Source organism: Bubalus kerabau, chromosome 1, assembly GCF_029407905.1.
Source record: "Bubalus kerabau isolate K-KA32 ecotype Philippines breed swamp buffalo chromosome 1, PCC_UOA_SB_1v2, whole genome shotgun sequence".
NCBI classification, from domain to species: domain Eukaryota; kingdom Metazoa; phylum Chordata; class Mammalia; order Artiodactyla; family Bovidae; genus Bubalus; species Bubalus kerabau.
In genome coordinates, this window is record NC_073624.1 from 94,727,684 (window position 1) to 94,797,987 (window position 70,304).

Sequence of the window (70,304 nt, forward strand, 5' to 3'; positions counted from 1 at the left end):
GTAAGCTACACTCATGGTGCTGTGTGTCACCCCGGCTGTCTGTCTACCGTCCACACCCCCACACCTATTTTGGAGGGACCTGGAAGCGGAAGGGCCTGGGTGGGTTGCACCCACTACCTTTGGGCCAGTTTGCCAAAGGATGGGCTCTCACAGTCCGCAGTGTGGGAGTACGCATGCCTCTGTCGTTGGCTGACATTGATGTCCCTGCCTGGTGCCCCCTGCCCACCTTGGTGTGAGGACAGGCAAGGGGAGGAGTCCCAGTCATCTCTTTGGGGCTTGTCGATAGAAAGGCACACTTGCAAGGGATGACCTGCTGTGTGACTGTCCCTGAACCCAGAAGGGTCTTCAGAGCCCGCGTTTAGCCCAACTTGTTCTCTGCTCTGGACTCAAGACAGCGAGTTCCTCTCCCTCCACCCCCACCCCTGGCCTGGGCACTGTGGTGGCCAGGGGGGTGGCCTGGAAGACAGGATTTTGTGAGGGGACTTAGAGTGCTAGGGAGAGGAGCTCACGGGGATACTGGCCAGCTTCCTTTTCCCAGGAGGCCATGTGCAGAGAATGTGTAGGGGGCGGGGCCTCCCACCTCTCAGCTTGCTGAGGGTATATAGTCTCAGCAGCCTTGGGCTTGTGAGGCGATGGAGTTGGAGAGGGGCTGTCAGGCAAGCTGGAGAGCCCCCAGGAGGGTCCCAGGATCCCCCTGTCTCAGGGAGGGTGCCTACAGTACCACCAACTTTACTGTGGGCAGGGCAAAGCCTTTGGTGGCTTGAGGGTGGGCGGCTCCCTAACTCCTCCATTTCATACCCTAAATGTGGCCAGGAGGAAGAGGGAAGGCAGTAGGAATGCAGGAATCCTGGCCAGGCCCTGTCCCAACAGGCTAGGGTGGTAGGAGCAGGCTCCCGTGTGGGTTCACGTGCTCCTCAGCCTGGCTGGTAGCTAAGCAGCCTGCACAAACAGCAGGAACACAGAGTGGCTCCGGCGTGCGTGCACGAGTGCGTGCCTGTGCTGGGGGCGTCCTTGCCTCAACCCCCAGATGGGGAATCCTTCTGGTTTCCTGTCACACGCAGGCCTGAGGATGGGGGTCCGTCTGCTGCCTTTCTATTTGGCAGGCCTGATCCATTTATTAGCTCCTTTAATCCTTGCAACCCAACAGACAGGCACCCTATTACCAGCTTTATAGACCAAGAAACAAAGGCTCTGAAAAGCTGCACACACAAAAGATCACGGAGTAAGAGAGTGGTAAAGCCAAATCAGAGTTCAGACAGGTCTTTCTGACTCTAGAGTCGAGTTTTCCCCCAGGCATGTGGAAACACGTGTGCACATGAGGGATGTGTGTTTGCCTATGTGTGCAGATGTGGGCTCTGATGGCAGACCTGTATCAGTCTATCTAAGGATGCTATCTATCTACACCTATAGATAGGTGTAGGTGTGGATACCTGTGCCTAGGCATGGAGATGTGCACGCAATGCATATGTGTGAGCATGTGACTCACATATGTACACACAGGCATATTTGTGCATATGTGTTCACTTATACACACGCAAGTGCACATGTGTGCACACAAGCACATGCTGTGTACTTGTGTTCACATCTGCACACAGCCGTGAGCCTGTATATGTGGGGTCCTCTCCAAAGGCTGACCTTGCCCTCCTGCTCACCCACCTTGTGTCCCTTTCTCAGGCTCCTGACTCAGTGCCAAGATGGGATGCGTGGGACTTCCCTGGTGGTCCAGTGGCTAAGACTCTTCACTCCCCATGCAGAGGGCCTGGGTTGATCCCTGGTCAAGGAAGTAGCTTTCCTGGTGGCTCAGCTGTAAAGAATCCACTTGTCAATGAAGGAGGTGCAGGTTCCATCCCCGGGTCAGGAAGCTCCCCTGGAGAAGGAAATGGCAGTCCACGCCAGTATTCTTGCCTGGGAAATCCCATGGACAGAGGAGCCTGGTGGGCTACAGTCCACGGTGTTGCAAAAGTGTCAGACACAATCAGTGACTAAATATCAACAACAACAAAAAGGGAACTAGATTCTGTATGCCGTGACTAAGATTTTGCATGCTACAGCTAAAAGATCCCGTGTGCTGTGACTAGGACCTGGGACCACCAAATAAATAAATAGCTAAAAAAAAAAAAAAAAAAAGAGGGGATGCACCATGGCCTTGTCGATGGCACTACGTTGTCTGGGGATTTGGAAGGAAAGCCATTTTGGGGAGGGACAGGATTGACAGGGATAGGGGTTGGATATGAGGAAGATGGGGATAAGAGGGATTAAGGCTGGTGGGTGGGGACCAGCCTGGATTTTCTTCAGTCCCAGGCAGGGAAGAAGACCCTCTGTGGGCTGGCCCAGGGAGCCCCTGTCCTGTACCTCCCTGCTGGCCTTCTCTACCCTGCTCTCTCAAGGCTCAGCCCCCCATTACCCAGGAAGATGCTCCAGGGGGCCTGCAGGAGAGCACCAGGGCCGGGAGGAGGGGCCTGTGAGGTCTGTGCCCTGTCTCCATACTGCGTGTGCCAGGAAATCCCCCCTCAAGCCAAGATGGGACTCCCCTGTGCCTCCTGGGTGTGGGGGAAAAGGGCTGAGACCCCAGCCCCAGGAACTGAACTCTACACCGCCCTCTGTCACCGACGCCCTCGGGCTTCTGAGCCGCGGACGTGCAGGCCGAGCAGCGGTCGGCAGGGGGCGCTCGGGGTCCGCGGATGGAGATGCGAGGCGCGCTCCGAAGGGGATGGGTACTGGCAGGGCAGGACTGAAACACAGGGAGGACTCACCTGAAGCGGGAGGGGGCAGTGAGAAGGAGAGCACCGACTTTGTGCCAGGTGGAACAGCTCCAAAGAGGGATAGATATACACCGTCTTCATGAAAGATCTGCCCCTCCTCGCCCCCAATAGACTCACGACCCTCAGGAGGATAGGCACGGGATGCCCCCTTCCAAGTCTGGCGCCTTCTGGGCTGGTGTTTGAGGGCCCTGGGCGAGCCAGAGGGAGATGGGAGTGACCGACTGGCCTGACAGGGTGTGCTGGGCCTCTGTGGCAGTGAGAAGGGGGCAAGGGCCCTGGACTCAGATTGGCTGTCTGATCCAACTGGGCCTCACCGGGACCCTGGGCAGGGCACTCAAGCTCTACTGGAAAGGGGGCAGTGTCTGCTAGGTGCCCAGCACTGGCCTTAACACAATGGCCATGGAGCTTAATACAAATGGCCAGAGTCTCCCTCGCGGCAGACCTGCACATTTCTTCTATAGATCTTTAATGAGCACTTGCTGAGTGCCTGGCCCTTTGTGAGACCCTCTGGGTACAGTGATGAGCATCGTGGCATAGGGTAGCACCTGCCTCCAGGAGCTGAGGTTCTAGTGGGAGCAGGCATCCTATGGCTTGTCCTTTGATTCTCCAAAAAATGGAAAGAAAGTGTAAGTCGAATCTGACTCTCTGCCTCAAACTCTCCATCTGACTCAGTTGAGGCTAGAGTCTGGTAATGCCCTCAAGGCCAGGCACAGCCTGGCCCCCAGCTTGACCAGCGTCCTCTCATTGTACCCCTCGTCCCTCCACTGCCGCCTCCTCAGTGGCTTGCTTGCAGGTCCTCAAATATGCCAGGCAGGTCCTGCCTCAGAGCCTTTGCCCTTGCTGTTCCCAGACATCCATGCGGCTCCCTGCTTCACCCCCATGTGGGTTCTGATGAAATGTCCCCTTCTCACTGAGGCGTTCCCTAATATCTCCTATGACTCACCCCACCCGCAACATTTCCTGTGCACATTTCCACTTAATTTTCTTCCATGTTGTTGTTGTTATGTAGTTGCTAAGTTGTGTTTGACTCTTTGCGACCCCATGGACTGTAGACCTGCCAGGCTCCTCTGTCCCTGAGATTTCCCAGACAAGAATACTGGAGTGGGTTGCCATGTCCTTCTCCAGGGGATCTTCCTGACCCAGGGATGGAACCCACGTCTCCTGCATTGGCAGATGGATTCTTTACCGCTGAGCCACCAGGGAAGCCCAGTTTTTCTCCATAGCATTTATCATTTCCATCTGGCCACCTGTATCTTTTATAATATGTTTCTTTCTTATCTGTCTCTCCCCATGAAAATGTACACGCCATGTGAGCAGGGATTTGGGCAGATTTGTTTATGCTGTCTTCTCAGAGCCTAAAACATGTGTGGTACACTGGGTGTCAATAAAATATTGATCAAGTGAGTATTGAGAGCTGGGTCTCAGTGGCACGCATTTCTTGGTGACAGGGGCTGATGACAGGGAGGTGCCTGACTTTTAGGCCTCAGCTGAGTCCCAGCTGCCACAGACCTGGGGGTGGGGAGGAGGAGAAGGCAGGAGTGTTTTAGTTCTTTCTTGATCTTTTTGGAACTGAAGTTGAGTGGCTATGGTAATATCCACCAAACACGCCTTAGTTGAAACAGGAAGATGCAGGTCTCTCCCTTTGAAAAAAATTAAATTATTACAAAAATATAGCAATCAAAGTGGGGGAGGTGTTCTCTTTCTTTCGTTTCTTTCTTTGCCTCCTTCCTTCCTTCCTTTCTTTCTGTTTTTCCTCAACTACCTCCCATCTCTAACAACCACCAATCTAGTCTCTGTTTTGGTGAGTCTGGTTTTCTTGAATTCCTCATGTGAGTGAGATCATGCAATATCTGTCTTTCTCTGTCTGACTTCCTTCTCTCAGCATAATATCCTCACGGTTCATCCATGTTGTTACAGATGGCAGGATTTCCTTCTTTTTATGGCTTAGTATATACCACAACTTTATCTCTGCAATAGGTTATATCCATATCATGACTGGAAGAAAGATGTCTGAACTGCAGATATCTCTTCAAGATAGTGATTTTGTTTCCTTCAGATAAATACCCAGAAGTGGATCATATGGAAGGTCTATTTTTAATTTTGGAGAAACTTCCAAACTGTTTTCTATGGTGGCTGCACCAATTTACATTCTCACTGACAATGCACAAGCTTTCCTTTTCCTCCACTTCCTTACCAACACTTGCCGTCTTTCTGATGATGGCCATTCAGGCAGGTGTGAGATGCTACCTCACTGTGGTTTTGATCTGCGTTTCCCTGATGATGAGTGATGCTGAACATCTTTTCATGTGCCTGTTTGCCATCTGAATGTTTTCTTTGGAAAAGTGTCTATTCAGTTCCTCTGCTCATTTTTAATTGGATTATTACTGTTGTTGTTATTTGCTAATAAAAAATCATATTGGGGTATAGTTGATTTACAATGCTGTGTTAATTTCAGGTGTACAGCAAAGTTAATCTGTTATACATATACATACATCCACTCTTTTTAAGGTTCTTTTTCCTTATATGCCATTACAGAGTATTGAGTAGAGTTCGCTGTGCTATATAGTAGGCCCTTCTTAGTTATTACTGTTATCTGCTATTGAGTTTGTATGAATTCTTTATATATTGATAATTCAGATATTAACCTCTTAACAAAGATATGATTTGCAAATATTTTCTCTCATTCCCTAAGTTGCCTTTTCATTTTTTGATGGTTTCTTTTGCTGTGCAGAAACTTTTTGGTTTGATATGTCTCACTTGTTTATTTTTGGGGAATGTCTGTGTTTCTGAACAGAAGGTCCCAGCAGGGGGCTTGTAGGGTTACACATTCTCCACTGGGTCGCACGTGCAGTACACCTTCTGGAAGCCGATATGGGTCTCGGCCACCTTGTCAGAACAATAGCCTGGTCTTTAAGTTCCAACTGTTCCCAGTAGAAGGGAAACATTTCACCTGTCCATTTCCTGCCCCATGTCCAAGACCCAGCCTCTGGGGCCCTCACTTGAGCTCTTGGGTTTGAGTAAGGCCAACCTCCAACCTTTCAGCCCTAGGGATGGTGTTGAATCTGCGTTTATCTCTTATCTCTAGATAAGGAAATGGAAGCTTATCTCTAGAAGGAAATGGAAACCTACTCCAGTATTCTTGCCTGGAGAATCCCATGGACAGAGGAACCTGGCAGGCTATAATCTAAAATGAAGTCACTCAGTCGTGTCCAACTCTTTGCGACCCCATGGACTGTAGCCCACCAGGCTCCTCAGTTCATGGAATTTTCCAGGCAAGAGTACTGGAGTGGGTTGCCATTTCCTTCCCCAGGGCATCTTCCCAACCCAGGGATTGAACCCGGGTCTCCCGCACTGCAGGCAGACACTTTACGGTCTGAGCCACCAGGCTGTAGTCTATGGGGTTGCAAAAAGTCGGGCATGACTGAGTGTCTAAACAACAATGGCAGTAAGTCCCCTACATACGAACCTTCAAGTTGCAGACTTTCAAAAGACGCAAACATGTATGCTAGCCCCTGTATGGCAGCTGATGTACTGTACTACTGTATTTTTCAAGGTACTGTACTGTAAGATTAAATATGTTTTTTTTTTTGGTTTGTTTTTGATGTATGTATTGTTAGTGTGAGAAGTATTATAAACCTATTAGAGTACAGTACTATATAGCCAATTGTGTTAGTTGAGTAACTAGGCTCAACTAAGTCCAGTTGGACTTACAAACAAATTGGACTTATGAACCTAGTCTTGGAATGGAACTCGTATAGAAACAAATGCCAGGGAGTTACTGTACTTCAGCTTTCTTGCTTTCTTCTTTACACCTTCAGTATGTACACTTTCAGTTCTTTGCATTGAATCCCGTCCGTGAAATGCCTAGTCTGGTTTCCTGACCAGAATCCCAGCTGATACATTAAAGAAAGGAAAATCAACAAGACAAAGCAAGTTGTGCTGAACACTAGGAAGAGCACAAGACAGGGTCATAATGAAATAGAAAATAAAAAGTAGTGTGGAGGTAGTAGGGGATAGGGGCTATTTTCAATGGGCAGGGCTTTTTGAGGAGGTGAAGTTTGAGTTGACAAATGAGGAGGAGCCAGACCTAGGGGGTGAGTATTCCAGGTGGGGTCAGGGTCTCTGGGGCTTGTGGGCTGACAGCCCCTCAGTGGAAGCCTGCCCTTGTGGGTGATGATTGAGGGAGTGGCGGCGAAGAGAAGAGATGGCTTAGTTTGTGGCCCCAGCTCGGAGGGTTTAGCCCTGGGAGCCTCCGAGCAGAGAGGCCTGACATTTGGTTTAAGTATCTGCTTGGAAACGTAGTCCCGCCTCCCTTCTTCCCGCCCCACCTTCCCTGGGGGAGGGAAGCCTCTGCGCGTGGCTCCCTCTCCTTAGACGTGCTGATCTCGCCGAGGCCAGTAGAGGGCAGTGGTGGCTGAGGTGCGCGCAAGCTGGCGGCCGACCTTTCCCCTGGTGTTAACTTGGGCGGTCAGCTTTACCAGGGAACCGGGTTGGGTCACTTCCCTTACCTTTTCTAATCCCCAGTGCCCCCAAACAGATCTCTGAGCCCTGGCCTCTCCTTGGAGGCGTTGGGAGTAGGGGAGGGAGATACAGGGGAGGCTGGGCCGATGTGCAGACCCTTGCTTAACCACTCCTGGTCGAGTTCCAGTTCCAGTGGGCTAAGGGAAAGGCTCTCACAATTAGCATATTTGCTATTGTTGCAGGAAAGGGTGACCCCTTTAGGGGCCCTAGAGTCAGCTATCGTCTAACACTAGGAAACGAACTGTCCAAGGAGACACATGAGCTGACACAGCAAGAGAATTTATTGGGAAGGGTCGCCGGCCAGGATGGAGAGGAGGGTAAGGGAAACCCAGAGGACTGTTCTGCCATGTGGCTCGAAATCTCGGGTTTTATGGTGATTGGATTATTTTCCAGGTTGCCTTTCGCCAATCACTGTGACTCAGGGTCCTTCCTGGTGGCCCATACATCGCTCAGCCAAGATAGGTTCCAGTGAGAAGGATTCTGGGAGAACATGCGGACGGGCGTCTCTCCTGTCTCCTCTTGACCTTTCCCAAATTCTTCTGGTCTGGGGTGGCTTGTTAATTCCGTGTTCCTTACCAAGATCTCTGGTAGTAAAATAACTCATACCAATGGTTATTGTGGTCTCTGGCCAGGGTGGGCAGTGTCATATTTCCCCTAACACTATTATTTTTATTTTAAAGCATTTAGCATGTGTCAGGCACCGTTCTTTTATCATGCGTCATCTCTTTAAAACTTCACACCAGATTTATGAGGCAGGTACTCAGTCTCCCGGAGGTTGCCCAAGATCACACAGCAAGAACTAGGATTTGCTCTACTCGCCACATCTCAGTTCCTCTCTTGCTGCCTCCAAGGAGGGCGTCTTGCCCAGGGAATTGAGATGAGTAGGGAAGGGATGAGCAGAAGGGGATCATCAAGGGGCTGAACCGCTGGAGCACTCATCTGCTCCTTTATTCTGCAGATGAAGAAGCAATTCCAGAGAGGGGACAGTGCCTTGCCAAGGGTCCCACAGAGATCACATGGTTGGCCACAGCAGAGGGGACTTGGGTACTACAGGGGACCATGAGTTGGATCCTGGGCGGAAGCCAGAATTCCCTGGAGGGCAAGGACCCCTCTATACCCCTTTATACCCCACTCTTCCCTGCTGCCCCCAGTACAGGGGCAGCACATAGCAGATGCTCATCAAGTCCTCCGCAATGAGTCACTCTTGCATCCCTCAGTAGCTGTAGTCATCTGCCATTCATGACTTCATTTACTCAGCATTTAGTAAGCGCTGATTGAGTGCTCGGCACCCTGCTAGATGTCAGGATGCATAATTGAATAAAACACAGTGCCTGCACCTGTTGGCTTATCTCCTGGTTACAGGGGGTTACTGTGGGTTACCCCCCATTACGACTCGTGCGCCCATGGTTTTACTCATTCCTCTGCTCAGCCTGGCACTTACAGCCTGCTCTCTGCCCTGGCCAGAGGCTGAGCAATCTGCTCCACTCCCTCCCCCAGGCCATTTCCACTCCCTTCTTCTCTGCCAGCCCAGACACTCCGTCCTCCAGGAAGCCCTCTTTGACTAAGTCCTCCAGCTGCTCGACAGACCCTAGTGCTGAGGTCTTGAGCTTTGCCCGAGTATCTTTGGTTCTATCTGTCTCTGTTTCTGTGTGAGGCACTTCCTGCCTCCCCTCCACCATCAGGCTCTGGAGTTTCCCAAATACAGGGACTACTTCCCTTCCAGCTGTTTTTCCTCAGGTCTCAATAGACCAGAAGAGGCAGGAGGGGAGGTCATGCTGCCAACTTTTAGCACACAGAGCCTGCCTTGGGCTCTGGACCCCAGAGCCTCTTAGAGGAAGATTTCTCTGGAATCAGCAGGGCACTCACTTGACAGTCCTGGCCTGAGACCCCTGAGCCCTAATCTTTCATGCTGAGCCTGGGGACTCAGGCTGGGCTCCAGCTGTTGGGTACCCACTCAGCCCCAGCACCCTTTGAGTTTGAAGGTGGGGGACCTTCAGTATCCACTTCACCAAGTCCCGGCTTTGGCTGCTTTACGTCCCTGTGGGGGGCAGTCTAGAGGTGAAAAATGGTTCCAGTGAACCAACGTGCTTTCTTTTACCTGCTGGGTGACCAGAGTTACGGTGCTTGGCCTCTCTGGGCTTCTGCTAATGATACCTGTCCTGCTCGTCTCACCAGTGTTTGGGAGGACTAGAGATCAAGGAGAAGAAGGAGCCAAGCCCACATAGGGGCTTGTTTTTGTTGTTGTACTTGGAACCGGAGTGGTGCCCTTGGCCAGGTGTTCACTGATTCACTCCAGAGGCCAGGAGAGGGAAGGAGAAGGAGGGAGCTCCCACGAGGAAGGGAAATCTGGCTCCAGACTTCCTGACAACTAGTCAGGATCTGCCAGCAGGAAAGGGGCAGGAGAGTTTCTTGTTTGGCTAGGGAGGTCACAGTTCCTTTCCCTCCCTCCCTTCCCTCCTTCCCTCCATTGCTTCCTTCCTTCCTCTCTCCCTCTCCACTCCCTCTGCCTTCCTTCTCTCTCCCTCCCTCTCCTCTCTCTCTCTTAGAATAGTTACAGTGCTCCTTCAACAGGCCAGGCATTGCATTGACACCTGGGACACAGAGGCCAAGGAGATATGCCCTCCCCTTCATGGGACTTTTAGACTAGGAGACCCAAGCTGGGAGGCACACCATTCATTTATTCTTTCTTTAATTTTACTTTGACTGAAAACTTGCTATGGTCTGGGCACTGTGCAAAGCCCTGGGGAGGTCATGGGATACAGTCCCTGCCCGCAAGGAGTTTAGAGGATAAAAGGCACACAAAGAGGCAAGGAAGCACTGTTAAAGCAGAGGATCGGGGAGGCTAGGATCTAGAGATAAATTCTGCTGGATTTAAGTATGTATCCATAAATGCCTGTGAGATGAGTGACCCTTATGTGCAGAGCCTTCTTAACAGCTTAACAGTCAAAGAATAAAATTGTTTTAACTGAAGGCTAATAAATAATGCTACATGTGAAGCAGTCAAAATAGTACATAAAAGGAAATTTATGGTCTTTAGAGAATCTTATATTGAAAAAAAGAAAGATGGAAAGTTAAAACATTTAACTCAAGAAGTTGAAAGCTGATAAATTCAAAGAAAGCAAAGGAAAATAAATAACAAATAGGTTTTTAAAATGTAATATTTATTATGAATTCAGTGTCAGAAATTCAAATTAGTGTTCAGAAATTCATAATTCAGGAGTTAATAGAATAGAAAACAAAGATAATATAAGTAGAGAGCTGGGCTCGGTTCCAGGACCTTCCTGCATAGGAATGGGGTTTGTCCATCATTCCTTCTGAGTTTTGAGAGCAGAGCCCGTCTCTTAGTGGCCCAGGAGAATGGATAAACCGTGAGTGGAAGTCTCTGGCCTTTCAGCCCTGGGGCATGGCTATGCTGTACCCTGAAAGAGCTAGCTCCAGGCCTGATTTTAGTTTCCCAACTAGTCTGTTAATATCTGTTAATAACTAGTCCATAATATCTGCTGTAATAACAATAACGACATCACTAGTAATCCTTTATTCTTGTTGAGCTGTTACAGATCAGAGTCCTGAAGCAAGATGTGCTACTCTTGGTAGGAAGGAGCCCAGCTATCTTGTCAGATCCCCAAACATCCTTTTAGGTAAATAGGGAAGCTGTGTGTTCCATTTTACAGATGGGGAAATTGAGGTTCCACTTGTCTCATTCCAGTGAGTGGGTGAGCCAGGACACAAATGCTTCAAAGGTCTTATTTCACCCCCAAAATTCCTGTCCTTGAGACACCTCTTCTTCCTGTTCCGATTCCTGAGTTCCCTGAGCAAGCCCCTCTCCTCTCTGCCTTCTGCACTTGGAGAGAGCGCCTCTCTTGACCTGATAGCGAGTTTCTCCAGGTGGAAGGGTGGGGAGCACTCGTAGGTGTTTTATTGCAGGGCTGGGCTTGGAGAAGGCCCTCGATCCTTGTTTGCTGATCTAGAATTTGATTTCGCAGGATTAGGCCTGTACCTATCAGAATATATTCTGGGCTGTGCCAACCCGCACAATCGGGCAGAAGGGCTTCAGAGGGAATCCGCCACCACGTGGGGAACGCCCCATGTCTGTGCTTGCTGAGGTGGTCACATGGTTCCTGGGCATCCTGGGAGGTACTGGAACGTAGGTCAACACTGGTATAGCCTCTTTGTGGGATGGCAGGGCAGGAGAACTCTTCCATGGCCAAGTTGCACTAGTCTGAAGGTATAACTAGGTCCTTGGACTCCCTTTCCCATAACTGGAGGATTTCCAAAGTCCTATGGTTAACCTGTTTGACCAATGATTGACCAATCCTGAGAGGGGATATAAAAGCAGACAGACACACAGCTCTATCCATGAACAATCTCAGCACTTTATTTCATCCCTTTGCAGGGAGAAGGGGGCATTACCCCCAAGAAGTCAGCCAGTGGGGTGGGTTGGCTAGAACATGTGCTGTCTCTCCAGGTAGTATAATATATAGCATTGATTATGCAGAAACAGGAAGGGAAGCAATAAGTTAAAAGCTATATAAGTTATGAAAAAATAATATATATACTTTTAATATCGTATATCCCCATTGAGGACTCGCTCCCATGGAAACCAATAAATAGGTGGAGAAAAAGCAGCAATCAGCACCCTTTTGAAACTTGAGGGATAAGTATATATCTGAGTTCTTTCTGGCCTGAGCGTCCATAGCCCTTCAGCGCCCCCAACAGGCCTGGAGGACCTTCTGGCCTAGAAGGGGGCCAGGTCCTTGGGCCGCCAGGTCCTTGGGCCACCCGGTCCTGGAAAATGAGATGAATGAATCAAAGACTGGGTCCAGCAGAGGAGGTGAGGCAAGGGGGCGGTAGGGAGAGGAAAGGGAGGAAGAGAAGGTGGCTTACGGGGTGGGAAGGTGGAGCTGCCAGATTCCCTGTAAGGCCCTGAAGGCGAGAGCCAAGAGGATGAAAGAGGAGCGTTCCTCTAAGCCCCAAACTTTCTTGTTGGATTGCTGCTGCAGAATTTCTCTTTAGTTAGTCACTGGGGCCCCCCAACCTGACCTCAAGGGCTCAGAAGTTCCCAGACCTGAGCAGACAGTGCCTTCTTCATGACCCTGTTGGCAGCAGAGGGGCAGACGTGGAGGAGGAAGATGGGAAGGACCTCTGATCCACAAGTGTGGGTGCAGGGGAGGGGAGGGCCAGGCTGCTTGGCCTGATAGAGGGAATGGAGACCCTCAGGAGTGGGACTCATGGGAAATGGGCCTGGAGTTTCATGGCAAGGGTGGCAAGAGGAGTCTCCAGGGTCTGGTGCATACCCAAACCAGGTTTCAGGCTAGGAAGCATCTGGATGGGAGGCAGAGAGCTCAGACCCCAGGCAGGGTGGTGAACCCCACGATGACAAAAAGGAGAAAGGAGGGTCTAGTTCTCCTGCCTGGTCTCCCCCACTTCCCATTTCCCCCATCAGGGAGTTTGTCATGGCAAGAAAAGCTTCTAGAAAAAGTGCTTGGGAGCTGGCTGGACAGCTGTCCAGTTCTGACCATGACCTGCTGGGAGGGACTCACAGGAGGAGAGGAGGGGCATGGGGGTCTGGGCTGATCTCAGAGTTCTGGGCTCAGGTCCCAAACACCCAGGGAGCCTCCTCCCCTCACTCCCTAATACTGTCAGGTCTCCGGGAAGCCCAGGTGGTGCAGGAAAGCCAGGTGCCTCCCCAGGAACTCTGGATAGTGGAGGGTGCCCACGTAGTCCCCACCAGCCCTTGGTCCGAGGCTAGCCGGGGCTAGGGGAGTGAGGGCACTCACTTTGGTTCCTAGTCAGAGGCAACGCAAGACTTGAGATGTGAGTTTAGGGCAAGGGTTGGGCAAAGGGTCAAAGGCAGCTTGGTTAGAGCCCCCTGTTGTGCGAGGAGGTGGAGGCAAAACCCCAATTCCAATTTACCCAGGCAGGAAGACCTCTCAGATATTGGAAGGCTGGACTGTGAGATATTGATATGGAGCCGAGTGACTTTGAGTAACTGGTGACAGTCCTGTCCCATTCTCGCAAAAAAGCAGTCACTGTTTTCAACCCTCTTCTCCATTCAGGATCAGGTTTGCCTCCTTCCCAACCTAGAGGCTCCAGGCTGCTTTCTGGAGTCTAGCTTATGTCCTTGCTGCTGCAGGGGAGTGGCCTGGGGCTCCTGGGGTGTGGACAGTGGCCTTACTCTGAGACCTCTGACTCCTGCGAGAGGAACTTTTCTGACATTTCGGTGATTTTGATTACAGGGCCTTTCTTGTTCTTCTTTTTCCGAGAGGGAGCTCTTGAGAGGCCGGGCTTGGAGACAGCTACAGGGAACATAAGGGGTGGGGCAGGGTAGGGGCTGGAGGTTTGGGAGGCATTTAATATCATGCCTTTAGGGCCATGATCCCCCGCACCGTCCCCCTCCCACCATGGGTTCTTGGGGCAAGCAGGCTCACCAGTTCTGCATCTGGCCTGCACAGCGCTGACCACAGTGGCTGAGGGCATGTCCATCCTGTGGGAGGAAGAGATGGTGGGATGTGAAGGGAACCTGTGGCTCAGCTCCCCTGGGATTGGAGGCCTGGGGATTGGCAGGCAGAGGCCAATTCTTGGCTGTCCCTCCCAGCTCTGGGCTGCCCTGCTGTGTGACTCTGACTAGGCGGCTCTGTCCCCTCTCCCCTGCATGAACGGCTATCATTTGCTGAGCACTGATTGGTGGCAGGTATTTGCACATGGGATTGTATGCACAGGTGAGGCATACTTATCATCAGTCCATTTTCCCAATAGGAAAACTGAGAAATGAGTAAATTGGACTGAAGTTCCAGTTTGTAAGTGGCTGAGCCAGGACATGAACCCAGGCCTGCCAGGCTCACAGTATCACGCTGGGGGTGAGGGGGTGGGTGGTACTGGCTTCCCGTGGGGCTTCCAGTCCTCCCCTCTCCCAGGCCCACCCCGCTGGCCCTGCTCCTCACCGGCTCTCCTCGCCCTCCATCAGCTTGCGGTAGGTGGCGATCTCGATGTCCAGGGCCAGCTTGGTGTTCATGAGCTCCTGGTATTCGCGCAGCTGCCGTGCCATGTCCTTCTTGGCCTGCTGCAGAGCATCCTCCAGCTGGGCTAACTTGGCCTTGGCATCCTGAAAGGCCAGCTCACCCTGTTCCTCGGCCACTTTGATATTCTCCTCCAGTTTCAGGCACTGAAAGTTCGGGAGGACAGAGAGAAAGAGGGGTCAGTGAGCAAGGAGGGAGGGAGAGAGCGGGTCAGGGCCAGGAGCCCGCCTCTGTCCTTGGTGGGAGTGTGCATCGGGAGGACTCGGCACGGCGTTCCTGGGCATGGTAATGGAGTGCATCGCAGCAAGAGGCCCTTCAGTTAGACCTAAGGAGACACTTTCCCAAGGCTACCAAATATGGCAGGGCTCCACAGGAGTCTGTCCCAGCTGTCCTTCCAGGATGGCACTTCTCTGAAGGCTTGTCCTGTCTGGAAGCTGGGGCTTATGCTTCCCTTTGCTTCTCTCCATAGAGTTGGTGGGAGACCTGGGGGCAGGTGGTGGGCTCTGGGTGTGTGTGTAGGGGACCCTCCAATGTTCCAACAGCCCTGGCCAGTTTATGGAGCACTTTTACTGGCCAAGCTCATGTGGTCCTCAGAGCTGTCTAAGGACAGATGAGGAAATTGAGGCACAGGGATGCTAAGTGACCTGTCCAGGGTCACAAAGCCAGGGCTCACATCGACACAGCCTGTGTGAGCGTGTGTGTATGAAGGGTATGAGAGAGAATGTGTCCCGCACTCTGCCCTGCTCCAGCCCAGGTGGGCCCTCCAGACACTCACGTGGCTCTTGATGGAGAGGATCTGCGATCGGAGCTTCTGGATGCGAACGTTGAGGTCAGCAATCTCACTGCGGCTGCTCTGGAGGCTGTTCCCAAACTCGGCCGAACAGGCAGCCCGTTCCTCCAGCTAGAGGCCGGGGAGAGGGTGGCAGTCAGGGGAGCTCACTGTGTCCCCCCAGGACCCCTGGCCCCTCCTTCTTCCTCACCCTTGGCTTCATCCCCTCCTCTGTGGCCCACCCAGGCCAGCGTCTCCCTCCTTCCCTGCTCCTGCCTCCACTACGTCCATCTCAGGATCCCTTTCTTGGCTGCCCTGGACTGAGCCCCAAGGGCCATGCCCACACGTGGACTGGAGTCTCTGGGTGGCAGCACCGCCGTGAGCCTCTGAAGGGTGCAGACTGTGGCTTGCCCCTGTCCCCGTCACCCCTGTGGCCCGGCACATTGCTGGGCTCTCACATTCTCTGTCCCTGCCTGTGAACTCACTGCTGTGGGCTCCATCGCCCCTGTGTCTCGCCATTCATCTCTCCTGCAGTCTCAGCACCCAGAGCTGCAGGCGGCCTTAGCCATCTCTGCTGCTGCCCATCTTGCCCTGGTTGCATCCCCCTAGTCTGCCTGCCAGTCCCAAACCTGGCTCCGGGAGTACGCCTCGGCCTCCTCCAGGCTGCGAGCCGCGATGGCATCATATTGGGCCTTCACTTCCTCCACGATGCCACTCAGGTCGATGTGGCAGCGGCTGTCCATACCCACGGTCACCGACACATCCTTCAACTGGGCTGCCAGGTCCTTCAGCTCCTGATGGGGCACAGACATGGGGGCTCAGGGCTGGTGGGGGGCCCTAGACCCTCAGCCATAGTCCCCATAGTCTCTTCGTTCCCTGATGGGTGGAGGGCAGGCTTCTCTTTGTCTCCCTGAAGAGATGATCAGAGGATAAACATCCCCCTGCCCTGCCTCTGCAGCAGCTTGTACTCTTAAGAGGCAGTCCCCCCAACTCCCAACTCACCCACCTGTCGGTTTTCCTCTCTGATTTGTGAGGGAGGGACCCTCGGCTCTGGAGGCCCACCTGCAAGCCTAATTCCTCTTCAGTTCCCACCATCCCTCCCTGCACTGCCCCCTACCCCAACACACACACTGCTGTCTGCTCCCAGGGTGGGCCTCCTTCCTCCTGCCAGAGGAGGAAAGGGCCCAGGACGTCTGGGCCTGAGGGCATTCTATCATTAGGCTCAGTGCTGTGCAGCTTGGCCTCGCTCACCCCTGCCCTCCCAGGATGGGAGCTCCTCAGGGCCTGGCTGAGGCATTTTCACCTCCAGGCCTCTGTATCTGGCAGAGGAGTGTCCCTGCTGAATGCATGTGGGAATGGAAGCCCGTGAGTGATGAGGGCAGGAGGGGACCAGAGGCTGATGATCATGCATCCCTGCTCTCCTGCCAGCAGCGGAGGCCCAGGTGACTTCCGGGTCACCCTGGAGACTCACTGCCCCTCCCTGTCCAGCTGAGGGGCTTGCCCAGCCACAACGACAGGATTTAGCCTCAGTATCTTTGTCTTCTTGCTGTCCTTTGGGATCCTTCTTTCCCCTCCTCTCTGTCCTCCTCTTTGCCTAGAAAATGCTAGCCTGTGTCCTCAGAGACCCCTGGAAGCAGTAAAACTTCCCATTTCTCTGGGGGCTCCTGAGAGCCCAGGCAGTGTGTGTGCTAAGTGCTTTCCAGGCATATCCACGTCTCATCCTCACCAGGCTGGCTCAGCTGTCAGCCCCAGATTACAGACAAGAAGAAGCTGCAGCACCCAGAGTTGATGGAAACAGCTGTGAGGGCGGGGCTGGACCCAGAACTTTGCCGCTCCTGCTAAACTCCCTTAGAGGGGCAGGGACGGGAGCTGAAGCCCCACATATGCTTCTGTCATGCCCTGCAGTCTGATCGCTTTCCAGAGTGAAGGCTCAGAGGTGTGTAGCAAAGCCAGTGGGGATGGGGGTCTTTGGAAGGGCTGCAAGGTGTCACCTCCAGGGCCCTGGGATGCTTCTCCTGGAGGTGCTGATCAGTAGCTGGGGCCTGGGCGGGGCCCCGTGCGGAAAGGAGGAATGGGTGTAAGCAGAGTGTTCGTGGCCAGCATTGTACAGAGTGAGTCAGGTGGCTGAGGAGCCTGACAGGCAGGGAGAGCAGCCAGGCACCCAGGGAGGCACGGCGGGCGTCAGCTGGGGAGGGGAGCGGTGGGATACGGTTGCACAGTTGCTACTGCTGGTGTTCACAGTTCATCCTCGACCCTTCCTTCAGTCATCAAGATTTGGCCAGTGTTCTCATTTTACACACACACATATATGTGTGTGTGTGTTAGTCGTTCAGTTGTGTCTGACTCTTTGCTGCCCCACGGACTGTAGCCCTCCAGGCTCCTCTGTCCATGGAACTCTCCAGGCAAGTATACTGGAGTGGGTTGCCATGCCTTTCTCCAGGCATCTCCTGCAATGCAGGTAGATTCATCTCTGAGCCACTAGGGAAGCCCTATATAAAATTAAAGAAAACTAAAAAAAAGGACCTTTTTTTGTTTGATTCAGGATCCAAACAAGGTTCATGCACCGCCATTGGTCCGTATGTCTCTCTTATTCTGTGGGCACTCTCTTCATCTCTGTCTCTTTTATTTCCCCCCGTCTTTTTCTTATCAAAAACCTCAGGTTGCTTACCTATAGTCTGAATCTTCCTGATTGCCCCGCATGCTGGTGTTTAGCATGCTCCTCTGGCTTCTCTATTTCCTGAAAAGGGGCAATTGGATCAGGAGGCCCGCTCAGATCCAGGTTCTGTTTTTGGCTCATGACTACATTCCAATTTTGGTTTCTGACTCTGGGCCCTCTGCTGACCCTCATCTGTCTTTTTGCTCCAAGAAGCTGTGGCTGAACCTCTGGAGTCTAGACCTGCAGAGGTTGCTACTTCTGACCTGTGGCTGTGTCCCTGTGGCTGGAGACCGCGGCGAGGCCTGCAGAGGAAGGCCACCCCTTCCCTGTCTGCTCGCCGCCTGGCCCTGCCCACTAGCATCCTTGGTGATCAGGATCGCCTCTTGGAAAAGGAAGTTTGAGCAGTGGCAGGCCACCGATCTCCACCCTGGAGCTGGTGGGACCCTGAGCTCAGTGGCCAGCTGTCCTTTAGAGGGTCTCGGGATGGAGGGTTTTGGTTGATCTTCAAATACATCTAACAGAGATCTCTGAGCAAGACCGGGGGAAGACCCCACCCGCTGCGGGAACGCAGGCTCATGTTCCGCCTCTGCTCCCTGGGGCCTCACTGGAGATTGACATTTTCCAGATGGAACTGACATCCCAGCTGGGGCTTGGCAGCTAACCAGTTTCAGAGATGCAGCTTGGGGCCTCCTCGGTCACCATGTGCTGGGGGTTGGCAGGCATGGGGGTGTTTCAGACAAAGTTCTCCAGGGACACTTCTTCCCCAGGCTTAAGGTGGAATTCGTTATGGGCAAGGAGAAGGCCAGGGCACCGTCAGAGCATAGGGCACTATTGCAGCAAAAGGATGGGCGAAACCCGGCTGATGGGGCAGCCTCAGGTCCTTTCTGGAAAGAGCCAGTGTAAGCACGAGCATGGTAAACAGAAGCAGGAAGTGGAGGGCTTGGATCATCTGCAGACCTGTTCAGACATGCTGGCCCTGCCGGGCTGCAGAGGGCATAACAATGCTGACTTGTGTGGTGTGGGATTGCCACCGTAGCAGGGTGGGGTGGGGGGAGCTGGAGAGGATCTGCATCTCCAAGTGGGCAAGAATCAAGTTGATTCAAGTTTAGAGCTTTTCTTGGGAGCCAGAGTCTGAGGAGGCCTCCATATGTGTGCCTATTGTCATCGTGGCCCCCCCAGGTCGGGGAATATGGGGACTGAGGGGTAACAGTACTGCTCAGTAAAATGTAGTGTTCAACGGCACTGGGCTTTGAATAATGTCACCTCTTATTAGCTGGGTTAACCCTGGCCAAGTCTTTAAACTTAGCTGAGCCTCAGTTTTCTCATTGAAAAGTGAAGTGAAGTGAAGTCGCTCAGTCGTGTCCGACTCTTAGTGACCCCATGGACTGTAGCCCACCAGGCTCCTCTGTCCATGGGATTTTCCAGGCAAGAGTGCCAGAGTGGATTGCCATTGCCTTCTCCAGGGGATCTTCCCAACCCAGGAATTGAACCTGGGTCTCCTGCATTGCCGGAGAAGGCAATGGCAACCCACTCCAGTACTCTTGCCTGGAAAATCCCATGGACAGAGGAGCCTGGTAGGCTGCAGTCCATGGGGTCGCTGAGTCGGACACGACTGAGTGACTTCACTTTCACTTTTCACTTTCCTGCACTGGAGAAGGACATGGCAACCCACTCCAGTGTTCTTGCCTGGAGAATCCCAGGGACGGCGGAGCCTGATGGGCTGCTGTCTATGGGGTCGCACAGAGTCGCACACGACTGAGGCGACTCAGCAGCAGCAGCAGCAGCTCCTGCATTGCGGGCAGACACTTTACAATCTGAGCCACCAGAGAGGCCCATTTGAAAAGTGGGTATAATTATGGAATTGAAATCAGCCGACATTTATTAAATACTCACCATGTGCCCGACACTGTTCTAAGTGCTTTAGGATATACTAGCAAAATAAATCCTCACAACGGGCCAATGAGCTAGATACTATTGTCCTCCCCATTTTACAGATGAGGAAATCGAGGCATAGAGAAATAAAGGAACCGGCTCAAGTCCATATAATCATGGAGCCAGGATTCAAATCCAAGCCGCCCCAAAGTCTGTGCTCTCTTAATAATTTTCCCGACTTTATAGGTTTATTGGAAAGATTAAATGAGATTACATCTGGAGAGTGCTCAGCCTGGTGCCTGGAATATAGTAGGTGCTCAATAAACAACAGCTGGGAAAGTATTGGTGTGACTGGAAAACATGATGGAGCTGGGAGGAAGTGTCCAGGGCTTGAGCAGCCTGTTCCTGGAGTGGCCTCCTGGGGCACCATGAAGGCAGGCACATAGACAGGCCAGGTCCTTTTTGTAGGGGTCAGTATCCTGGGAGGTGTGCTGGCCGCAGGGGCGTGTCAGTAGATTGCGTAGCTAATCTCCCTGGAACCAGAGTTTGCAGGTGGGGCAGGTGGCTTTCTGACTGGATGCAGCCAGGCCCCAGTGCACTCGGGAGCTGGGGTGAATCCTGGAAGCTGAGGGGGAGTGGGAGCCCCAGGGTGCTGTCACCAGTCAGCATCCCTGGAGGTGAGGGGAAGGGGTGTTGCCCAGGTGGGTGCAGTGTGTAGACGAGGCCCTGAGCAGCCTATAGTCACTGGCTTCTGGGACAGGCTTTCCATACATATCCTGACCTGCGTGTGTGTCTTGGGGAGAGGGAGGGCTGTGTCCTGGGGCCCTGGGGCGAGCTATACAGTAGTGCTTTTTCCGTATCTACTCCAAAGTTGAGACTAGTGCCTGGCCCCCCCGGGGCTATGCACATCCCACCGTGTGTTTCTTCCACCCGAACTGGCACGGCTGGCACCTTTCTTTACTTGGACCTGCTCTGTCCGATGGGGTAGCCACTGGCCCTGTGTGGTCGTGAGCACTTGAGACGTGGCCGGTCAGAACTGAGATGAGCCGGAGGTGTAAAATACACACCAGATTTCGAAGACTTACAATGGGAAACGTGTGTGAAATAGCCCATTCGTTTTTTATAATGATTACTTGTTGAATAATCATATTTTTGATATATTGGCCTAATAGAATATATTAAAATTATTTCTTTCTGTTTCTTCACTTAAAAAAAAATGTGACTCCTAGAAAACTTACAATTACCTATGTGGGTTGCATTATATTTCTACTAGGCAGGGCCAGCTTAGAGACCCATTGGTATGGGGAATCTTTATGGGTCGGTGTTGCCCTCTCAGCCTGCGGAGGTACGTGGAGGGAAACTCAAACCTCATGTCCCGATACCAACTTGCCACCTCGCTGCCACCCAAAACAATAATAACTGCTATTGTTTTTTATATATATATATATATAGTATATATATGCATTATAAAATGTGTAATAACAATAAAATATTATTTTTGGCATTATATACTATATAATCATATTTTATTATTTTAATTAATATATTATTATCATATTATATTAATGTTAGAAATAAAACAGTAAAATATGATTATATAGTATACAATATAGAAAATAATATTTTATTATTACACATTATATATAATGCACATTATATAATAATATATACTATATATATGCTACATTACATACATTATGTTATAATATATGGTAGTATCAATATGCTGCTGCTGCTGCTAAGTCGCTTCTGTCATGTCTGACTCTGTGCGACCCCATAGACAGCAGCCCACCAGGCTCCGCCGTCCCTGGGATTCTCCAGGCAAGAACACTGGAGTGGGTTGCCATTTCCTTCTCCATTGCGTGAAAGTGAAAAGTGAAAGTGAAGTCGCTCAGTCGCGACCGACTCGTGGTGACCCCATGGACTGTAGCCCACCAGGCTCCTCCATCCATGGGATTTTCTAGGCAAGAGTACTGGAGTGGCTTGCCATTGCCTTCTCCAGGTATCAATATAATATAGTATAAATACAATGTGATATGATATAACATAATAGAATGTATATGTAATAATTGGGTTGGGAAGATCCCCTGGAGGAGGGCCCAGCAACCAACTCCAGTATTCTTGCCTGGAGAATCCCATGGACAAAGGAGCCCAGCGGACTACAGTCATTGGGGTCACAAAGAGTCGGACACGACTGAGTGACTGAGCATGTACGCATGTGTAATAATGCACTCTTGCATTCACTGTGGCCCCTTCTCCACAGCAGCCCTCCAACAGCACCCCGCCTCTGTCTCCACCAAGGGCTGCTAAGTACCAAGGCTGCTTAGAATAATGTCCACACCCCATCCTGGGCCTCCGGCCCTGCACCACCTGGCCCTTGCCCACTCTGTCTTAGGCACAGCTGCCGTTTTCCCTCCCAGGATCACAGCATTCCCATCTCAGGTGTTTCACACAGCCCTTGCTTCTGCTGAAGCATTTTCAAGTCTCTGCTGAATTGGATCTTTCCAGGTTGGGGCTTCACCCTCCTCAGAGACACATGGCCCTAACCCCTCTAGCACTAAGGCATGGCCCAGTTTCTTTGCATACCAGCAACTTTTCCCCTCCAAAATGATCTTGTCCAGATGTGTTTATTAGCCTATCACCTGTGCCCTCTTAGCTAAATTGTGCTCTCCTGAAGGCAGGAAACTTGCCCGCCTGGCTCACAGCTGTGAGGTCAGTGTGGCACCTAGCAGGCATGCCATAAACATTTGTTAAGTGATTTACCCCATCACAGCATGATGAACCTGCTACTATCACTCTCCCCATTTAACAGATGAGGAAAGTGAGGCACAGAGAGGAGAAATAACTTGCCCCAAGTCACAGAAATGAGGGGAAAAAAAAGGTAGAGTCAGGATTGGGGCCCAAGGGCTGCCAAGTCCAGAGGGAGTCGGCAGCCTGCTGCGGGGTGGGGCCCAGAAGTTGAGCAGGTGTGTCTCCTCAGTGCTCAGGTATATGGCTGGCTATGCCCAGCCTTCCTCAGCTATGTCTCTACACCCCTAGGGCCTCCGCCTGGCCCTGGCTCCCTGAGATGTTGGCGAGCAGGATGGGCTGGAGGCCCTGAAACTGTGGCCCTGCTGACGTCTGCTGGGCGGTACCAGCTCTGGTGAGTGTGGGCAGAGGAAGCTCTCACCCACTTCCCAAGCCACTCAGTGGGCACGGTGCCTTGGTGAGCCCCTCAGGGCTTGGGCCGGCCGTGGAGGACCCTGCCAGGGACAAGAAGCGTTTTGGGGTGGTCTGCCCATGAGGGCTGCCTCCCTCATGTTGGCAAGGGTTGGGAGGTTCTCTCTTCTGCTCCCTCCCACGGCTGCACAGAGGTCTAAGGTCCATGTGTAGCCACGAGGCCCAATCTCCCTCTCCACAGGGTCAGCAGCCCTTCAGGCCACCCGAGCAGATCTTTCTGGTTGCAGCGGTGGATTTGACCCCTGCTCTGCCCTGGGCTGCATTGCCATAGCTTGGCACCAGCGGCTTACAGCACACAGGCTGCTGTGCCCCGTCACACTCAGTAATGGTCCTGCCTACTTGTAGCTGAATCAAGCATCACCCCATCAGCCTCCTCACCCCCGAGAAGATGGGGAATGTAGAGAGGAGAACACACATCCCAAAGGAAGCCCAGGAGGTAGATGTTGCCAAGGGGCAGAGCCCAGAATTCATCTGCTGGTGGCACTGGCTGTGGGACAGGCCTTGCTGGGCTACTGTCCCCCCAGGGACAGTGAGGACCTAGGGACAAATGAGAATGTGTCCGGGGGCTCCTCTGTCTGCATTTACTGGGACTGGGATTTTTTTTTCTTTTTTGGCCATACCACATGGCTTGTGGGATCTTAAGTTCCTTGACTAGGGATTGAACTCATGCCCCCTGCAGTGAAAGCAAGGAGTCTTAACCTCTGGACCACCAGGGAAGTCCTTCCTGAGTCATTTTTGTCTGGCAGAAGTTTGTATTGTCTGATTACCAGAGAATCTGTCTATAAATCTTCCCTGTATGATCCCCAAATGGGGGAGGGTGCCTTGCAGGCCTACGAGAGCTAGAGCTGTGGGTGTTTGCAATTTAAGCTGCAGGGATGAGAGAGAAATTAGTTCAATAAGAACTACTGTTCAAAGCCTCCTGGCTCACCACTCCAAGGCCACTTCCTGACCCTGCCCTGGATGTACCTGGGCCCCCTTCATGCCCTCAGTGCTCCCCAACACACGAAGGTGGGGCTTTCCCTGAGAGAGGCTTTGTGGGAACCTGCCATGCTCCACGAGATGAGTGACGAGGGGACACGGGTTATTGACTGCAGCACACAAGGGGTGTAGGAAATTGTTGCATCTGTGGCCAGCAACAGTGAGCGCCTGCTGAAGTTTCCACAACCCACTGGACACCTTTGCCTCCCCTGCATCCCTTACCCGGGGACCAGTTGGCTTTTGGCTCAGCGGGACCCCGGCCCCGTCTTCTCACCTGCTCATAGATGCTTTTCATCAGCTCCACAAAGCTCTGCAGGCCTTTTAACTTGGTCTCCAGTTCTGTCCGTCGAAGACATTCTGCATCCAGGTCCTGGGGGTGGGAGCAGTGGTGAATGATGGGAAAAGGAATGGAGGGGTCCAGGGCAGGGGTGTGGTAAGGGGGACTTTACTTCCTGAATACGATGGGGGAGATTCCCAGAGACCTGGCTCAGCGCCTTGGAGGAGGGTGGGGACAGGTACTTAGCTTTCTGCCTGTGGTCTTGGGACTCGGCCTGTGGGGCCTTTGTTTGGGGATCCTGAGCAAAAGAGGGCAGAGGGTCCCTGGGGAAGGAACCCATGGGGTGAGCTGGGGAGGCTACCTTCTTCAGCTGGACGAAGGTGAACTCCATGTCCGTGCGCTTGGAGATCTCGTCCTCATACCTGGGAGGTGGGGAGGGAGGAGAAGGGGAGCCAGGGAGACACACACAGAGCCTGCTCAGCTGGATGTGGTGGACTTGGCAACGGTTTGCTTAACCCTCCTTGGGTGGAGCTTGAGGCCTCTGCAATCCCTTTGGTGCCTTGTGGCAGTTAGAAAAAAGGGGTCCCTTCCTTGAGGAGGATGCAGCCCCTTGTCTCTATGACATGTCCCCTCTCCTCCCTGATACCACAATGTTGGCTCTGGGGAAGCAGGCATCCTGCCCCCCATGCTTCCTTCCTGATGACCAGCCATTCCTCTCCCAGGGGCATCTGCCCCTTTCCTGGCTCTGCTCCACATTCATCTCTTCCAGGAAGCCTCTCCTGATTGCACAGTCCCTTTACCCTGACGTTTTTGTTCCCTTATCTTTATCCCATCTCCTCCCCCGAGAGTCTCAGTTTCAAACAAGCTGTGCCTTTTGTAGTGTCTGCTCCAAGAATCTTGCTCACGTCATCCTCTCCTAACTCCACCCTTCCCCGAAGCCCCACGCTTCTCCCACTGCTTTGCTAGACAGCAGGACACTAAGCCATCTTCCCTCTGGAGAGAGGGCAGGAAGGCATGGGTTTTGCAGTCAGATGTGCCCCCCCATATGTTTCAGGGCAAGAAACTCCTCCCCTCCCTTGTCTATTGGGGTGTGCATGTGTGCACGTGCATGAGTGCGTGCGTCATAGGGGCTGAAATTCACCAGCACTCCAAAGCTGTGTTCCCTCTCTTCTCAGATGTGTCTCCTCCTTACACATGTGATGAGATGTGTGGAGTCCACCTCGTGTTCAGAACCAGGACACTGCTGGGTGGGGAGATGGGATCCCTGGATCCTTGACCTTACCCTCTGGGCCCCCAGGATGGATGTCTGCCTGCGGCATGCTTCCCATCCCAGCTCTGCCTGCCCCAACCGACGTGGGGATTCTGTGGCTTCCTGTTGCCTTTCCTCCTCTCTAGGGAATGCCTGAATCATTGGCGGCTCTAATTACAGCCGCCTGCCTGCCCCAGTCCCTGACCTCACAGAAGGGGCAGCATCACCCATCACCCACGTCAGGTAGCTGGACCTGCCACCCCCAGGCCTTCTCTTTCACTAGCCTCCCAGAGGGACTAAGGGGTGCAGACCCCAGAGGACAAGAGCCTGCAGAGCACTCAGCTCCCTGAAATTCAGTATGTGGAGGGTCCACACTCTCCCTGGCCACTGCGGGCTTCCAGAATCTTTGAGGGTCCCTGAGGGTGCAGGCCATGGGGACAGGGTGGTGCTATGGGTCAGGGAGACTGGTCTGTAATCTGGAGCCTTCCAAGGCAAACAAAATGCCTCTCCTGTGACCCTCAGAGCCCCCAGCCAGGGGTGTTCTCTTGGTCTTGTTTCACAGATCAGAGGCTCAGAGAGAGGCTTTGAAGCTTGAGTCATGTGCTGGTTAAGAATGGGGTTCCAGAGCCAGACTATTTGGGCTCAAATCCGGCTCTCTTGCTAAGTAGCTATGTGACCTTGGATAGGCTCCTTCTACGTGCCCTTGTCACAATAATGTTAATTTCATGAGGATTAAATAAATGAACACATAAAGCATTTACAAAGGTGCGTGACGCCCACCAGAGCTACTGCTATTATTATCTCCATCCTCTCCAACACCAGGGCTTCCATGGTGGCTCAGATGGTAAAGAATCCGCCTGCAATGCGGGAGACCTGGGTTTGATCCCTGGGTTGGGAAGATCCCGTGGAGAAGGGAATGGCTACCCACGTCAGTATTCTGCCCTGGAGAATTCCACAGACAGAGGAGCCTGGTGGGCTACGGTCCATGGGGTCGCAAAGAGTCAGAGACAACTGAACGACTTTCACCTTCACCAACACCATGTCCCAGCTCAGCCCCTCTCTCTCAGCGTTTCCAGAAAGAAACCATGGGGATCCTCACTGCAGAGGGAGTGGGCAGGTCTCTTCACACTCCTCACAAATGCTTAGGGCTGGGCTGACCTGAACAAGTTTCCCTCTGGGATCTGGGGGCCTCGGAAAAATTTCCTGACTTGTGGACAGGGGTCTGGGAGCTCCAAGCTGAGAAGCCCAAATTGACTGGCCCTCCCCAAGCCAGCCCTGCGTCTGGCCTCTCCCCTCTCCTCTGATAACAGAGTTCTGCCTGCCTGGGAACAGGACATTGGAGAGAGCTGTCCAGGGGGAGCCCTCTGAGGTGCCACACCTCTGCTTACCCTTCACTGCCCTTCTCAGCTTTCCCACCGCCCTTCTCATCGACTCCACTGCAATTCAATCCCAGTTCACCCCTAGACAGCTTGCACAATCATACACAACATTCCTGAATCACTTGCTATGTGTCCTTGGGCAAGTTTCTTCCCCTTGCTGGGCCTCTGCTTCATCCCTAGTAAACAGAGGGGATAGTCAGCTAATCCTTGAGGTCCCTGCTACATCAGAGCTTCTAGAAGTCTCCATTCCTATAGAGGCTTATGCAACGCCATGTCCCCCATTCACTTCCAATCCCCTGCCCGTATGCTAGCCGCCAGCTCCCAAACCCATTCTCAGCCTTTTTCAGCTGGTCACACCCGTACCCTCTCCACCCCCCCCAAACTTGTTTATTTCTAGGAGTGAAGCTGATCTCATCGGCCTTGTAGAGGCAAAGTACACCCCTCCCTGTCAGGGCTTGGTCTGGCGTCTCCTGGCTTCTGGGGGCCCCAGGCTTTGCACAGCCAGGCTGCTGCTTTCCTGGCTCTGGCCTGCAGACCCAGAAACCCTCCAGCCTCACCTTCCCCAATTCAGTGGGCTCCCTACCCAGAGAGGGGGAAGAGAGGCCTTGAGCCTAAACAGTAAAATCAGGCAGCAGATGGAAACCAGGCAGTGGGCCAAATGAGGGGGCTGAACCAGATTAAAACAACAAGCAGTATTTGTACAGAACTTCCAGTTACAAAGTGCCTCCACGATGCGATCCGGCTGCTCTCCTGGGAGCAGCTTCACACAGTAGCTTGCCAGGCGAGGGATGGGACTTTGTACTCCTGGCTGTGTGACTAAGGACAAGCCCCCACCCTCTCTGGGCCTCTGTTTCTGTCTCCATAAAAGGAGAATCCAAGTCCACACCCAGCTCTGCTATTCTCTGATCCTTTGTAGGCCAAGGACCTGCTATGTATCAATGAACTGAGTCTTGGGTTCTGGCGCACCAATGAGATTTCCCTCGTCGCCGTCAGAATGGGCAGTCTAATTCCCTGCGTATTTCCCAAGGACCTGGAAGGGCAGGGTAGGGGGAGAAGTGCCCCCCACCCAGGTCAGGGAGGGGCCCAGCCAGATCCACAGATGAGGAAACCGAGGTCCCCAGAGAGGGAAAAGCTTCCTGTGTGACCATTCCTTCTGCATGTGGTCTGAGCAGGGGAGGCCACGCAGAGAGGCCGCGAGGAAAGGCTGTGCCACAGCCCAGGACTCCTGACAGGCTGCCTCCGCCCTCTGTCTTGGGAGGCTTTGGGCCTTACCTCAGATCACAAAGCCTGGATCTGACCCAAGTCCTGCAGAAGGTAGGGGCTGCTTCAACCGCACCCTGTCCTTCCTTCTCTCTGGCTGGGGGCCTCCAGCAAAGAGACCAGCCTCTCTGCTCTGGCCCAGCTTCCCTGTCCTTGAAGCCCTGACCATTGTCTGGTCAGAGAAGGTCACCTCTCCTTTGAGCTACTGAAGTTAACTGGTCTGCCTTTCTAGACTGGCCAATTCAGTGCAGCAAACTGCTTTGTGCTGGGCATGGAGCCTTCTCGGGGGGCAGAAGAGTGGCCATTTTTATCCTCCAGTAGCCATGCCAAACTCTTGGCTTCCTCCTCACACCAGCCTTAGCTTGGTATCAACCATCACCTTTCCTACTCCACACAGGAGGGCACGAGGTTCGTGTATGAAGCAGCTTGTCCGAGGTCACAGAGATGGTGAGGGGTATGGGCAAGGAGTAACCCCCTCCCATGGGGCACAGTCATACCTAAGCCCAGACCCTTAACAGCTGGGCTGTTCTGCCTGCCAGCTGCTTGTCTCCCCAGTCTGTGTTTTCCTTGTCTCTCTAGACCCCAAGTCTGCCATTGAGGTCAGGCCTGTCTTACCTCTAGGCGGCTGCTTCTTTATGCATACAAACCTCATCATTTCTGCCCCCTGCCTTCCCTTACCCCCTTCCCTTTTCAGCTCAAGAGAGTTCAAAATCTCAAACTACAGCCAAAGCAGGAGCCCATCTATTGCTCTCGCTAGTGACACAATTTCCCATGGACTTGGGCGCAAGGGGAGTGGGTCGGGGACAGGGCTGCGATGCCCAGAGGCTGGCAAGCGCAGCCTAGCTGTCAGCCAGCGTGAGACTGGCTTTGTTGTAAGGGTCACTGCTTGGGATGTAGCTGTAGATTCACTGCCTCGTCTTCCCGGGATCTAGAATACCGCTAGCACGTTGCAGCTCTTTAGTAAGTACGTATGGACTAAAGACTGGTTTTTCAAAGAAGTTTTCTCTTTTTCTGGCCTGGGCCCCCCCGGACCTTGCCCCCACGCGTGAATGTTGGTCCCCACCCTCGGCCCTCATAGGGCACCCCTACCTGATCCGGAACTCTTCCACCTTCTCCAGCACCTGCAGCAGGTTGGCCTCGAGCTGGCCCCGCTCCTTGCTCACTTTGCGCAGCTCCTCCTGCAGCCGGCCTTGGTACTCCTCGTAGAGGTGCCCAAGGTCAAAGGTGGCCGAGTCCTGGCTCTGCAGGAAGTGCCAGCGGGTCTCCAGCAGCTGGTTGCGCTGCTCCAGGGCTTGCACCTGGGAGAGTGGGAGAGTGGCAGTGAGAGGGCCAGGTGTGCCCCCGCCAGTGCCACCCACCCCCCCGGGGGCCTCCATGGGACGTGGCAGCTCATCTACTCAAGAGGCACCCGCCTGGGGCCCTCACTCAGCACCTTCAGGTGGCATCTCCAGTTACTGATCGTTCAACTGCAGATGGTGCGATAAGGGGGGGGCGCATCTGAGAATCCCAGAGAGGCACAGCCAATTAGCCAAGGTTTCCTACAGGAGGGGCAGGACCAGCGAGATGAGGGAAAAGGGACCAAGCTGTGAAGGTGCCCACATATGACAGGTTCTCCAGGCCGCCTGGGGCTTGGGTGGGAGACCCCAGGGAACGTGGGGTGTCAAGAGGCCTGTCTGCCGCCCACCTAGACAAGCCTGGTCTCATCTAGCTTTGGAAACCACAGGGTAGGGCCTGGTTAGTTCTTAAATGCTAATTCTCCTAACATCCCTGGACTTGAGGTCTGTCCAAGCCTCAGTTTCCCCAGCTGGAAGTCAAGGTTGATGTCACTTGCTCTGCCCACCTGTAGAGAGAAAAACCTGGGGAGGTGCTTTGGAGCAACAAATAGCAAATGCTCGTGTGGTCCCTGCTGTACACACAGCCTTGTTCTTTGAGCTGGACATCTTTAACTCAAACCCCCAAACAACCCACTGGGGAAGGTATTGTTATCAGCTGCACTCCACAGATGACAAGACAGGGCACGGGGGGGTGGGAATTACCCTCCCAAGGTCACACAGTTAGCAAGCAGCAGGCCTAGGAGTGGAATGCAAGCACTTTGAGGTGTAGAATCTTTGAGCCGCTGCCCCACAGGCCTCTGGTCTGCTGCAAGTTCTCTGAGGGGCCCCATTACCCTCGCTGGGCTGGCTTCTGCCTCTAGTTGGGGCCGGACTTGCCTTGAGGACAAAGCCTGGGGGCGCTCTGGACCCAGGGCTCCTCTGAAACTCTGCATCCTTCACACCCTCCTGCTCAGAGGGTTTTGCATGGATTTGCAAATCCTGCAGGGATTTGAATGGCTCCCACCCCAGCCACCGGCCAGCAGGAGGGCAGAGTCCCTCTTGGGTCCTCTTATTCCCTCCATCCAGTTCAGCCCAGCGGAGCTTGGGAGTCCCCCTCCCTCTTCTGCACCCTGGCTGTCCTCTCCAGGCCCAGCCTCTCCCTTGAGCGTCATTCTCCTTCCTACCATTCCAGCCCCCGTTCCATGTGCTCCCAGCACCCTGCTGTAGGAAGCCTCCCCTCTTCCCTCCAATATCTGACACTTGGTGTATCTGCTTCTCGTTTGTCCTCATCTACCACCCTTAACCTCAGACTGAGAGCCATCTGCATGCCTCTTGGGATGTGGCTAGGGCCACTGAGGCAAGATGGGTGGCTGGGGCTGAGCTCCTGAATGGGGCAGGCGGTTGTCATGATAGCGTTGTGACAACCAGCTCAATTATGTTTCCTATGACCACAGTGAGCAGCCTAATGTCTTTCCATCCACTGCTGGCACCAGCTCCCAGAATCACAGCCCGAAAGAGCCAGAACCACAGACCAGCCTTTTGGATCAGCTGGTCTATACCCTTCATTTATAGAGGAGGAGATGGGGACCCGGGGCAGTCAGGTGACTTGTCCAGGCTCACACAGCAACTCTGTGGCCCAGCTTCTTGACAGGCCCATCTGATGGCGGCTGCCAACTCTGGACTTTCGTGTTCCCGTTCCTCCTGCACCTGGGTGCCAGGTGGGCTCTCGCCCTCTCTGTCTGCCCTACCCACATCCCCGGGTTTCCCTGAGATCTCTGATGCCCTGGGGGAGGCCCCTTGGACACTTGCAGGAGACGACATCTGTGGGAACACTCAACAGTGGTGTTTGTGGGCTGCCATTGCCCTCCGTAACTCCCATTTGTACTGGTAAATTCTGCTTGAAGCCGACTTTAAGCTGTGTGCTGTCGTCGCAGCCAAACAGGTTCAGTAGGGATGCGGTCAAGAGGGGTTCTGTCGTACTTGCGTGTGTGAGGGATTGCTGGGGGTGGTGGGAGGTTTCTGCTCACTCTACCTGCCCTGCGTTTTGGCAAGTAGGAGCCCCGTATTTATACTGAGGGTAGGGTTGAGACAAAAGATGTGAGGCTCCCTCCTCCACCCATAAGCAACACAGAACCCTTTGGACCGGGAAGTCCTCCCCATAGTCTTACTTTGATACCCTATGCTTCGGTACTCGCCTGCTGGGAGACGGTATGCATTTGGCCAGCCAGTCTAGTCAGAGGGCATTGTTGGTTGCAGGGGATTTAGGGAAGCCTCTTTTTACTTGGGGGAGTTGCTTGTTGTCTCAGTGGGTGGGGATGAGAACTCACCCCCCACCCAGAACCTTCCATGCTGAAAGGCTCCTCCCTCTGGAAACAAAGGCGAGGGAGGGCCGGAAATCCCAGTACCCTGTGAGGTGCCAGCTTCACTTCTTTCAACCTGTCAAGGCTGCCAAGCACTCCCCTCTCGTTCCTCTTTCTACCTCTCCTGGCTGACCCCTTGCCCTTTGATCTAGGCAGCAGCTCTAGGAGGGGCCTTGGAGACCAAGCCTGTGGTCTACCTGCTTCCCATTTTACAGTTGAGGAAACTGAGGCTCAGAAGCACAGAACTCACTGTGACTCAACTCCAGGGTCGTGGGCCTTCCGGCTCAAAAGCAGGCCCAGACGAGGGTGGAGAGAGACATACTTTCTGTTGCGGGGAACTGAGCAGCATGGGCTGGGCTGGGCTGGGGCCCTCCTCAGAAGGGAGGCTGACTATCTGGGGGGCTGCATGTGCCAACCCATGGGCCCACAGCCCAGGCAGGTGAGTGTGCAGAGTGATGCCTCTGGTGCTTCCTCAGGACGGGGGCGGTGTCAGATCCCCTGCCTCCAGCCTCAGCTTGGCTTTGCCTAGAAGCCTCAAGGTCTCTCCATCAGGAAAGGCTGTTTCGTGCTTTCCTGCGTGCAGGCAGGGGGGTGGCCCCGGGGGCTTTCAGAGGCTACACAGGCCAAGGGAAGACACTGTGCCCACCCCTCTGGGTCCTTTCCCTACAGCCTCCTTAGGCACTTCTGGCAATGCTTCCTCTTGTCCCATCTCCACCGCCTCTGGTGTCTGCAGCTGCAGGCCCAGCCTGGAGCCTCTGCTGTCAGCATGGCCCTCGCGCTACCCCCTTGGCCTCCTTTCCTGCTGCTGCTTCTGCTCATCCTCCTTCTTCATGGCTGCAGCTGTACTAGTCTCTTGACTGGCATGAAGTCAAGGCTACCCTCGGAGCAGGAGCAGAGCAGGGAGTTGGAATCTGAAGCACAGAGAGGGGAAGTGGCTTGCCCAAGGAAACAGCCTGCAAGTGAAAGAATTGTCACTGCTCCAGGGCCCCTTGGGGGGCTCCTGTGGGTCTCCTTGCCAACCCTTCTCCTCTTCCTCCTGCTCTTCCTCAATGATCTCTGATTTCTCTGGGTGCCTCAGAGGGCCCCGGAAGGAGGGCCACCCTGCCAGTCTCTTCTGTTTGCCTAGAACCCTACCCCTGCACTGGTGATGGCATCTCAGCCTGGGCTCCTGCAGCTCTTTCCAGCTCCAGGCTGCACCCCTACCCACTAAGCTCCCCCACCTCACCCTCCAGCAGGGCCCTTCCCTCCTTCCTCCCAGGCTCCTTCCTGCTTGCATGCGAGCTAAGTCGCTTCAGTCATGTCCAACTGTTTGCAACCCTACGGACTGTGTAGCCCACCAGGCTCCTCTGCCCATGGGATTCTCCAGGCAAGAGTACTGGAGTGGGTTGCCATGCCCTCCCCAGGGGATCTTTCTGACCCAGGGATTGAACCCATGTCTCTTATGCCTCCTGCATTAGCAGGCGGGTTCTTTACCATTGGCACCGCCTGGGAAGCCCTTCCTGCCTGGCAGGGACTAAATGCCCTGGGCTGGAGTTCTCTGGGCTGGACCCATGTATGGCCTTTTCAATATAACAGAGAATACACCTGGTACCTGGTGAGGGCTTTCTATGTGTTTTTCAGAAAAGATCCCATTTGATTCTGACAAGCCCATGACACCAATGTATACTGAGGCCCAGAGAGGTTAAATAATTTCCCTGAGATGACACAAACGTGAGAGGTGAGGCCGGGATTCAAACCCAGAAATGTGACTCTGGGTCTCACATTCTAACCTCTGCTTGCTTCCACTTGGGCCCTCGTGGTCTTTTCAAGGAGGGATATGAGCGAATAGCAGACTTTCTCCATAGAGTTGGTGGATCAGTTGGGTTTCCTTGGGCAGAGCTCCAGTGATCAGGATCCCTAAGGGGCTGGCACCCCCAGTTCCCTGCGTGCCACCATGGAAAGCACTGGTCTCAAGGCCAAGGCTTGAACTAGGGGTTGGGAAACTCGAGTTTTTCTAAAGACCTTCGAGGGCATTGCCCTGACTCTGGGAACAGAACCCAGACCCCTCGGGCCCCTCCCTGTGCCTACACACCCCTCCTTGTCCCCATGGCAGAGGCACAGGGTGATATCAGCCCTGGCGTTCACAGAGAAAAGCCACCCATCGAAGCCAAATTACATAGCTCATGAAGCATTCCTTTTAAGGGATTAAGCTGTGTTTGGAGAGGAGGTGGTTCTGCAGGGACCTGCCTCCCTCGGGCAGCAGGCTCTTCTCCTAGGGTGGACCGCCTGGCAGTCTGAATGCTGTGCAGCCACCGGGGGTGATGGAGGGAACGCTCCAGCTCAGGGGATGGTTGTTCTCCAGTTGTCACTCCCCCTACACACCCCTACCCCAGGCACCCCAGGTGTGGGTGCAGGAACGCTGGTCTGGGCACTCAGATGTGGGGGCGAGGTGGGGAGAAATGACTCCTATTGCAGAGGCTTTGTGTCTCACAGACCTGAGTTCAAGTCCAGACCTTGCTGGTTGTGTGACCTTGGGCGAGGCGCTTTGCCTCTGGGCTGCTCCGTCTCCCCATCGGCACGGCCGGGGAACCAGCCGTTGTGGAGCGCTGGGCAGTGGGGGCAGAAATCCAGCTGGGACTCCAGGTCTGTTACTTCATTCCCCCTGCCCCTCTCGGTGAGCCCCCACCTAGTGGAGGACACCAACTATGTGTAGAGGGACACAGAGGCAGGGAGAGCAAGGGGCAGAGAAGGACCCAGCCAGCCCGGGGCAGAAGGAGCGGGGAGTGAGAAAGCTGTAAAATGGCCATAGAAGTAACTTCTTTCCTAAGGTTGAGGGAAATAGAAATAAATATGCACTCAGCACAGTTCCTAGCTCAGGGTAAGCAGTTAATCAACAGTAGCTGTTACTATCTATTATTCTCAGTCAGGGCGGGAGGGAGCAGAGCTGGGAGGGCTGGTCATGGGAGGTTTCTTGCAGGAGGTGAATGAGGAGCAGGTTTGGGAGGTGGACAGGACTTCCTTGGAGCTCTTGAAGCCCCTGCCCTGGGTCAGGGCTTGACACCAGCGCCCAGACCAGAATGCTGGTCATGGCAGCGGGTCCAGGAAGTGAGGTGCAAGGGACTCAATCACTCTACTCTGGTCAGGGCATGGAAGACTGGCTGGCCGCCTGTTTCAGACTCGCAGCACCCATCCCCCGCATTCCTAGCTCCTGAGGAACCACAGGTGTACCCCATGTCGCTCAGCTTCCTTCCAGCTGCCCCACAGGTCCCCTTGCCCATGTTGGCGCTTCCGACCCTGGGAAGCTGAACAGATCCAATGGCCTGGACAGGAAGGTGAGCCCTGTCGGTCCACCGTGGAGTCTGACTGCAGCCCATGCCTCCATCAGCTGTTCCCAAGAGGGGGCCTCCTCTTGGTCACACTCAGAGCCCCTCCCTAGTCCCTGCCTGCGGGGAGGGTGACCCCAGGCCATGCAGTGCGTTATTATCCAGACATCCCTCAGAGGCAGGCCATCCTGACGTCCTTTTCTCTCCCATGTCGGGATGGCTAGGGACTTCCCCCTTCTGCTTCTCTCAGCTCAAAGCTAGGCCCGAAGTTGGCAACGCTGGCTTCCCATTGGCTGGGCTGGGGCGGGGGTGGGGCATGATGCTGGGGGCAGTTACAGAGTTTAGCCACCTGCCCCAGCCCGACTGGCCTTAGTTTGGGGACCCCTCCCCCCACTTCTGCTCACCTTGCCAATCAGGGAGGCGAATTTATCGTTGAGGACCTTCATTTCCTCCTTCTCGTTGTTCTTCTGCTGCTGGATGGCTGGGTCCACCTTGAGATCCAGGGGTACCAGCAGGCTGGGGTTCACGGTCACCTTGGGGACGGTGCCGTCTGTCCAGCAGCCTGTGAGGCTGTGGGAGCTGAAGCCCGGCTCGGGGGCCCCGCAGCTGCTCCATCCGGCGGTCGCAGGTCGGGGGCTGCCTGCCGGGGTCACCTCACAGCTGCTCAGGCTGCTGAAGCCAACGACGCAGGAGCGGCAGGCCATCGCAGCCCCCGGGTCCCAGAGCGCGCAGGGCGCAGGGACCGGCGAGCGAGCCTTTGCGGGGTGGCAGTGGCTTGCTCCCGTCGCAGGCAGGGCAGGCTGGGGACTGAGGAGCAGACACCTGTCGCACAGTGCTCATTAGCTCCACGAGGGCGGGACGCCTCCCCTCCCAGCCAGACCAACCTGTTAGATGATGCGGCTCCCGCCCCTCCCCCCGGCACCATGTACCCATCTCCTCCCCGGGCAGGAATCCACCAGGCTGAGGGGGCTGCTCATTGTCATTGGCCTCCCAACCAAGCCTGGCCTAGCTCCAGGGGAAGGGGACATGGACTGGGCTGGGCTGGCTGGCTGGCTGGGGGTGGGGAGGTAGCCAGAGGAAGGACAGATTCAACAAGGAAGGAGAGAGAGAGAGAGAGAGAGAGAGCGAGCGAGCGAGCAAGCGAGCAATGCCTCTCACCGCAGACCTCATTGCATACCTGAAGGCTGACGTATCTAGGCTTACATACCTCTGGAAAAGATGAGGCAAGCGCAGTCCCTGGGCTCCCAAGTGTAGGGCAGCCGTCCTGGGCACCGTGCCAGCCTGGCATTGGAAAATAGCACCTTGACTGTTTATTTTCTATCTGTGTTTAAGAGTCTCCCTGACTTCTCCTCTTTTATTCTTTCTTCCCCCAGCTCTCCCTTCTTCCTGCCTTTGATCTATTATTTATTAATCACCTATTACGTGCATCCCCCTGTCTCAGGGGCTGGAGAGGAAATACATGGTCAAGAGCAGTTGTCTTTGGATGACTGAGACTTGGTTCGAGACTCAGCACTCGCCCCTGGCGTGGCCTCCAGCCAGCTCATTGACTTCTGTCCTTTTGTGTTAAATGGGGGTGAATATACCAACCCCACAGGAGATGGTACATGAAGAGAATCTGGGAGAGGGTGGGCACCCAGCCCTCCGTGGATAGTGGCTGAGATCGGAGCCCACCTTCTGGGAGCTGAGCCTGGAGGGCAGAGGGCCCTGGTCAAGTGCCGCTCTGCTCCCAGGGCTGTGAGAAGGAGCCTCTGTCTCCTCCCTCCCCCTCCTTCCTATTCTTCCGGCTCCTCTTCTCCTTTCTCTACCCTGGTTTCATCTTAAATGTGAAGTGTAAATAGCGCAGACTCTGATTTGCTCCCCCAGAGCCTCTGATGGGGTGGCAGAGGGGTCAGCCAGGGCCAGGGCATTTCTTTCCACCTTCCTGGATTTCCGGAGGCCCCACTCTTCCACTTCCAAGGAGTTGCCATTTCTCTGGGGCCTCTCTCTTCCTCCCTCCCTGCCCTGATGTTCCTGGATGATCTTGGCCTGGCTGGATGGCTCTGTGTGCCCTCCCTGGACCTGGCACACCAGCTTGGGTGGTGGTGCTGCAGAAGAGAGAGGAGCGTGTCTGGGACAGACTCTGGTGTTCAGGGGTGGAGAGATCTCAGTCCCCTCTGGGACTGAGGGAGACAGGTTGGAGATGAGAGCTCCTGCCTGGGTCATATCGCCCTGTCCAGGCCCCCTGCCTCCCAGAGCTCTGTCCTGCACAGTGGGCATTTCTGGCTCATTGAGACACAAGAATCTGTCCTGAAGCCACGAGTCTATCCCTAGACTGGATTCCGGGCTCTGATGCTGGGGGTGGGCTGCTGAGACACTTCTGGGTGATGGGGTCACTGCAGGGGTGTCTGGTGCCCCCACCCGTGAGACATGCTAGCCCTCCCCCCATTCAGCACCCACTTGCATGGTCCATCCAGCCTCCCTGACCTGGTATCTGAATGGTGTGTGGTTGAACTCAGCACCCTACCTGCCACCACCTGGCCACCTCTGTGTTCTCTGCAGGGAGTGGGGAAGGCAGACAAAGGCGTATGGGCTCTGCTGGTGCCAAAATAGCAGTAGACAGGTCAGGTACGCCCCCAGTACATGGATTAGCTCCCATGTCCTCATGACGCCCATCCTTTGTAGAAGCTTTAATTTTCATCAGCCCTGATTTGCAGAGGAGGAAACTGAGGCTTGGAGAGGTTTACAGCCCGATCTTTTGTTTGTGTGCATGCTCAGTTGTGTCTGACTTTGCAACCTTTGGACTGTAGCTCTCCAGGCTCCTCTGTCCATGGAATTTTTCAGGCAAGAATCCTGGAGTCGGTTGCCATTTCCTTCTCCAGGGAGTCTTCCTGACTGAGGGATCGAAACTATGTCTCCAGTGTCTCCTGCACTGCAGGCAGATTGTTTGAACCATCGGGGAAGCCGCAAGAGCCTTGTCTTCTGACAGCAATTTATAAGTAATAGATTTGAATGCAGACAACTGGAGTTATGGGCCTTTCCTCTTATCTTAGCCTCTAAGCCTGGTGGCTCCTGGAAAGGACAGTGGGACGGAAAAGAAAGATGTCTTCTTACCATCGGTGGCTTGATTCCATCTCCTGTATTTAAGCTGGATGCTTGATTCTCCAGAGCACCTCTGGATAACTCAAACTGCTACTCCAAGTGTTTTGACAAGTCACAGTTAATTGCCTAGTCCGTGGCTTTAAGGCTGGCCTTGCAGGACAGTCTCTGGGGTCCAAACACTGGGTGCCTACCTGGTGGGTGGCCTGGCTTCTTGGAGCCATGAAGGACATACTAACCTGGGCCGCTACGGGTAGGAAGAAGGATGTGGTCCCACCTGCCGCTGCCTCTCTGACCCAGCAGTCCCCCTTAGGTGCAGTCACAGAGGTGATCTTTGGCTGTCACAGCCCTGGCTGCTGAACAGGAAGAACAGCAAAAAAGCCCCAGATGTAACTCCATGGAAGGTCCCAGCCCCATTTCCTCCCTTTCTCCTTGCCTCCCCTAGCTTCACCCATGCCTCCCTCCACTCCTGAGTTAACATCCCTGGGGTCCACTGTACAGGCCTCTGCCTCTCCATCCCCACTGAGGACTTGACATGACCCTCTTCTGGCCTTGATATGAAGCATAAACTTCCTAGGTGTTCAGGCCCCCAGAGAGCAGGAGACCTGGCAGGGGTTGGGAGAGGAAAGATGGAGGGTGGGTGAAACTTTTAGTTTCTCTGGGGATGTCTGGGTAGCTGGGCAGTCTCCCAACCATTCCTGGATGTACTCATAGACAAACCAGCTTGGGGCTTCTGGTGGGGTATGAGCTTAGGTGACCCTGCTGGAGACAGCATCTTTTGCCCCTTTGGGATTCTGGAGTCCTGTCCTGGTTGATCTTTACATGGTCCAGGAACAGAAATCTCCATTCTCCACCTTCCACCTCAAGTCTACCTCCTTTGTTCCGGTCCCCTGTAACTGGCAACAGAAGGCGATTCTGACCATCCTGGGGGCAGAGAGAAGAAGGAAGAGGGACAAGAGTTGGCCAGAGGTAAGAATGGGGGAGGCTGGATCTCCTGAAATTGGTCCTCAAAGAATCAAGGGGGAGCTTTCCTACTTTCTCTGCTTCCTCTTGCCTACTATTTCTCTCTCCAAGTCACTGCCTCCCAACTGCTGATGTATCTACTGCTCACTTCCTTCCACCTCTTCTTTCTTGCCTCTCTGTCTCCCTGTCCTCTGGGAGAGTCCTGGTCCAGGGCTCCTCCAGCTCTCAGCCTCGGGAGAGGAGAAGCACCCTGGCCCTACAACCCAGCGGGATGGTCTTGTAGGAATGGCATCACTATGTCACAGTTTCAGGGCCTTGTCTGTGCCCTTTGCCCATTTGGCCCGAGGCCTGGCGTGTGGAGCAGGCACGCCTGGGATAATGCAGGACAGCAATACATAGTTGCTGGATGAATATTCCAATGAGCACATCCCAGCCTGGCTGGGGCTCTGGAGCAGGATGTGGTTCCTGGGAAGACAGACAGTGACTCCGGGCAAGGGACTCTTAGCCTCATTCCAGCACATGGTGGTAAGGCTGGGACACTCCTCCAGGAAGCTTCCCAGAGGAACCTGCACAGGCTCCTGCCCCCCTCCTCCTCTCTCGAAAATGCACACCCACACCTATGCCCTCACCTGGGGCAGTGCCCTCTCTGTTTGAGCAACCCACGCCTGGCTGAAAAGAATTTCCGAAGGCCCCAGAACTGGAGACTAGGGAGCTGAGAGCATGCTGGGAAGGACCAAGGCCAGGAAAGAGGGACTAACAGCAAGGATGGAGACATCCAAATGGTGCCTGGTGGTCCAGTGGTTAAGACTCTATGCTCCCAGCATGGCCAAAAATAAATAAATAAAAACCCACCCCAGAACAGTGGCTATGAAGCTCCTTCCACTGTGGAGACATGGGAGGGAGACTGACCTGGGCGAAGGCGTTTGGGGCAGTGAGCAAAGGCCTGAAGGAAGTGGAAGGCTTATCCAGGAAGGGGAGGGAAGGTTGTTTCAGGCAAACCGTGTAGGACAGTGATGATGACGGGAGCCAGTGGGACCGGGGATTCAGAGGCGCTAGGAGCTCCGAGGAGCAGCAGTTCTCCCAGGAACACCACGGTGCAGGCATCTCATCACTTGGCATAAAGCCCTTCAGTGCTCTCTGTGGATTAGGACCTAGAAGATTCCTTGGACTGTCAAATAAGACCCTTTATGTCTGCTTCCCCTCTTCCTCTCTGTATCTTATCTCACATCCTCCTGTTCTCTGTAGCCCCTGCCCATTCCCACCCCCGCCAAATCGGCCCCATTTCCTCAAACCTGCTGAGTGATGTCCTGTGTCTGTGTTGGGCCCCACAGATCGGGAACATCACTGCGGACAACTCTATCTGCCAGGGCTGATACGCAAAGAAGGCATTTGAGATGGCAGCAGGTGGCAGGTTAGATCAGAGGGCAGCATGGGATGGGGGCAGAGCTGGTTTCTGATCTGGGCTCTGCTGCTCCCTAGCTGTGTGGTTTGGGGCCAAATGCTTAGACTTTCTGGGCCTCAGTCGCTTGTAAAATTAGGTTGTACTGGATGGTGTGAATTTTTTTTTAAACTTTTTTTTTTTTCCTGGTTTGATTCAACAAGTAGTCCTCACACTGTGGTCAGTCCCCTTGTAATGCCAGGTACTCAGTGGTTTCCAGAATGATCCAAGATCTTTAGCCAAGCAGTGTGCTGGGGAGGTCAGGCAGGTGTGGGCATCTCTAATGAGGGCTGGCCTCTGGGGCCAGGGAGAGGTAAGCATAGGCTAATTACACTTTCTTGTCTTCAGAGCACTTAGCCCAATTTGTAGTGATTTGTTGTTGGTTGTTTACTTGTACCTGCCTCCCCTGAGAAGCTCAGTGAGCCCAGGGACCATGTGATGGTTTTATTCCTTGGTGTCCCAGGGCCTGCCACAATGCCTGGCACATAGTAGGTCCTTGATGACTACTTCCTTCTGGAATGACTGAAAGGCCACCCTTCCACACGGGGCACTTGTTACACAATGTTACAACACAGGATGCAACGTCAAAAGCTTTGGACTGTGTAGAGCAACAGACGCTAGGTGGGTCATGGAGCAAGTGAGGATGGGGAGACACCCCATAATCTTGAGGCTGGCTCCGGGGCCCCTGCCCCATGGGACCTGGCTGCCTCCTCTCCAGGCTGAGCTGGGCTGCCTGGGACAGTCCTGTGGTTGATGTTGGGTCCTCCGCTTGGGGTGTGTCACGGGTCCCGTCACAGGTGGACTCCCAGAGGCCTGGCCTCCATTTCCTTTGTTCCTGCTCAGCATAGGGTGGGAACTCTGATGCCCTCCTGTCACAGCCTGGTGCCTCAGACGGGAGAGAAGATGGATGGTCCTCTTCATGAAAGAAAGAGGCAGGAGGAAGTCTCCAAAAGCTGGTAGAAGCCTCATTAGGCTTAGACTTCAGTCAGGCATGCGTTTGGGGCAGGGCAGGGACCAAGCCATAAGCCTCCCAGGTCCCTCTCCTTCCACGCAGGACCTGAGGATGGAACACATGTGGCCAGGACCCCTGGTCTAGGTGGAGGGTGGGCCCTACCTTCCCTGGGAACCCCAGCCCATGGCCAGCTGTGTGGGTGTGAGGCTCATGCCCATGGCATCCAGCAGGGCTGCCAGGCCTGCTTCTGGGCGGAGGGGGCAGGAAGGAGGATGGCACAAAGGAAAACCAGCAGGAAAGGAAAACCACTTCTGGTTGTTGGTCACTGCCTCCCGGGAGGGCGCAGCGCAGACCCCGTTCCCCAGGGAACACCGCACCTGCTCACCTGCTTCCTCCTCCAGGAGGAAATGCCAGGTCTCAGCAACAGGGGACTCCCAGTGGCCTGCTGCCCACTCTCCATCCACCTATTGCGGCTCCAACCACCACCCCCACAGGGATGATTCCCCCGAACAGCCCTCACTTCTCAGGCCTCAGATGCTCATCTTTCTTCTTCCCTTCCCCACACTCCTCCCTCCCCCAGCTGCCTCTGAGCCTTTTTGCTGACCACTCAGCCAGCCCACCTGCCCCCTTCCTCCAGGAAGTCTCCCCAGATAGCCCGCTCACTTGTCTTGGTGGGGAGAGCGCTCAAGAGCAGCCTCTGTGGTGGCCGGACTTTGTTTTACCCACTGTTTCATCACCACTGGCCCATATTAGGTTTGCACAAAATAGTTGTTGAGTTAATACAGGGCATGTCCTCTATTATTTAGCGCTTGTTTCTATGACTCTCTTAGGCAAGGGTATCTTTCTTGCAGTACCCTCCCCCTTTAGACAGGACCTGAGGACCCCAGTTTCCCCTCCAGCGAGTCTCCCTGCAACTGGAATCCTGGTCACTGAGGACACTGTCTAAACTTACCTATCCCAGCCAACTGGGCCTTCATTGAGAAAAGGCTTTCTCCACCTCTCCTGGGCGCAGAGCAGGGGGATGTGTACAAAGATCAGTGAGGCTTTCTGATCTCTGGACTCTCTTTCCATCTGGCCTCTGCCTCCAGGCCAGCTGTCCATTTGGTTCCAGCCTCCTCACCCTTCCATCGCTGGCACTGCACACAGCTATTTAGGAGGCGTCCACCTCCCTGGGGCTGCTTTCAGAGAGGAACAAAGAGGGACTGGAAGGCCAGGGTGGCTGACAAAGGCAGGATGGGGAGGGGTAGGGCATCTCGAGATGCTCATTTGTCAGCTCAAACTGTGCCCTGAGCTTCAGTGGCTGCTTTATCTGCCCTGATAATAGACCGAAACCATGTTCTGCTCCCTGTGGAGTGACCAGTGCCCGGCCTCTGTGAGCCTGCCAGAATGGCAGCAGCCCCGGGTGGTACTGGGGCACTGTGCCAGCTGACACAGGCCGGCTGGCACTGGGAGGCTGTGGCCAGGTGGGTAGCCATCAACCTGCAGTCCTGGGATAGATATCCCACTGTGCAGGGGTAAGGCAGGGATATCCCACCCATCCAGCAGTCCTCAGAGCCCATACAGGGCACAAGGGAGACTCTCAGGATGAATCTTGAGGACTGATGCTTGAGTGATGGTGGTTTATGGTTCATTTATCTTTGTATCCATAGCACCAAGCACGATGCCTGGCATATAGTAGGAGCTCAGTGGTTGAATCGTGTGCCCTTGGCACCTATTTATCAGAACCTGTCATATGTAGGCAGCTGTGTCCTCCTTCTCCATCCTTTTTTTTTTTTTTTAATTTATTTTATTTTTAACCATGCCGTGCAGCATGCAGGATCTTAGTTCCCCAACAAGGGATTGAAACTGTGCCGTCTGTAGTGGAAGCATAGAATTTTAACCACTGGGCTGCAGAGGAAGCCCCCCCAACCCCTACCAAGTTGAAGATCCAATTGGCTTTATTGGTGATTCATGAATCGGGCAGCATTCCCTCTAGGAACTAGAAGAGCCCTTCCTCCCTCTCCATCCTTCCATCTCTTCCCCCCAGCACCTGTTGGGGATCCCTGGATGCAGTGAGATGTGGGGTCTCCAAGGCAGCTGTCTATGAAAGGCTGATCCGAGGTCAGCCCTGCCCGCTGCATCCCAGGGAAAAAGAGAGGAGGAAGTCCTTCTGTGTGTCCCCGAACTCAAATTAGTACCCAGGCTTACAAAAAGGACTCAAACAGGTGACCTGGTTTCATGTCCCCAACACTCTCGTCAGCTGGACATCCTGCGCCCTCGTTGTGCAGAGGTGTGGGACTAAAACTGGTCTTTTGCCTCCAAATGCAGCCTCCAGCCCAGGCTTCCTCTAAGTTCTGAGGTTCTGGGGGAAGCTGGGAGGAGCTGGGGTGGGGATAGGCCAGGGAGGGTTGGGGAAGGGGAGGTGGGCAGAAGAACAGGATGCAAGGCTGGACCCTCTCCCCTCCCAACCCTGGGCCTGGGCTGCTACCCAGGCTGGGCTGCTGGATGGAGCCAGACTGGCCAGTGGGGATCTGACAACCTCAGCTCCTCTCTGAGGTGCCCTGTTGCCTACTGAGTGGACAAACAGTGCTGGGTGAGATCGGAGACTAATGAGTGTTTTCCAGCGGGCGATCCTCTATGTGGGGTTTATCTTCCCGGGTCATCGTTTTGCACTCTGCACTTAGCAGGTAATAGCAGCCTGGTCTGGGGCTCCTGCCCGCCTGCTGGCCCCAGGGCCCTGCAAACAGATGGCAACCGATGCGGGAGAGAAAGGCAGGAGCAAGCAGGAGTGGCAGCCCAGCCCCGCCCTGCTGCCCTGTCCCTGGTCACTGCACGTATGCGTGCCCACAGCCACACCGGGTGACTGCCAGGATCTGGGGACCCTCACAGACACCCATACCTCCTTTCTGACCTGCTGGAGCCTCCAAAGCCCCCTCACCAGCCTCTGAGGTCCCTCACCCCGCTTTCTTGTCCTCCTCTGTCCTCAGGAAGCCAAAAAGGGAGATGACGGTGCTGCTGGCCAAGGACCCTCCCACTCACCACGTGAGGCACCGTGCTTCCTGTTCATGTGACTTTCTGTCCCCAGGACCATCCATCCATGTGGTAGGAGTTATTGTTAGATTACGGTTGAAGATGCTGGACTCTGGGAGGTTAAAAGGACTTGTCCATGGTCACCAGGTGTGGTAGATAGAATAATGGACCCCCAGAGCCTGTGAATATGTTACCTTGAATGGTCATAGACTTTGCTGACATGAAAAAGTGAAGGCTCTGGAGATGGATAGATTATCCTGAATGATCAGGGTGGGCCCAGTATCATCACCAGGGTCCTTTTCATGAGGAAGAGGGTGCTGAGAGTGATACTGTGAGAGACTCCTGGTGCTTGAAGAGGGAAGGGGACCAAGGAAGATGGGTGGTCTCCAGCAGCTGGAAAAGGTGGGGAAATGATCTTCCTGTAGGACCTTCAGAAGGAAGGCAGCCCTGCTGGCATCTGGGCTTTAGACCATTGAAACACATTTTGGACTTCCGATCTCCAAACTATAAGATAACAAAATTATGTTGTTTTAAGTCACTAAGTTCATGGTTACAGCAGAAGCAGGAAATGAATATGTCCAACTGGTAGCAGAGCTAGGATCTGAACCCAAGACTCAGCTGGCCCCCTGCTCCTTCTACCTTACATGACTGATGTAACTGCCACTTTTTCCACCTCCCCACCCACACCCACATTTTCCAGACTGAAAGCTGGGTCCCACAGCTTGACAAAAGAAAGCCAGGTGGGGAGGAGGAAGGAAGGAAAGATTCAAAACTGGGAAGGAGGCTAGATTTCAGGCATTCCTCTCCTCTGATCCCAGCCTCCCTTTCCTGTCTCTCTCCTGCTGGGGGTCAGGAATGCTTAGAAACATGCCTATGGCAGACCATTTCTTGGGGGTGCAGAAAACCATTTCTTGGGGTGCAAGTAAGGCAAGGCTTGTCGTGGGTGCTGCTCCTTTGAAGCAGAGTGGATGGGATGGGAAGGGGTGTCTGAAGTCTCCTCTGGGGCCCCTGTGTGTCCATGTCAAGGGGCGATACCTGTGTGTCTGGGAACCTGGTTGTGGAAGGATCCAGGGGTCCAGCTCCTTGTGTGTGTGTGTGTGTGGACATGTGAGTGGGCAAGTGTGTGAGTTTGTGGGAGTATCTACCCACACTTCTGTTGTGTGAACATGCGCTTGGGGGAGTGGGCGCCTGCTTTCTCCTTGGTGTGAGTGTACAGGTGAGTGTGCGGGAGCTGGACTGGGGGAGGGGCGGTTTGCTGTGCCTGGCCAGCATTGCCTCACCCCGTGACACAGCCGCTAATGACTGTTTGCCATTGTCTGTGCGGCGGTGGCATCACCACGGCAGTAATGACAGCCTCCCCTGCCTAATGACCTGGCTTCTGCCCCATCATTTAGGAGCCATAGGAGCACTGGGCCCTGGGGCCCAGAGAGATGTTGACGAACTCAACACATTTCCCGCTGGGGTGTCAGTGGGGGTGGGGAGAAATGTGAATCCCACCCTCCCCCGAAGCCCTCGAGGGTGCCTGGTGTGGGCTGGGAATTTCAGCTGGCCGATGGCATTCCTGGGCGGGAAAGGTGGGCGGCTGCAACCTGGGCCCCGGCATTGCTCCCGCTGCCCCTCCCCACCGGTCGCCCTTGACCTCTGGTAGCCAGACCTACTTTAGCTTTCATGGGCTCGAGTCAGCCTTCCAGTCCTTCCTCACCTCTGTAAATGAAGACAGCCTCTCTGAGCAAGCCTGTCTGTGTCTGGTCTGGGGGTGCCCCTGCAGGGAGCAGCGAAGGGGCCTGGGGCAGGCTACCCTCTGGAGTCCCACTAGTGAAGCCTCACTCACAGACCTGACCAAGCTGTCTTTTATGATTGAAATGAAGTTAGAAGGGCCCTCTGGGAATTTCCCTGGCCATCCAGTAGTTAAGACTTAGCCTTCCAGTGCAGGGGGTGTGAGTTTGATCCCTGGTTGGGAAGCTAAGCTCTCACATGCCTTGTGGCTAAAAAGCCAAAATGTAAAAACAGAAGCAGTATTGTAACAAACTTGATAAAGACTTAAATGGTCCACATTAAAAAAAAAAGTCTTAAAAAAAGAGCTTTCTCGACTGAGAAGGAGATGCTGGGAGGGGGGCGGCTGTTGGTCCTTTTCTGTCAGCTCTCAGAAATGTGTTCACGTTCTCTCATAGCTTTGAACCTGCTCTAGCCTATCAGCTTCCCTGGTGGCTTAGAGGGTAAAGCGTCCGTCTGCAATGTGGGCGACCCGGGTTCAATCCCTGAGTTGGGAAGATCCCCTGGAGAAGGAAATGGCAACCCACTCCAATACTCTTGCCTGAAAAATCCCATGGATGGAGGAGCCCGGCAGCCTGCAGTCCATGGGGTCTCAAAGAGTTGGACACAACATTTTATCCTATTGATGTTTCCCATTCACAGGTCTGCCTCCTCCTACCTTAGGGTTATCTAGATAAGCAGGTAAACTTAGTCCTCTGCCGAGCCTCAGTAGGGACTCACCAAAGGATTTCCGGCTTAATGAATGCACCCCCAGGACTAGCTGTGTGACCTTGAAGTGACTTGCAGCGTCTTCCTTTGCAAAAAGATGGACTCCTGCTTCAGCCTGGTTTATATGTATCAACACCATCTTACAAATGTGCCCATTTTATAGGCAGAAGAATCAAGGTCCGGCGGCACTAGTCCATACAATTAGTGTAGATTCAGTCCCACATCACTGTCTTGCCACATCTTACTGCAGTGTCTGAGGGACCCCAGTGTGGATGCTGCTTTAGCTCTCAGCCTGGTTCCGGAGGCCAGGGAGAAGGGAAATGATCTTGGAAGGGTTTGCAGTGCTCCAGAGTGAGAAGATTCCCTTGAGGAGGAGCTGACCTCTTCCAGATACTGCCTAGAGAGTCCTGCTTGGAAAGAACCTTATCAGGGGCCTCCTGGCAATCGAGGCAAGAACTTGGCCATGGGGAGAAGTTGCCCATTGTTGGAAGTTTGATCTGTGACATTGCTTGATTGTCAAGAGGGAAAAATTGCAGGGAAAGAGACATGACTTAGATTTTAGAGTCTTTGTTGGCACTCTGTAAGGTCAGGGACTAATCCTCTAGCAAAGTGGGCTTAATTAACATGGGAACTCACAACTAGTGACAATGATAAGAAATATAGCTTTATGAGAACATTTGCAAAGCAACACATGAAGAAGGGCAACTGAATACAGGGAAAACTTTGGATCTAAGTGCATGGGGTGATGGAATAAGTGGCGGTAAGAGCTGGGTGAGGTTGTCCAGGGAAACCTTCCCGGAGCAGTTGGGTGTGGACCGACTGAAGAGGGGCAAGGTTATCTTTGGGGTGGGGACAGGTAGGGAGAGCAGCGGGCATCTAGCATCCCAGAGGCATCATTATTCTGGAACTAGCCAATTCCCAGGAGCTGTGCCCCAGAGCTCTGGCTCAGTAACCTGCTACCCTTGAGCCAGGTCCTCCTCTCCAGAAAGCCTGGCTGAGTCTTGGCTGGTGGGCCGTCCAGGTGTCTTCTCTTGGGATGTCTGGGGAAAGAGATGAGGGAAGAGTGTGGAGCCTCTGTAGAGGCTGAGGAAGGTTCTGAGAAGTGGAGATAGGATGCTGATAAGGCCTCCTATCTCCTTCTCAGGAACCAGGGCGCCAATATGGAGGACAGCAGATCTGAGGTCAGTCTGTCTGCATCTTCGACTGCTTTGGGCCTGGGCTCAAGGCCCTGGAGAGAAACGTCAGATGCACAGAGCTGCTGAATGGGAGGGGCCCTTAGTCCACCCCCTTCCCGAACAGAGAAGGACTGGAGGTCTAGAAGCTGGGAGGGGAGGATAGATTGCGTAGGTGGGGGAGGAGGTGGGACAGACCCAAGATTTGGGGAAGAGGGGCTGCTATGGTTTCTGAGGCGTTCCCTGGAGGGTGACCGGCACATCCCAGGCTGCCGTCCACAGTGGGAACAGCAGACATACTTCAGGCACTAGTGCTGGGCTGTGGTTGAGGAAGGAGGGGCCAGATCCAGGGTGGTACCCTGTGGGCAGGACTGAGCAGCTGCAAGGGGCAGGTCTGGCTAGGGTTCCCTGGTTGGGGGGAGAGGGAATGTGCAGAGGGAGGCTGGCTGAGCTGAGAGCAGAATGGGGAGAAGAAAGCACCCAGGGGGACAGCTGTCTCCCAGGCTGGGGGCCTCACCTTTGAATCAAGAGGCAAAGGGAGCCTCTGATGGCCCGGCAGAGCTTTGACTGCAGTCCCAGGACTCAGGTGACTCCTCACTCTGAGGCCTGGGGTTTCCACCAGGTGTCCCCGTCCTTAGTCCAGGAACCGCAGCCTACTGGACCAGGGCTGGGTGGAGGGGGTCTCTTGACTCCAGAGGTGGATTTCATGGTGGATGGGGGGGAGGTAAGACACAGGAGAACCTTGGGTCTGGGGTTGATACCTCTGGGGATGCCCCGAAACTAGGACAGAAGCATCTATTTAGTGATTCATAGTCACTTTTAACTGGCATTTAGATTCGTGCCTGTAGTAGCCTCAGGAATGACAAAATTTGAACATCTGTCTTCCGCCCAGCAAATTCTGCCTGCTTGGAAACAACAGCATCCCATTCAGGGCCATTCAACGATTTGGAACAGAGAGAAGCCAAAAAAAGGTGCAAATGGAGAGACTGATGCTCCGGGAGGAAGAAGGAGTCTCTCCTCCCCTAATCTGTTGTCATCTGGGGGACAGGTGGGCAATGGGGGAACCTGGGAAGAGGAGCCAAGATGGGGTGTCAGCAGCCAAAGGCAGTAAACAGAGGCTGGAGGGACCTCATGTCTGAGCCCTGTGGGGATGACTCTGTTGTTGGCCCTCGCAGCCTTCCCGCCTTTTTGTCCTTGGGCTCTGTGCCCAATCCATGCTGTCAGCACCTGCTCCCTGAGCCAGCGCCTGGCAAAGGCAGCTATGAGATCATGGGGTGGGGTAAGTTGGCAGGCCCCCTGATCTCCCTGTAGGAGCTGCAGCAGGTGCAATTGTGGAGCTCTGGGCTTGGCGCCTCTGTAATCTCCTTCCTGGCCTCATCCCCTTCCAGGAAGGCCGCTCCTCTTACTAACCTGTGCAGCCTCATCCAGTTTGGTCCCCAGACTCCACCAAAGGTGGAACACTGGCTCATACCATAGCATGAGGACTTGAGGCTAGACTTCCAGAAGGACTTCCTACTCAAGTGATGGGATGATGGGATAATTAAGGACACGCATTAAACCATCTTCATTGAGCATTTACTCTGCACGCTGTCAGTCTCAAGCTCTTTGATATATCTTGAGGGTCCAGTGAGGTGGGCCACTGGAGGACCAGGTGGGCTCCCAAGGGCTCTCTCATTCCCTCATGTAGTGTTCAGTGGTGAATAAGACAGCCTTCTTGAGGGCAAGAAATGGAGGTCAAAGAGGCAGGAAAGATAAGAGGTGAGCTCATGTTCCAGAGGGTGGAAGTTAGCACGCAGAGGTGGGTGGGCCTGTTTCTGTTTGACACCTCTTGAGTCAGAAAGGAAGCAGGCACATCAAAACTGCAGCAAGAGGGATAAGGGTGAGACACCGAGACCTCCTGACTCCCGGTGTGTGTCACTGGCACGTGAAGGGCGTGTTGTCTAGGAAGGGAGAGCAGTTTGAAGGGCTCAGTCTGGAGGTGGGGGGAGGGGGATGGATGACTTGATTTTGGGGTCTTTGTACAGGAGTTGTGTGTGTGTGCATCTGCATGGGCATGTGTGTGCATTCAGCCTCTAGTGATGCATTTTCTGCCCCACCTGACTCTGAGCCCTCTAGTGCGTCTCTGTGCTTCTACCGCAGGCACCCAAGGAAGAATATCCCCTTTGCTATGGTCTGGAATGTACTCTAGATTTGGGTGCAAGTCTTGACTGGGGACCATCCTTGTTCCCTGAGTGTCCTCCAGTTGGACAGACCACTTATTCTGGGCCTGCCACCCTCACCCTCACCCACAGGATGTTTTCTCTGCCCCTTCTTCAGGGACCCCTACTCCCTTCCCCTTTCCTGAGGAAGAGCTAGAGTCAGGGCTTTAAGCTAGTGCTGTGCATGTCCTGAAATTTCCCTGTAAGACCTCAGTTCCACTTTGACTCATTCACCCCTGAGTGAATTCACCCCTCATCCATTCATTCCAACTTCCACAATATCAACCCTGCTGTAGTGAGTCCACATGTGCAGCACGCATGCGTGGAGAAGAGGGATGCATGTGCCATCCCTGGTGTGTAACTGGGGCCAACCCTTGGTATACCCTGTTGGGTACTGTTGGCTGCTGGCCCCTGTCTGCTCTTGGAGTTCAAGTCCGTATCCCTTTACAATAGATCTGGGGTCATATCCTGTGTTTAAGGCTCAATGGTAACATACAGAGTCAGAATCCTGGATATCAGGGCCAGATTAGACCTTAGGGACCACCAGGGCTCATCTACCCTTCATTTATAGACAAGGGGTTCCCCAGAGAGGGAAGGGCTTTGCTCAAGGTCACACAGGAATTTGGAGCGCATGTTTGGGCTTTCCCATGACACAGCCCTTTCCACCACGTACTTTGCCTCCCTAATTTTCACCAGCCCTTTCTCTCTTTTTCTCTTGTCTGTACTTCTCTTAGACTTCCCTTTCAAATTCACCCATCCAGACCCTGCCATTCCTGAAGGCCTAGACTGCCCTCCTTCATTCTGGAACCGACCTGAGTACTCTCCCCAACTCTCTTCTTCTGCACCATCAGCAGCATGTCCTGCTAATTCCCACTCCTTAATTGTCTGTAACACAAATTAATGCCTGAGTACTTGATGCTCTAATGACCTGGGTTCCAATCAGGCTCAATTGCTTCCCAACTGTGTAACCTTGGGCTAGTTACTTAACATTCTTAATGCTCTGTTTTCTTGTCTGTAAAATGGGGCAGGTGTTTGAGCGCGAGTGAACAGGGAAGCTCAGAGAGTTTGACTTAGAAAACACCAAGCTTGCAATCTGGAGTGTAGTGGGTGTGGGTGGTGAAAGGCAGGCAGCAGCCAGATAGTGGGGCCCCTCAGCTGGGAGAGATTATGCTCCTGGTGGTGGGGAGCCCTTGAGGTCTTCTTGGAAGGAAAGTGACAAGTCCCCACCTGGAATTTGGGGTGGCTGTAAAGTGGGGTGGGAAGGGCATGGCCTTAGGAATCGGTGGATCTGGATTTACATTTCAGGTCTTCCACTGGTTAGCTGTGTGATGCTGTACAGATTGCTAGATCTCTCTGAGCTTCCTCTTTCTGTCTGTAAACTAAGAAGGATATCTACTCCATAGACGTAAAGGGGAGGATTAAATGAGAAAACATCTAGAAATTGCTCCGCTTGGAGTCTTGCACTTAGTAAGTGCTTAATGGGGAGTAGCCATTGTGACTGTTGAGCCTGTCACCATCCACCGGCTGGTATCCACCTGCATCCTGGCCTAGCTTTGTCCCTGGGTCTGTCTGGCCCCCAGGTGACAGGGTCGTTCCTCGATTTCCAGCCTGGAAGCTTCCCAAGGGCTGGGCCCGCATGCATGGTCTCCCTGCTATAGCTGCTCCAGGAATTGAAGGTGCTGGGAAAGCTGCTGAGGAGGGGTTGCGCTTGGGGGCCTCTGGGGGGCTCTGCAGAGGCCTCAGGGACCGGCAGGTAGGAAGAGTGGAGTGCTGGTGTCTCAGACTCTCCTGGCCACCCATTGCCCTTGTAGAGTCTGAGGAGATTAAGGTGAGCAGGGAGCTGCATGTCAACAAGATGTACATCCCCCTCCTCGCTGGCATGTCGAGCCAGCTCTCCCAGAGATGGTCCTCGGGCCCCAGACACTGCAATGGGTCTACTGCTGCTTGTGGTGTTGGGTCTTGTGGGGAATGGATGGAGATGAGGCCAGAAAGGTCTGCAGGGCTCTTGAATGCCATGCTGAGGCGTGAACACTCTCCCAAGGGGAGGGCCAGCCATGAAAGGGTTTTTAAGCAGGGGAGAGACATAGTCAGATGCAGGGGCTGCAGCGCTATGGGAACGGGGAAATGGGGGAGTCTGACTTCAGGTTTCATGGAGGAGGGAGTGATGGGGATGGTGTGCTCCTGGGGAGGGGGCATAGGGTGGGTTGGTTGTGGAGTGGGTTGCAGGGTGCAGGGGGTCTGGAGCAGGGTGTTGAGGTGCACCCGCACATGTGGGAAGGGTGGGAAACGGGCAGGGGTTGAGGCAGTGCTCTGCTGGAGGGGGAAGGCTGAGCATAGGGCTAAAGCTGGAGCGAGAGCAGGCCAGGGGCCTGACCGTGGCCTTGGGTCAGCCTCCTCCTCCCTTTAGGCCTCAAATGCTGGTTGGCTTCACAGGCCCTCAGACAAGACAGGCCGCTTCTCTGAACCTCAGTATTCTCATCTGAGAAATGGAGAGCATCACACCTTCTCTTTTTCATGTGGAGTATCCAACTAATAAACAAGTCGCTGTTCCTCTGTCTGGTCCTGAATTCTGGGGCATGGAAGTTCAGAGAGCCAGAATCTGTGGCAAAGGAAGTTCCCTGAAGGTCCAGTGGTTAAGACTTCACCTTCCAATGCAGGGGATGTGGGTTTGAGTCCTGGTCAGGGAGCTAAGATTCCTTCGCATGCCTAGAGCCAAAAAACTCAAACATAAAAAAATAGAAGCAATATTGCAACAAATTCAATAAAGACTTAAAAAAAAAAAGATCCATATAAATAAAAAAGACAAAGAATCTGGCAGAAGCCTAGGTGGGCTCTGGGCATGACATGAAGCTCTTGGAGTGCTTTGGGAGGGGCTGCAGGGACAGGGGTTCTGGGGGTGTGTCCAGGGTGAGGAGCTGGTGGACAGGATGTGGGTCCAAGGCCTCCTTTCCTCCTCTGTAATCTGAGCTGGTGCCTCAGAACATTCCAGCTTACTAGGCTCACTTCCTATCCTGTGAGAGTGCGACCAAGAGTGGGATCAGGGTTGAATGGAATAGGCAAGATGGGGTGACTGCTTAGACATAAAGGGGTGAGAACCTGAAACTTTCCCAGCTCAAAAAGTCTCCAAATCTTGGCGTTTTTACAGCTCGACTTCTTACTTCACAGAGCCCTGAGCAGGAGGCAATAGGCTTGTGGTTGGCAGGAAGTATTCCAGCAACAAGAAATTCCAGCTCTGTCTCAGGGGTCCCAGCTTTCTCCAGACCCCAGGGGAGCAGTTGGGTGAGCTGAGGTGAGAGATGCTCACACCCTAGGGCCCCCTCCTGGGGCACCTATCATCTGGGTCTTGTGGGAGGGGTCTTCATGTGTTTGGTGGGTGGCAGGTTGGGGCTGGCCAAGGCACCGAGGTGGAGTACGCCCTCTAGGTGATTGCTGTTGGTGGGGCAGGATGGAGGGTGGTCCAGCCAGCCTAGGAGACAGAAAGAGCCACCCCTCTTTCTGGTCCTGGAAAAGGTGTACTGAGCCCTGTCGCCGTCTCCAAGTAGCCTCTTTCCTTCTCAACTCTCACTCGCCTCCCTTACCTCCTTCGTCTAGTGTCCCTCACATCTCTGGCACATCCTTTCATCTCCCTCCGTTTCTCTCTTCTTCCCGCAGTCCTTCTCTGTCTCCTGGTTCCCCCCAGGACCCCCACGTCTTCATTTTTGCCTCTGCCCCTTGCTCCCTGTGGTTCTCTTCCACTTACTTGTCCCCGTTCAGACTCCCCTCTTGGAGTCCTTGCCCACTTGGGTGGGAGGTTACGCCACACACTGCGGGAAGCTCAGAAGTTCAGGGCAGTCTTGTCTGCAGAAAGTCCCTCTCCTCCTGACGACGAGAGGACCGTGCCTAAGGCCACTTATGTTCCCAGGGCTTTGGGCTGAGCAGCGGCCCCTGGAGGTGAGGCTGGGGATTGCGGCTTTGTGTAGGCTTCAGCTCCCTGCTGGTTCACGCTGTCACCCCAGACATCGTGAAAGTCACACTTGTTTGTGTGGGGGTGTGCCTGAGTGTGTAAAGGTGTGTGTAGATTTGGGTGTGTATGCCCGGTGTGGGTGTGTGGTTGGAGTGTGTCTGTGGTCATGTCGAGTGCATGCAGTAGTGTGTGTGTGTGTGTGTGTATGTGTGTGTGTATTTGTGAATGGAATGCAGGCCCTGCAGACTGTTGCTTGTATGTAAGCGCCTTGGATACTGGGGCTTGTGCATGTGCACACTCCAGAGCACATGGAACAGTGGAAAGACACATGGCTTTGTGGGTTCCTGGAGGAGAGCTTGAGGGCTCTGGCAGGTAAGCGTTCATCTGTGCTTGGGGACACCACTGAGCATGGGCGTAGCATGAAGGCAGAGTGTGAGTGCGAGTGAGGGGCTGTGAGCATGTGTGTGGGACCACTTACAGCATGCACCTGTGTGTCCAAGACAGGCTGGCTGCCCGCGAGGTAGGTTGGTGTGTATATGTGTTACCACTGCAGAGGTGGGGAGAGGAGCCCCACGGGAGGGGGACTGGGTCTGCGGTGCACGCGACATGGAGGGTGGGGGCGGGGCAAGCTGTCTTTGTGGACCTGCGGACCAACTCCTCCTAAGCCAGGGGTGGGGCTGGGCTGAAAGGGGAAGTAGTGATTTATAAGCTTCGAAAGAAATGACTCCACCCCCAATCAGGCCCCAGACACTGTGAGTCCCACGCATCACTCAGGCCTGACATCATCCAGGCACCTGAAACCACAGGAATGAGAAGAGACTGCCTCCCTTACCTGCCCACCTGCCGCAGGCTAAGGCTGGGAGAACAAGCACATTTCCCGCACTGAAGCACCTCCTGGGTGCAGGAGCCCACAGCTCAGCTGATGCCCCAGTCCCAGCCAGAGAACCCTCCTCTGCTGCCAAAGCAGTACCCTGGCAGGGAGTGGGACACCTGGGGGATGCCTTGCTGGATCTGGGGGCCAGGAACTCCCCTTTCCCAGTCAAGCCTGGCTCCTCTAGGAGAGCCGGGTGGGTCTCCTGCGGGCTGCCCTCAGGGACTGAGAGGGCTTAAAGCAGAGAGCAGGAAGCCCTCAATAAATACTGGCTGGGGGAATGAACGAACAAATGGTGGTTCCCAGGGTGCTGGCTGGCCCCAGGGAGTCTCCCAAGGGTAAGTGGGAGGCTGGCTCTGGGCATGATCTTTTCTGAACCTCACTTGCTTCCTTTCTAGGAATTAGCCAACAGTGTCATTATACCAGTGAAATATGGCAGTGGGCCTGGTGCTTGGCCCATGGTAGGTACCATATGTATCTCTTCCTGGAGAGCTGACAGCTGCCCTGAGCCCCTTCCAGAGTTACCCCTGGGCCAGCTAAGAGTCAGCTACCGTGGGGCAGCAGGAATCCCCAGGTTCCCATTCTGGAAGCATGAGTCAAGCCCGAGTCCAGGAGGAGGGAGGTCACACTGGGGTCAGATGCTGGACTCAGGCAGGAGCAGGCATGCACCTGGTTGCTACCTTATCATGATGCGATGCCCACTGCCAGTGATGGAGCTGGGAAGCCAGGGCCCTAGGGCTGAACTGAGTACCCCCAGGTCTGTGGGTTGAAGGTGTTGTTGACATGGGCTTTGTGATATGTAGATGCTTTTCAGATAAAATATCCTGAAAAGGACCCAGCCAAGCCCTGGAAGTCTTTGCTTTCATAGCTGTTGCTGCTGCTGGGGGTGGGGCCTCTGGCCCTGTGGCTGGGGACTGCCTCATTTCTATCAGAACTCCTGAATCCAGCTTGCAACACCCAGAGACCTATCTTGATTCCTCGAGAACCTCTCTTCTTCATCTAGATTTTAGCAGTCTCCAATGAAGACCCAGATGAACTTTCTCTAGGCTTTGGTGAACATTGGAGATGTGGAAATGCCCACTTTGAACTCTCTCCTACACCTGTGACTAGGCAGGAGGTTTTGTCTTTTCCTGTCTCTGCAAACTGTGACCATTCAGCACAATGTACAGCGCCCATGTATTGGGTGGGCTTGGGGGGGGATGAGTGTCTCTTGCAACATTAAGTATTTTTGCTACACTATGTAGATCCCCTGGGCTTCCCAAGTGGCGCTAGTGGTAAAAAATCCACTGACTAGTGCAGGAGATCTAAGAGACCCAGATTCGATCCCTGGGATGAGAAGATCCCCCGGAGCAGAAAATGGCAACCCACTCCAGTACTCTTGCCTGGAGAATCCCATGGACGGAGGAGTCTGGTGGGCTACAGTCCACGGGGCCTCAGAGAGTCAGACAAGGCTGAGTGACTGAACACACACACGCAGATCCCCATTTCCTGGTTTCTTATCTCTAGGAGTCATTGCTTCTCTGAAGCTGGGAGTTTGGGCTTGTCTGGTAGCTCAGGGGTTAAAGCGTCTGCCCGCAATGCGGGAGACCCAGGTTTGATCCCTGGGTTGGGAAGATCCCCTGGAGAAGGAAATGGCAACCCACTCCAGTATTATTGCCTGGAGAATCCCATGGACGGAGGAGCCTGGTGGGCTACAGTCCACAGGGTCGCAAAGAGTCAGACACGACTGAGCGACTTCACTTTCACTTTCTTTCAAGGACAGCAAACTATGGCTTACCCATTCTCAGTAGCTAAACACACCACTCCAGACATCCACATACAACATGTGATTTGCATTGAAATGGCTCAGAGAGCCTTTGCACGTGGAAAATTAGGGGGAAGTTGTGGTGATGGGACTTATCTCTGCCACTCAGACATGAAAAAAAAAGTCCACTGAAGCACATACATGCACACACACACACACACACACACAGAAACAGAGCATTCACGGAGCACTGGCTGTGGCCCAGCCCATATTAGAGAGTGGGAAAGAGTGGATAAAGCAATGCCACTTGAGGTTGACTTTGCACAGCTTTCACCTACAGCAGCTCATAGTCACTCGGAGGAGATGTTGTTCAATCGCTAAGTCGTGTCTGGTCTGACTCTTTGTGATTCCATAGACTGTCACACTCCAGAATCCTCTGTCCTCCACTATCTCCCAGAGTTTGCTCAAATTCATGTCCATTGAGTTGGTGATACCATCGAACCATCTCATCATCTGCTGCCCACTTTTGCCTTAAATCTTTCCCAGCATGAAGGGCTATACCAATGAGTCAGCTCTTTGCATCAGGAGGCCAAAGTACTGGAGCTTCAGCTTCAGTCTTTCCAATGAATATTCAGGATTGGTTTCCTTTAGGACTGATTGGTTTGATCTCTTTGTAGTCCAAGGAACTCTCAAGAGCCTTCTCCAGCACCACAATTTGAATGCATGAATTCTTTGGTGCTCAGCCTTCTTTATGGTCCAAGTCTCACATCTGTACATGACTATTAGAAAAACCATAACTTTGATTATATAGGCTTTTGTCAGCAAAGTGCTGTCTCTGCTTTTTCATACGGTATCTAGGTTTATCACAGCTTTTCTTCCAAGAAGCAAGCATCTTTTAATTTCATGGGTGCAGTCCCTGCCCTCAGTGATTTTGGAGCACAAGAAAATAAAACCTGTCACTGATTCCACTTTTCCCCCTTCTATTTGCCATGAAGTGATGGGACAAGATGCAATTTGTTTTTCAAATGTTGAGTTTTAAGCATCTTTTCCCTCTTCTCTTTCACCCTCATTAAGAAGCTCTTTTAGTTCCTCTTTACTTTCTGCCATTAGAGTGATATCATCTGCATATCTGAGGTTGTTGATATTTCTCCGGGCAATCTTGATTCCAGCTTGTGATTCATCCAGTTTGGCATTTCGCTTGATGTACTCTGCATAGAAGTTAAATAAGCAAGGTGACAAGATACAGCCTTGATGAACTCTTTTTTCCCAATTTTGAACCAATCCATTGTTCCGTGTCTGGTTCTAACTGTTGCTTCTAATTCACATACAAATTTCTCAGGAGATAGGTAAAATGGTCTGGTACTCCCATCTCTTTAAGAATTTTCCACAGTTTGTTGTAATCCACACAGTCAAAGGATTTAGTGTAGCCAATGAAGCAGAAGTAGATGTTTTTCTGAAATTCCCTTTCTTTCTCTATGATCCAGTGAATGTTAGTAATTTGATCTCTGATTCCTCTTCCTTTTTCTAAACCTCTGCCTTTCGAATATCTGGAAGCTCTCAATTTATGTACTGCTGAAGCCTAACTTGAAGGATTTTGAGCATAACCTTCCTTGCTAGCATGTGAAATGAGTGTAATTGTATGGTAGTTTGAATATTCTTTGGTATCGCCCTTCTTTGGGATTGGAAAGAAAACTGACCTTTTCCAGTCCTGTGGCCACTGCTGAGATATGTATTGACAAATGTGTATTTCTTTCCCATTCTTGAAATTTGCAGAATTAGCTCAGGGAAAACAATAAACCTACTAAAATATGCAAAAAATGAAGCAGCAACTTTGCTGAGTAGCCAAAAAACCCCAAACCTCGCAATCCCGCAAGGACTGACTACTGGGACACCTGCTCCCAAAACAGCCCTCTCCTGGGTCCCTAGGCTACCGCGTCAGTGGGGTCCTGCCCCCTGCTGCTGGGGACACGATGCTGGGAAAAGGCATAGAGGTCCAAGGACAACAGAGTTTGGTGACTTTATGGACTAAATACATATTTATTGTATCAACAATGTGACGGTACCAGAAATTCAAGGTCATTTTCTCTTCTCTCTCCTTCTCCCTCTCCTCTTTTCTCCAAGCTCTGCCTTCTCTCATCCTTTAGGGTCTGATGGGAGGGGGCTTGGTGCTAGCGAGGTGTGGAAAGTATCCTGGTTTGCTCCTCCTCTTACCCCGAGTCCCAGAGATCATAAGCTTCTGAGCTCTTCCTAAGTGTCCCACGCTGAAGTTCCTCACATAAGGCATGGCTGAAGCTGCCGCCCCAGCCCTCCCAGCCTCTGGTCTGATCCCTTGAGCTGTTTGCCCAACCCACGCCTGGCAGTCTGTCCCCAACCATCAAGACAAACAGGTTTGGCTGACCGAACTGGTTGCAGCCTTTGCTTTTAGTAAGATAAAGAGTCAGAGCTTTTGGCCACAGCTGAAATAAACTTTTTGAACTTAATTTTCCTCTGAATCATCTCTGACTTATGGAAAAGTGGCAAGGATAGTACCAAGAACTTTTTTTTCTGAACCATTTGAGAGTGAGTTGCTGACCTGATGCTCCTTTACCACTCAAATATTTCATGTGTATTTCTTACAAAGACGTTCTCTCTCACTCAACCACATTAGAGCCATCAAAACCAGGAGGTTAGTATTGATACACTGCTGCCACCTAATCATCAGACCCCAATCTGAGGGGGGTCTCAGATTTTACCAGTTGTCTCAGTAATATCCTCTGTAGGGAAAGCATCCAGCATTAACTGCATTTGGTCATCACATCTTCTTAATCCCTTTTAATCTGGAACAGTTTCTCAGTCTTGATTTTCATGACCTTGACACTTTTGAGGATTATAATAAGCCAGTTATCTTGTAGAATGATCCACGAGTTGGGTTTGTCTGGTGTGTCTTTGTGAGTATGCGTTATGGGCAGGAGTTCCACAGAAGGGATGTTGTGTGTCTCCCTCCGTATCCTGTAAGGCAGTGTATGATTTCAACTTGTCCCATTATTGATGATGCTAACTTTGATAATAGTTGGCCAGGTTTCTCCACTCTAAAGTACCCTTTTTTCTCTTTGTAAATAAAATGTACCTTGTGGAGAGATACTTGATCTCCAAAGGATCAGGATACAATTTAAGTATCCTGATCCTTACCAAATTCCCTCCCACTAGGACCGCTGCTGTTTCTTGGCTTCTTACTATACTGATTGCCAAATTCAGGATTACTTCTACATTTATTAGTTGGCATCATCTGTATGGGAAATAAACCTTCTCCTCTTCATATTTATTCATCCACTCATTCATTTATTTATGTTAGAGTAGACTCAGCGATTCCTATTTTATTTATTCTTTATTTTGAGGCTCAGATTATTTTAGCTTTGGCCAGTGGGAACCCCTTCAAGTTGGCTTCTGTGTCCTTTCGAAATAGTCCCTCCATTCTTTAAGCGCTTCCCAAATTTCTGGAACCAGGGAGTCCTGGCTCATCTTGTGATTTATCTGTCCCAGCCCTGGAACTTGTCACTTCTCCTAGGCAACTTAGCTTCCTTTGGTGGAGAATGGTGTAGAAACCAAGATCTTGGCACTGGGTATGCTCATAGCTTTCGAAATGTTGCCAGTGATTTTCCAACTCTTTAGCCAGGAACAGAATGTTACCTTCAAGCTTTAATCTTCTGGACTGGGTGACTATGAAACCTGTTCAGGTGGTGGACAGCATGGACATAATGAAACTTTTAATGGAAATATATGGGATTTCCCTGGTGGTCGAGGGGTTAAGACTTCACTTTCCAATGCATGTGGCAGGGATTTAATCCCTGGTCAGGGAGCTAAGATCACATAAGCCTCATGGTCAAAAAACCAAAGCATAAAACAGAAGCATAGTGCAACTAATTCAATAAAGACTCCCACTAGACACAATTAAAATGAAAAATAAATATATATTTATTGAATAAACAGTTTACTGAATCTAAGACATCAGTGAACAGAGGTAAGGAATATATATGTATGTGTGTGTGTGTGTGCCCTTCAATACTTTGGCCATTGGCCATCTGATGCAAAAAGCTGACTCATTGGAAAAGACCCTGATGCTGTGAAAGATTGAAGGCAGAAAGAGAAGAGGTTGACAGAGGATGAGATGGTTGGATGGCATCACCAATTTAATGGACATGAACTTGGGCAAACTCCGGGAGATGGTGAGGGACAGGGAGCTGCAGTTCATGGGGTCGCAAAGAGCTGGACACGGCTTGGTGACTGAGCAACATCATTCATTTGAACACAACTTAAATCTATTTAAAAAAATTTTTCTGACTAATTTGAAGGCCGTGAGTCCATATTTATACCTTGAATATCAATCCCAACATACCACATGGGTCATTTTAGTTTTCACACTTCCATCATCTCTTACAGCCACTGCCCCCAGCAAGGATGCCCTCTTCTGTGTAGAGACAACCACCACCCCCACCCCATCCCCTGCCCATCCCTACTGCTCTCTGGCATGGATGCCTGCTTCCTTTGGCCCCATCTTACAGCACTGGGATTGAATTATACAGGCAAATAAGCAACATTTTGGACTTTTCACTGACCAATGAATCACTACATTTCCCGATTTTTGGGAGGCTTTTCTCAAAACCTGCCCTTCAAATGATTCTTGTTTTGCCATTGTAAATGTTCCAGACTGCATGGTTAATATTTGGAAGATAGAAAAAAAGTCATCCATAATTTTACCACTCAAATACAACCATTGTGTAGTATGTTAGTGCATTTCCTTTCAGGTTCTCCCCTGCATACACCTGTTTTCTCTTAAATATAATTACAGCTTTAATGTTGCTACACCTTTCAGTCTGCATGTTTACCTAAGGCAATAATAAAAACACTTACTACTAATGAAATATGTAGTGTGTGCCAGGCTCTGTATGTGTTGTTTCCTCTTTAATCCTTACTGTATCTGCAAAGTAGATATTTTCCTGATGTTAGAGATAAACTGAGGCTCAGGGAGACTGTTAAAATTTACACTTCTAGGACCGGAAACCAGATAGCTCTGACTTCAAAGTCTTGTTTGCTACCAACCTTCCTGAAGATAGATAGATAAATAAATAAATAAATATATATATTTTACATAGTACAACACTAGTTCCATAACTCTGATGTTAAGTGCAGGCATGCACTAATGAGAAATTCTTTCATAACTTACACAACTGCTCCCATCTTGTAGGATATGACGGCTGCTGGCTCTTTCTCCCCTTCTCCTCCCTTCTCCTCCATCTTCCTCTTTCCTCATCTTCTCTCCCCTCCTCCCCTTCCCCACACACACTGCCTTAATGAACATCTTCACGGATATTTTTTTTCACTAATTATTTTCTAAAGGTTTGACCTAATTTGAATGCCACACTGAAATGGCACTGGCATATTATCATTTTAAAAAGAGAGCCTATAATTTAATAGGCAAAAAAAAAAAAAAACAAAAACACCCTTACTGGATTTAATTAGTGTATATTTGAATACAAGTTTGTTTTTATTCAAGGACCATTTAAGGCGTATCTGCTGTTTACTAGGACTGATGGCAGGAATGGAAACAACAAAGATATTTTTATTGTACAACTCAGTGAGAAAGCCAATAGCAAGGCACCTCAATTCACTCAACCCATGGCTAAGTTGATTGTTTTAGGGACTCAGTCACTGCTCCTAAGACCGAGGGGGTGATGTGTGGGCAAATGTCAAAATGATGAGTTGGTTTAGTCAGCTCAGAAAAATGTGGTGTGGGCTAGATGGGATTCCCAGTTGATGGGTGTAATCAGTTCAGTTCAGTTGTTCAGTCATGTCCAACTCTTTGTGACCCTGTGGACTGCAGCATGCCAAGGTTCCCTGTCCATCACCAACTCCCAGAGCCTACTCAAACTCATGTCGATCACATTAGTGATGCCATCCAACCATCTCATCCTCTGTTGTCCCCTTCTCCTCCTGCCTTCAATCTTACGCAGCATCAGAGTCTTTTCCAATGAGTTGGTTCTTTGCATCAGGAGGCCCAAGTATTGGAGTTTCAGCTTCAACATCAGTCCTTCCAATGAATATCAGGACTGATTTCCTTTAGGATTGACTGGTTGGAACTCCTCGCAGTTCAGGGGACTCTCAAGAGTCTTCTCCAACACCACAATTCAAAAGCATCAATTCTTTGGTGCTCAGCTTTATTTGTGGTCCAACTCTCACATCCATACATGACTACTGGAAAAACCATAGCTTTGACTAGACGGATCTTTGTTGGCAAAGTAATGTCTCTGTTTTTTAATATGCTGTCTAGGTTGGTCATAGCTTTTCTTCCAAGGAGTAAGCATCTTTTAATTTCATAGCTGCAGTCACCATCTGCAGTGATTTTGGAGCCCAAGAAAATAAAGTCTGTCACTGTTTCCATCGTTTCCCCATTTATTTGCCATGAAGTGATGGGATTGGATGCCATGAACTTAGTTTTCTGAATGTTGAGTTTTAAGCCAACTTTTTCACTCTCTTTTTTACTTTCATCAAGAGGCTCTTTAGTTCTTCTTCGCTTTCTGCCGTAAGGGTGGTGTCATCTGCATATCTGAGGTTATTGATATTTCTCCTGGAAATCTCATGCTTCCTCCAGCCCAGCGTTTCTCATAATGTACTCTGCAGATAAGTTAAATAAGCAGGGTGACAATACATAGCCTTGACATACTCCATTTCCTATTTGGAACCAGTCTGTTGTTCCATGTCCAGTTCTAATTGTTGCTTCCTGACCTGCATACAGAGTTTTCAAGAGGCAGGTCAGGTGGTCTGGTATTCCCATCTCTCTCAGAATTTTCCACAGTTTATTGTGATCCACACAGTCAAAGGCTTTGGCGTAGTCAACAAAGCAAAAGTAGATGTTTTTCTGGAACTCTCTTGCTTTTTCAAGGATCCGGCAGATGTTGGCAATTTGATCTCTGGTTCCTCTGCCTTTTCTAAATCCAGCTTGAACATTTGGAAGTTCACAGTTCATGTGTTGCTGAAACCTGGCTTGGAGAATTTTGAGCATTACTTTACTAGCATGTGAGATGAGTGTAATTGTGCAGTAGTTTGAGCATTCTTTGGCATTGCCTTTCTTTGGGATTGGAATGAAAACTGACCTTTTCCAGTCCTGTGACCACCGCTGAGTTTTCCAGATTTGCTGGCATAGTGAGTGCAGCACTTTCACAGCATCATCTTTCAGGGTTTGAAATAGCTCAACTGGAATTCCATCACCTCCACTAGCTTTGTTCTTAGTGATGATGCTTTCTAAGGCCCACTTAACTTCACATTCCAGGATGTCTGGGTGAGTGATCACACCATTGTGGTTATCTGGGTCATGAAAATCTTTTTTGTATAGTTCTTCTGTGTATTCTTGCCACCTCTTCTTAACATCTTCTGCTTCTGTTAGGTCCATACCATTTCTGTCATTTATTGAGCCTATCTCTAATTTTCTTGAAGAGATCTCTAGTCTTTCCCATTCTATTGTTTTCCTCTATTTCTTTGCATTGATCACTGAGGAAGGCTTTCTTATCTCTCCTTGCTATTCTTTGGAACTCTGCATTCAAATGGGTATATCTTCCCTTTTCTCCTTTGCCTTTAGCTTCTCTCTTCTCATCTATTTGTGCCTTAGCTCCAATGTGGAGTCAAGACCTGGTTTTTCAAGCTCGCTGTTAGGACCTGCCAGTAGGGGGCGCCAGAGGGAGCCTGCACGGTGCATTCTGTGGCCTTCCGGTCCGCACGCAATGCTCCAGTAATGTGTCTTCATGCTGACAGCAGCTTTGTCTTCCTGTAGTTGTAGCTGAATCTAGTTGGCAGTTTTCCCAACACTTGAAGAATCAATCAACTTCATTGTGCCTCCTACTAGAGGTACCAGCGCCAGCCAAGCAGCGCCTCCTCCCCAGAGTTCTTTATTCCAGGGGCCCCTTTTCTAAGGTTCTGAGTTTTAACGCTTCTAACCTCATTCCTTTATTCCTTCAACCCTAGTTACACCTTCTACGTCTGTCAGTGCCAGTTCCGTGATATCTTAGGGCACTCTTTCAGTCTCCCAGTTAACAACTCTACATTTAGTTAACAATTTTTTACATTAAATTCTTTCTATATAGGTTTTCAGATTTCTTTCAGAATTCTTTCTGTTCAAAAAACTAATGTGACCCTTTTCTCCCTATTGGAACCTGACTGACAAAGGGCAGGCCTTGAGCTCCTGAAGTTCAGAGGCCCTTGCTGTGCCTACGTGATTTCTTTTAAATTCTGTGTACACAGAGAGATGAGGAAGAGAGAGTTCTCTGGCCAGTGGGGCTGTGGGAGCTATGCTGCTGCTGCTGCTAAGTCGCTTCAGTCGTGTCCGACTCTGTGTGACCCCATAGACGGCCGCCCACCAGGCTCCCTCGTCCCCGGGATTCTCCAGGCAAGAACACTGGAGTGGGTTGCCATTTCCTTCTCCAATGCATGAAAGTGAAAAGTGAAAGTGAAGTCACTCAGTCGTGTCCGACTCTTTGCAACCCCATGGACTGCAGCCTACCAGGCTCCTCCATCCATGGGATTTTCCAGGCAAGAGTACTGGAGTGGGGTGCCATTGCCTTCTCCGTGGGAGCTATACTGTTGGCTGAAAGAAAGTGGCCCCTTCCGGAACATTCTTGCTCTCTCTTGACAAGTTTCAAATAAGAAGTGTCTAGCTGCATTGAGGAATTGCTGGCTGGAGAAATTCCAGTTAGAATGTTTGGCTGCTATATGTTCCAAGGAGTTAAGGCATTTCCTGGAGATGAGAATCTATTTTAAATTGTCTTCATAAATTCACAGAAATATTTCATCTGTTTGATGTATTAAATGGCCAAAGAACAACTTTCATTTAAACTCTATTCAATTAACGTTAGCGAACACCTATTTAGTTGACTCATTGGAAAAGACCCTGATGCTGGGAGGGATTGGGGGCAGGAGGAGAAGGGGACGACAGAGGATGAGATGGCTGGGTGGCATCACCAACTCCATGGACGTTAGTTTGGGTAAACTCCGGGAGTTGGTGATGGACAGGGAGGTCTGGCGTGCTGCAATTCATGGGGTCGCAAAGAGTCGGACATGACTGAGCGACTGAACTGAACTGAATGAGGGTTGGGGGGCTTCCCTGGTGGCTCAGTGGTAAAGAATCCACCTGCTTGTGGAGGAGGTACAAGAGACACAGGCTTGATCCTTGGGTTTGGAAGATCCCTTGGAGAAGGAAGTGGCAACCCACTCCAGTACTTTTGCCTGGGAAATCCCATGGAGAGAGGAGCATGGCAGGCTACAGTCCATGGGGTTGCAAAAAACTGAGCAACTCAACAACAACAGTGAGAGTCAGATCCTGGACTAGAGACTGGGAAAATGGATATAGAGTTACTAGCCCTTACCCTGGCAGGTCCTACTGTCCACTTGGGAAGTAATCATGTAAAGAAATAAATATGGCAGATCGAACACATGTCTTTACCTCTGTTTCCCTCTGAAACCCACAAAAACTGCAGTAAAGTTTGTTTCTTTGAATACAAACACAGTTGGTTGTTTTGAAAATATATGTATATATATAGGTCTCTGCTGCAGTCCATGGGATGACTGAGCGACTTCCCTTTCACTTTTCACTTTCATGCATTGGAGAAGGAAATGGCAACCCACTCCAGTGTTCTTGCCTGGAGAATCCCAGGGACGGGGGAGCCTGGTGGGCTGCCGTCTATGGGGTCGCACAGAGTTGGACACGACTGAAGCGACTTAGCAGCAGCAGCAGCAGCCCTTAACCTCCCATTCCCGGCACAGAGCTCCTAAAACCCTTGTAATTCCCTAAGTGATAGGAGCCTTAGGAGCATCTTTTGTTGTAAAGTTTGGTCTTTGACTCTGTCTCTGACACAGGGCTCCTAAAGCCCTTGTAAATTCCCAAGTGATAAGAACAGTAGAAGTATCTTTTGTTCTTTTGAGGAGACTCCGGGTGAGCTCCTGGATGTCAAGCCATGATTAGAAGCTTGAAATTTTTGTTTCCACTCCTCATTTTCCAGAAAGGGAAGAAGGGCTTGAAATGGAATTAATAATTGATCAGGCCTATGTTAAGTCCAATACTTTGGCCACCTGATGTGAAGAACTGATTCATTGGAAAAGACCGTGATGCTGGGAAAGATTGAGGCAGGAGGAGAAGGGGATGACGGAGGATGAAATGGTTGGATGGCATCATCAACGTGATGGACATGAGTTTGAGCAAGCTCTGGGAGTTGGTGATGGACAAGGGAGGCCTGGCGTGCTGCGGTCCATAGGGTCACAAAGAGTTGGATATGCCTGAGTGATTGAAGTGAACTGAATTGATGTGAAGAAGTCTGCATAAGATCCCAAGAGAAGGGTGTTTGGGAAGCTTCCAAATTGAAGAAAATATCCATGGATGGGGCTGGGGAAGGTGACGCAATCTAACTTCATGGGGACAGAAGTTTCTGCTCTTGGGACCTACCCACACCTCACCCCATGTGTTTCTTCATCTGGCAGTCTACTGTATTTTTTTTAATCACATCCTTTAATAAACAGGTTAATATAAATAAGTGTTTCCCTGGGTTCTGTGTGTCACTCTAGTAAGTTGATGGAACCTGAGGATGGAGTTGTGGGAACCTCAGATTTATAGCCAATCAATCAGAAGCATACCTGACAACCTGGACTGAAAGGCGGGGGCAGTTTTGTGGGACTCAGTCCTTGATCTACAGGATCTGATCCTGTCTCTAGGTAGATTAAGTGTCAGAATTGAGTTAGACTGTAGGACCCAGATGGTGTTGCAGAATTGCTTGGTGTGGGGAAAATTTCCCACACATTTGGCCACCAGGATTATAAAAAATGAAGTGTCTCTGTGAGTAGTAAGGAGACACATAGGAGGGGAATTCTAGGTTTTTTATTAAATACACTATCTTAGGCCCAAGAAAGTTGACTGTTAAGGCAGCTGGGAGAAAGCAGAAGGGATCTACAGAGAGAGAGCCTCAGAAATCTACAGGAATTCTCCCTGAGTACATGGTTGAATAACCAGTCTTGTATGTGTAGAGTGATGATCCATGAGATTAGGCAAAGAATGACTGGGAAGTTGTAAGCTGAACAATTTTCAGAGCTCATTCAAGTTAGAACCAGTCAGAGAGGAGACTCCTTAATAAGCACCCTGGGCACTCGGTGGAGACCCCAGGGAGCATGACACACTAGTGGAAAGCCTAAACTAGTCCATAGTAAAGACTACCCTAAACTTACCCTTAATACTGAGCTTAACACTGGGGGACTTGTGCTACCAAATTCCAAGACTTAATATAAAGCCACAGTAATTAAGACAGTATGATATTGGCAAAAGGATAGACACACAGACCGATGGAATGGAATAGAATCTAAAAACAGGCCCATACATGTATGGTCAATTGATATTTGACAAAGACAAAAAGGCAATCAATTGGGGAAAGAATAGTCTTTTCAACAAATGGTCCTAAAAGAACTGGGTATCTGTTAGAAAAAAAGGAGCTCAATGCATTACACAAGAATGAACTATAAATAGATCATAAACATTATCATAAAAGCTAAAACTATATAGCTTCTAAAGAAAACATAAGATAAAATCTTTACAGTCTTGTAGTAGAGAGAATTCTTTGATAAGGCACAAGAAGCATGAATCATAAAGGAAAACGTTTGATAAATTAGACTTCCTAAAAATAAAACTTTTTGTTTTTCAAAAGATGCATTAAGAAAATTAAAAGTCAAGTCATCCTTGCAAATATAAACTATTCATAATCCACATATTTGACAGTGGGCTTGAATGTAAAATACAGAAAGAACACTTATTAATACAATTCAGTAAGAAGGCAAATGTGTGTGTGTGCTTAGTCGCTTAGTCGCTCAGTCGTGTCCGACTCTTTGCGACCCCATTGGACTGTAGCCCTCTAGGCTCCTCTGTCCATGGGATTTCCCAGGCAAGAATACTGGAGTGGGGTGCCATTTCCTTCTCCAGGGAGTCTTTGCAACCCAGTGATTGAAACTCTGTCTCCTGTGTTTCCTGCATTGCAAGCAGATTCTTTACCTGCTGAAAACAAGTAGCTCAATTTAAAAATGGGTAAAATATTTGATCATACACATCACAGAATAAGCTGCATGAATGGCCAATAAGCACATGAGAATATGTTTTGTGTTATTAATTATTAGGGAAATAAAATTAAAACCACCATTAGACCCACCAAAGCCCAGTATCACTAGAATTAGTGATGCTATCAAGTATTAGTGAGTATGTGAAGCAACTAGAATGTTCATGTGTTGCTGGCAGAAAAGTAAAATTGCATAAACACTTTGGAAAACCACATTGCAGTTTCTTATAAAGTTAAACATCGATTTACTTATGATCCAGTAATTCGACTTCTAGGTATTTATTCACCTAACAGAAATGAAAATGTACGTCCATAAAAATGTATATACAAGTGCTCATATCAGGTATTCAAAATAGCCCCAAATTGGGAAGAACTCATATGTCCATGGAAATTCTGGATTGTGCTATATTCATATGATATAATGCTGGCTGTGTGCATGCTTAGCTGTGTCAGACTCTGCGACCCTATGGGCTGTAGCCTCTGGGCTCCTCTGTCCATGGGATTTTCCAGGCAAGAATCCTGGAGTGGGTTGCCATTTCTTCCACCAGGGGATCTTCCTGACCCAGGGATTAAACCTGTGTCTCCTGTATCTCCTGCATTGGCAGGTGGATTCCTCACTACTGTGCCATGATGTAATGCTACTCAGAAATAAAAAGAAATGAAGATTTATCCATGCAACAGCATGGATGAATCTCAAAAAATTTATGTTGAACAAAAGAGGCTAGATACTAAAAAGTACCTACTGTAGGATTCCATTTATATGAAATCCTAGAACAGACACATCTATTCTATAGTGACAGAAAAGAGATAAGTGCTCAGGGCCTAGGGTTGTGGGGGTTGATTATAAAGAGATATAAGGAAATTCTTTGGGGTCATGGGTGTGTTCTTTATTTTGGTGGTGGTTACACGAATAACCTTCATCAAAACAGATCCAACTTCCCCTTAAAGTGGATGCATTTTATTTTACTTCAATAAAATTGATTTGAAAAATCTGGAAGATTGGTCGAAATCTATTCCATGAGCTATTGGACTTTGGAATCCCCTCTTCTGCTCAGAATGGCCAGACACTGTTCCTCCCCACCTCCACGGGGGACTTCAGGTTTATTCTCTGGAGGGTTAAACAGAGGGTCTTTATAACAAGGCACAGTAGGGCACAGCCACCTTACTGAAAAAACGGTGAATGAAGGAAAGTTTACAACAAGGGTTAAGATTCCCAGCCCTCTTTTCTCATTTGGTTTCCAGAATGCCAGAAGTCAGGCTTGTAGACTCTTAAGAGGGAATTTGGAAGATTTTTCTAACTAACTGCAAAGGAAAGACCCAAAACACTGACATTAGAATCTCTCCATGTGAATAGCTTAGCCAACACTGTACAGAGAGCCTACCATTGACATGCGTCATCCAGACTCACGGAGTTG

General features: G+C 51.8%; 1 protein-coding gene across 2 annotated transcripts; it reads right to left on the reverse strand.

Moving 5' to 3' along the window:
- Window positions 1-13,221: 13,221 nt before the first annotated feature.
- KRT80 (keratin 80) lies at window positions 13,222-35,765 on the reverse strand. 2 transcript variants are annotated; one of them, XM_055583836.1, is made up of 9 exons: window positions 35,338-35,765; window positions 29,048-29,256; window positions 24,432-24,492; window positions 24,068-24,163; window positions 15,698-15,862; window positions 15,075-15,200; window positions 14,225-14,445; window positions 13,712-13,767; window positions 13,222-13,579 (listed from the first exon to the last, which is right to left on the reverse strand). In XM_055583836.1, the coding sequence occupies exons 1-9, from the start codon at window positions 35,635-35,637 to the stop codon at window positions 13,455-13,457; spliced, it is 1,359 nt and encodes a 452-aa protein (XP_055439811.1). In that variant the 5' UTR covers window positions 35,638-35,765; the 3' UTR covers window positions 13,222-13,454. The 2 variants fall into 2 exon arrangements, with proteins under 2 accessions (XP_055439811.1, XP_055439812.1); XM_055583837.1 differs by having other exon boundaries at window positions 13,485-13,614.
- Between the last annotated feature and the right edge of the window lie 34,539 nt (window positions 35,766-70,304).

Bases quoted from the DNA above. Each gene is read 5' to 3' on its own strand.
- KRT80 (XM_055583836.1), bottom strand. From the start codon at position 35,637: ATGGCCTGCCGCTCCTGCGTCGTTGGCTTCAGCAGCCTGAGCAGCTGT. The intron at 29,257-35,337 runs GTGAGCAGAAGT...CCACTCTCCCAG, and splicing joins TCGCCTCCCTGATTGGCAAG to GTGCAAGCCCTGGAGCAGCG. The intron at 15,201-15,697 runs GTTTGGGACTGG...CCCGGCCTCTAG, and splicing joins AGGCGTACTCCCGGAGCCAG to CTGGAGGAACGGGCTGCCTG.